Source organism: Nuphar pumila, chromosome 5 (genome assembly GCF_984573655.1).
Source record: "Nuphar pumila chromosome 5, dmNupPumi1.hap1.1, whole genome shotgun sequence".
In the NCBI taxonomy this organism is placed as follows: domain Eukaryota; kingdom Viridiplantae; phylum Streptophyta; class Magnoliopsida; order Nymphaeales; family Nymphaeaceae; genus Nuphar; species Nuphar pumila.
The window spans coordinates 130,685,245-130,757,333 of record NC_143253.1 but is presented as its reverse complement, the minus strand read 5'-3'; the positions used below and the strand labels follow the sequence as shown (position 1 = coordinate 130,757,333).

Here is a 72,089-nt window from a genome sequence, read left to right as displayed (position 1 = left end):
AAGCAGAGATCGAAATCCGATAACATGACATGGCCATCTCCTCGTAGAAGAATATTTTCCGGCTTAAGATCTCGATAAACTATACCTCTTGCATGGAGGTACTCGAATGCAATCAGCAGTTCTGCAGCAAAGAACCTTACATCACAAGGCTCAAAACGGTTGCCCGGCTGCCTCCTAAGGAGGGAATGGAGATCACCACCTGAGCAGTAGTCCATGAGGAAGCAAGTATAGCGACCAAACTCGAATTTGGAGTAGAGGGTGGGGAGGAAAGGGTGATCAAAAGTAGAGAGCAGCTGCGACTCGGTCTCGACATGGGGAACCTTATGCTTGTTGCGGACAGCTAGAGCCTCCCGGTCGATCACCTTGAGAGCATACTCGGTTTGGTCGAACCCCTTCAGGTTGCAGAGGTAGACTTGGCCGACATCGCCGCTGCCGAGCTGGCGGACCAGCCGAAGGTGGCGGATGTCTACGCCTCCGTCTTGGAGGCTGATAGATTGTATAGGGAACCATAGAGGGTCGTTGCACCGGTGGTGTTGCCGGATTCCACCAGCCGAGTGGCGGATTTCGGATATGCTGATGCTACTCCGCGCGCTAGAAATGCCGGTCCGGTCGCTATCAGAGGTGGAAGCACAGCTAGTAAAGCTCAGATCAAGGTCCGAGTCTGGAAGCAGCATATGATCCATCGCTAAGAAGAGATGAAATGGAAAAGGAGAAAGAGTTAGAGAGTGCTGTGCCATTGGCACCTTTTTAAAGGATGGAGAGGAAAAGAAAGAGGGATAGACGGAGGCATGACGGTGTGGGCGTGTATCGGACGGTGGGCCATTGATTACTGGCCAATAGCGAATAAAGAAATTTGATGCTCTCTTGACAAATTGGGCTTACTAAAGCAGTCATTGGTTGTGGCAGAACTGCATATCTGCCATTCATCTCTTTAAGGCGTGTTTGCATCGCGGGACAGAACTGTGTAGAAGTATATAGGGTGCATTTTTTTGGATTTATAACCCCAAGAAACCGCACCCTGGCACCAAGACCTGATCCCGTTGGCTCAGACAGCCATACCCAGCCCAGTCCTGCCTCCCGAAACAGTTAATTTTTTTTTTTAAAAGCCCAGTCCTAGCCCAGCCCTGATTCCATATGAAATAGATTTTTATCCATTTTTTAGCCCAGCCCTGACTGCAGCAAATAGTTTGATTTGTTCATATGAAATAGATTTTTATTAATAATTGTAGCCAATTTTTATTTTATCTCAAAAAAAAAATGGGGGCAGCGCCCCCCGAACCCCCGACTATCACACAATTTTTTTTCTACACCCCTATTTCCCCCCACTCACATGAATCCTAGCTACGCCCCTGGCCATACCTACTGTTGTCCTGCCGACAGCGTAAAAGTCCGAGACTAGGACTCCTGCCCCGGGGCCTATGCTGCGCATTGGCTTATGTAGAAGGCAATAGCCATAGGAATCTAACCTTGACTGCCCTTCTAGCAGCCATGGCCCAACCCCCCTTGGGGCGAATTAGGGTGCATTTGATTACTTCTAATTTCAGATATATGGTGATCTCAAATCCTAGAACACGAGATCTGGGATCTCATATGGAATGATTTCTAATTAGATAGAACTAAACAAAAAAATCTACTTTTTGATGAGTGGTCAATGAGATATGGACTAAATATTTGATTCATGTATCTTTAGCCCAAGTCAGAGGTTTATGAGTTTGGTAATTTACTTTTGAATCTCTATTCAAGGATCGATATATCATGTATGAAAAAAAAACATGAATTTAGGATAGGCAGCCTCATGCCAAGTTCAATGCAAGAATTAGACATCTATGGTATTCAAACAAGCCCTTAGTGATTTTGTTGAGCATGTCTTGAGGGTGCTAAGGAAGGAACCACTGGGACCTATTCCATCTCCAAGATTGATGTAGTTCCATGCTTGTTTCATGTCTGAGGGTGGTTGCATGTTGGTGGTTATGCGGTCATCGATAGCCTCTGCATTGAGTGCTCTATCCTTCATGGTTTACAACATATTCCTTGAAAATAAGAAGGGAGGAAATATGGTCCAAGCCAATGTTGTCAGTATCGGTGGGTGTCCACAGAAAATCAACACGATACTAACCTGAATTGGCATTTTTTAATAAATCTAAAAAATGCTTAAAATTATTTTTTTAATATTATTTTAATAGTTTTAACAAGTGTCACATTCTGATTGACAGGAAATATTTTTTTAATTATGGTTTAGTCGATTCAGAAAGATTCACTTGAGAATCGGCAACGATTAAGGGCCGATAACATTGGTCCAAATACAACAAGACCTGGTGCCATCAAACATAGGTGGTAATTGCATGCAAAACAATAATGAAACATGGAAATTAAACCAACACCACCAACCATGTGTCTCTCACCACTGATAGATGATGGAGTCCAGTACAAAACACACAATTTACAAGCTTGGTCCACTTGAGTCCTATATATGGTGACATACTGCAACCAAAAAGAAGCATTATTAAAAGCCCTAGATTTCAAGTATGGTCACAAACATTGCTCAGACTTTGAAAATATCATGTTTTTATCGTGATATTTTCAACACAAGATATTATGCTCAATAAACATGTTTTTTTTCTTCAAAATATCACCTATTTTGAAACATTTGTGTTTAACTCAATACTAAAGTTAGGGATGGCAGTGGACCTGAGAAAAATAGAAACAGCCCTGCCTCACACCGTTTGGACTGGAGATGGAGGACATGAAACGGGGATGGAGGCGGGGATGAAGGTTAAAATCAAAATCCATGCGGGGATGGACTTACGCTTTCTCCCGTCCCACCTCCGATCGATCTCTGTTAATAAAATAACTAAAATGTCTTTAGGGATGGCAATGGACCGAGAAGAAGGCCCCACCCGCCTCGCTCTGTTTGGATTGGGGATTGAGGTCATGAAACGGGTTTGGAGGCGGGGATAAAGGTTAAAATCAAAACCCGTAGGGGGATGGAGGGCAGAATTTTGATAAGGAGTGGGGGTGGAGACCTTGTCCCCCGCCCCGGTCCACTGCCATCCCTAACTGAAGTAATAAAAACACTTTTTACCAATTATTTACGTTATATTTATATATATTATGGAGATTTTTTCAAGAATAGCTCGTTTTTTAAATCTCTCGAGCTCGTTTCTCATAAATATACTTTTTCCGACAACAAGATTTGTCACTATTAACTTGAAGTGGCTTGATCCTTCAGTTGCACAGTTTGGTAATTCTTTGTGAATACAGTGGCATTTAGGAATATGGGAAGTGTGAAAGGGTGAAGACTGCAGAGCCGCGTTTGCTTTGGAGAGTGTGGGGCGGGAACCGGCAGCTGGCTTCGGCCACCGAGCTCTCCCTGTAAAATTTACTCGATTTTTTTAATTCTTTTTTTAGTTGGAGTCAACTTACATAGTCCCCTGCTTTCTTACACATTCTCCCATGAAAACCTAACAAAATGACCAAAACGCACTTACTCATAGCATTTTATATTTGAAAAAATTATATTTCGAAGTCTTGTTTTTATATGAAATTCGAAAAGGGTCTCAGTCAAATAAAGCAAAAAGCAAAGTAACTAACACACTGAGTTCGGTGGGACAGCTTAAGCAAAAGGAGTTTAGGATAACAAAGATATTCGGTATCTCGGTATACCTAAGAAGAATATTTGGTATCTCGGTATATCCTGTATCCTTGTTATCTCAGTGTATACCGAATTCTCGATACTCTTATATCAACCAAATGCAGCTATTATCAAGGAATCAATATTTTAGAGGAAAACCATGTATTTTTTCTATATATATTCATTGTATTCTCTCTTGTATTCGTTCAATCAATACTTATCGGTATCATCCTTTCAATTCTCTGTTCTTGTTTTTGCTTCATTAAGGTGTTCAAGTTGAAGGACATGAAGAGTTTGATACCGGAGCATGTGTCCCTTACCTTAATGCTGAAGGCAATGAGAGACTATTAGGATTCGGTACCAGAGAGTACTCACAAAGTTTTGAGCTGCGAACACTGAGATGGGGCCATGATCATGGTGGCACCTCTCCGGCTTGTAACGGGATGTCTAAACCAAAGTATAGTGGTTTCTCGCCACTATCAAAAAGAAGAAAAAGAAAAAGAAAAAGAAAGAAAGAATCTTGTAGATTGTTGGCTGTGTATAATAAGATTGCTAAACTGCTCATTCCATAATGAAATAGGCAAAACACTTCAGATTAACTTTAAGTGTCTATTTGACTGTTTCATTGAGACGTTACGTTCTAAAATGTCCTTTGAAAACCATGAGACTTTTTTTTAGAATATTAAGCCAAATGTGGGACTCTAATGAAAATTTCCCTTTATATTCTTTTTCTCCAAAGCCCTTCTTGATAGCTACCCAAGATTCTTTTGGCTGGGTTAGGCCAGCAGTCATCTTTCATATTTGGTAGTTTTAAACAAATCCCCCAGAGACTTTTAATATGGTTAGCTGAATTACATGATTGAGGTTATGTTAGCATAGATTTTGGGGCTCACAAACATGACAAATTGTTACAAAAATAGTGCTAGATTGCTAATTTGAAGTGTATGGCTGCATTGTAGTGTTCAAGAGACTGATATTGCTGAGGTTCTGTTAGCAGAGATTTTGGGGCTCACAAACATGACAAATTGTTTGAAAAATAGTGCTAGATTGCTAATTTGAAGTGTATGGCTGCATTGTAGTGTTCAAGAGACTGATATTGCTATTGCCGGGATGGTTGGTGAAAGGCTTCATGTTCTTTATGCAGCAAATACTTCCATCTACCATCCATCAAAAAAATGGATGGACCTGGTAGTACAGCTTAAAAATGACTAACGGTTGACTGTAGCATAAAAAATGAGCTTAAAATGGTAATATATATATATATATATATATATATATATATATATATATATATATATATAGAGAGAGAGAGAGAGAGAGAGAGTTGGTGGGGAAAATGGTTGGGGAAGGAGCATTGTCTTTCATTCTCAAGGCAATTGACCGACATGGTAATTACTGTGAGGAAACATCTTTCACTACAGTAAAATAAAAAAATTGAATACAACTATCCTAGTTGTATTTAAGAAACAAAGGATACTTTTTGTCATAATATGTTCCTTTTCTATGTTCAGTCTAGGTTGGACTCCAATGAATCAATAATTAACTATAGATTTACATATTATGAATCTCAGTAGCTAAATTTTACAGCTTATCCTGGTCGAAACTTAGCCAACCAAACCTTAGCTGGTCTTCTAAGAATAGAGCATGAAGTTCAAATACCAAGGTGTCATGTAAAAAATTCTCTCATGGCACATGCAATGAAATTTTATGGGGAATCTTTATTCTCCCTACCCTTGACACCAAGTGATGTCATTATTATTTTAACACCATTCAATTTAAGAAAACCCAAAAGTGACTTTTTCATTTTTAAGTCAAATATAACAGAATCTATTGTTGCCAATGTGCAAAATCTTTCTTGTAAATGGAAAATTTAGATCTTATTCAAGTAAGGTTACTCATTATTAGAATTCAGCTTTATCTTCTTTTTTTGGTGGATAGCCCCATGGGATTCGAACCCGAGAATCCTTGGTTATGATAGTGCCACTTAACCATCCAGTTGTCTCGTTCAACCCCGAATTACATCGCTTACTAGATGGATACTCCATGTGAAAATGGTCTGATACAAAGTACCCATCTATAACAGTCACATAATTTGAAAACAAACGAGATAATTAGATGATTAAATCACACTATCAAAACCAAAAGGTCTCAGGTTTGAAACCCACATTATCCACCATCAAACCATTTTGCATGTTTCATTTCATATATTTCATTTTGTAGGTTCTCATCACTCTACATATATTAGTGATGAAAATGAAACATGTTAAATGGGCTTTTGAAGTTTTTCGATACTTTTTGGCAATTCTTACCCAGTAGATGCATTCATCATGTCTGATTTGCAATGATTTAACACCTGGATCATGTGTTTTTTTGATAAAAAAAAATGATATTTGGAGCCTCAAAAAATTATAAAGATTCTAGATGTTGAATTTTTTAAACCTTATAAAAACCTATCTATGCATTGAAATCGAACACCCCAAAAGCTGATCCCTATAAAACATAAATCGCATTTGTTTTTGTCAACTTTAAAAACAAAAGAAAAGGCTAAAAAACTCATTTAAGTTGTTTTATTTGGCATGTTTGCATATATATATATATATATATATATATATATATATATATATATATATATATATATATATATATATATATATATATATATATATATATATATATATATATATATAGATAGATAGATAGATAGAGAGAGAGAGAGAGAGAGAGATCACCAAGAATAAATAAAAGAAAATACATTCTTGCATCAAAATCTTCTAACAAGAACTGGACAATTATGCAGCAAACGGATAGAAAAGATGCTGCATCAAAGAAGAAAAAAATAAGTGGGACAAAAGAAATACAATGCATTTGATCTAATCAATTTTAGATAACGTGTGCTGCAACGATAAAATTATTGCAGTAAGAAGACAGGAAGCCTTCAATTGGTACAGAGCAAGGAGCACAAGCCGACCACCAAACTCAATTTTCTCTTTTCTATTTTGCTTCTGTAAAAACTCATTAAAATAAGAGCAATTATGGTGGTAAAAACACTATGGGGGCCGCAAGAGGGCCTGCCCAAGAGAGAGTGGGCCCACTTGAACGATGCTGTCTGCCACGTGGGCAGCATCTGCCCTTCCATTGTCCCCCCTCTGCAAGATTCCTGTTTAATGAATCAATATGGAAATGTAACTCACACTGAGAATCATGGGCGAAGGTGAATTTTTATTAGGGGGTGTCAACGGGTCGGGTTTGGTTCGTACTTAGGTGAAACCAAACCCAGATCTCATTTGAGATGCTGGTACTGGGTTTAATATAAGGACTATATGAACCAGACCAGATCATACCCTCTAAAATAATATTTTTTATCATTTTACATTGAAAATTTTTGGATCTTAGTAGAAGCTCAGGTTGGGCCAGAGTCTGGTATGAAATTTCACAAACCTGGCTCCATATATTAATCAGACCCTTTTATTCTGACCCAGATTCTAATCGGACCTCATTTTTTATCACCAAATCCTGAACCTATAGGGTTTGATATGGGTCTGGTCCGGGTCAATCTCCACCCATTGACACCCCTAATTTTTATATTCTTGCTCAAGACCATCAAAGACTCTTGACAGATTATTGGTTCATTTTTGGCTTCTAACTTGTTTAATTGAGCATAAGATGCAACCCCACAATTCTAGGCTCCATAACATCCCCCATCTTACCAGAAAAAATGTATCATTAATGAAATTAATGAATGGTCAGCAGTCAGAAACCAAGAGAGCTCACAAGTCGTAGCAAATTGAGAAAAGTACATCTTCACCTGGATATTAGTATGACAATAAGTCCTGAGAGCTACTGGCTCCCATCTGTAAAGTAATGTTCTTTCTTTCCTAAACCCCCCTTCTCTTTTTCGTTAAATCCAAATATATCCCTGATTTTGACAGGTGGCAGTTAACATATTGGAAGCTGGAGAAATGGGTTTCTTTGGGTTTGTATCCCTATAGTGAATTGCATCATCAGAATCATCATTATGTTCATTGATTCTAGTCTTGGAATTATGGGTGCAAATGGATTGGACTTGATTAGACTTTCAATCCAAACCTGACACATTATTCTTAGATATGGATCTTTGAAATAAGATCAATCCCAATAAAAAAAAAAATCATAGTTTAGTTATATCAGATTCAGACTTTCATGATTGGATTTTTTTTTTGGGACAGGATTTCAAAATCATATCAGAACTGTCTGTTAGATCAACATTTGGATCTGATCAAATTTGATCTGTTTGCATTTTTTAATGTGACCTTTTCAAAGGAACAGTATTATCTAGAATTCAGAGCTAGCTAGATTCAACTTTCTTTTTCTAGACAGAGAAAGCTGGGGTTAGTCCGGCCCTTATCAGTTTTGAACTTGCAACATCCCAACACAGGTTGACCTGCACTAACTGCTCCGGCCAGGCAAGCGGAGCCCCGTTGGTAGCTAGATTCAACTCTACTACAGATCCTGATTCAGACTCGGAGTAGCTGTTGTGTTTCCGATTAAGATCTACCATGTTCTATACGTCAATCTCGTGTCTCCATACGTACTAACGTGTCCCGTGTCCTTTTTGGAATTGAGAAGTGAGAAGGTGATGCTGGTGGAGAAGAAAGTATATGGCCAATGGTTTCCTGCAAATTGTGGGATCTACTACGCTATATAAGTTTAATTTGGAATAAAGTATTATTTTAATAGGTGTCACGAATATTTTTGCTAGGTCCACTCTCATGTGCAGTGCACGTCCTTCATATTTCTCGTCATGTGGACACGCTCAATTGCCACGCTAGAGGAAACCAACCTTTTTTGCAACTATATATGATTGCTTATACAAACACATGCATCCATGATTATCACCATATCTCTCTCTCTCTCTCTCTCTCTCTCTCTCTCTCTATCTCTCTCTCTCTCTCTCTCTCTCTCTCTCTCTCTATATATATATATATATATATATATATATATATATATATATATATAAAGAGAGAGCAGTGTATCATCAAACAGTTATTTTGTCCGACACAAGTCGGACACTTTTTGAGCCAACTTAAATTTATTTTGCGTTTAATGATCTTTAGCCAGTCGCTAAAACCCTTTTTAAATTTTTTTTTTTTAACTTGCGACATGCAGCTGCGCATCCGAGCTCATTTGATGATAGAGACATTTGATGATAAGTGTTTTCATATATATATATATATATATATATATATATATATATATATATATATATATATATATATGGAGGGAAAGAGAAAGTGCTAACCACTTTTCTAGCTAACTGCAGTGCTAACCAGTCTTGGGTTTTTTCATGTTTTTCTCAATTCTGGCCATACAGATGTCTTCTACATGCTTGATTTTATAGTAATAGACTCTTGGATCATCCGATTCTGATACACATGTAGGTTTTTATAAGGTTTAAAAAATCGACTAAGATTTTTTAAAATATTCAAAGCTTAAAAATCATGTTTTTCATGAAAAAAGCATGATCCAAGTATCACCGAACACATCTGCATGGTCAGATTTAAGCAATACATAGAAAAAATCCTTCGAAAACCCGTTAACACAGCAGTTATCTAGAAAAGTGGTTAGGACATGATTCTCTCTCTCTCTCTCTCTCTCTCTCTCTCTCTCTATATATATATATATATATATATATATATATATAGAGAGAGAGAGAGAGAGAGAGAGAGAGAGAGAATCATGTCCTAACCACTTACCTAACTAATCAATCTTAATTGGTTGAAAGAGGGTTGTTTTTTTGCAAAATCAGGAGCTACATATATGCCCAATATAGTTTATTTAGTTGGAGAACGTGCGTTAGATTAGAATTTTTTTGTGGACATGGGTTTTCAACAAGATTTAACAATTGGTGTAGCTCATATAGCACCAAAACTTTTTAATTACAAAATCGAAATTTTCATTAAAATAATTCAAACCAAAGCATGTTCTTTATTAATCAAACAATGATGAAAACATCTAGTGCTTCAGATTAAGCAAACAGCAGCTCTGACTTTTTTAATCCGTTAGGCCAACACTTTTTTACTTTTCTCTATAAGAATTTTTAAAACGATTTGAAACCCTTTTTGGCTATATTGGCATCCAGTTATTTGTTCGGATTAGTAGCAGTTAGGTTATTTTAGGAATATAATACATACAAGAGAGAGAGGCTTATGGGGTCCTCCAATTAATTGCAACATAATAATCCACCACTCTTGTAGACCAAGCACATGTGGTCCATAAAATGATGGGGCCTAAACTTTCTCAAAAGGAAAAGAAATAATAGAGGGACTACTAAAATTAAGATTCAACCTTTTTTTATTATTATTCTGAGTGGAAAAAAGAAATGTAAATATTAGGAGACGTTAAACTCCATTTCGGTTGAGGGCCCAATTCCTCAATAATGTTATTCTTTTTCTATTATTTGTCATTATATGTATCACACTATAATATATTGGCAATAGATTCATTAGTTCTAATGTCTTCGATGTTGTTGGCACAACCATAGTTTTCTTTTTTCGTATAACATGGAGAAACCACCGGTATGGTTTGGACGTCCTCTAGTTAAGCAATATGTGAAACGACAAAATTCGTCAAATAATGAATGCATGATTAGAAAGGTTTCGCATTAAAAAAACAGATGAAAAAATCGGCATAAAAAAACAAATTAGGGCCCGTTTGTTTCATGCAATTTTCATGAAAAATGCTGAATTGGCATCCATTTCCTACCTAAACAAACATCAAATCTTCATAATGGGAAAGTGCCAACTTAGCGCATGCGGGCTCCACTTTTTTTTTCCATCACCTACTTTATCACTCCCCAATTTTCATGTGCAAAACCTTCCATACCCTGTGAAAGCATTCTCATGGGAATGCTGAGTTGGTAAGATTTTTTCGGAAATTCATGTCATTTCCTTCTGTGGGAATGAAACAAACGGGTCCTTTGAATAAAAAAACTACAAACAGTATAAAATTAATGAGCTTAAATTGGATTTATTTTTACAAAACAAGGTTGAGAAAACAAGCATATATATAAGTTTCTTTCTAGAAAATCAAGTTATGGTAGAGAAATTATGGGATTCAAGTTCAAGAGTCAATGTTACATAAACCCAATATCGGATAAAATTAGATTGATGACTGAGTTTCTTTTGATAAGTATTTTTTTCTCAATATCAATATTGGTCTTCTAATTAAATTTTCTTCTAAAAAAAGAACTCTTTTGCTGATTTCTTAAAAAAGATCATTTGTTTTAATTTTCAAACATTTTTAAAAAAAGATGTTTTAAATGGAATTTGCTATGGGCACTACCACCACGTCATGCAAGCCTGTGGAGAATGCTCTCTCCACAGTGTGTTCGCTGGGACCCTTTTGATTAAGACCCTTTAAAAATGATAGTTGAAAGTAGGGATGTCTATGGATCGAGTATGACCCGATCCCGATCCATAAGGGAATCCGATTAACTATCCAGGTCTGACCCGTGAGGTCTGAATATTAAAGGGGGTGGGCATGGTTTATGAAATTTTATACCAAACCCGGCTCCAACCCGAGTTCCAATTAAGATCTTGAAAACATTATTTTACCAGGTACGGACCATGTCTGGTTTATGTAATTCTTAATCCAGCTATGATTCTCTATTAAAAAATCGATCAGACCCAAACCTGGATCCGATACATGCATCACTTAATCGGATCAGGGTTTGGACCCACCCATTTTAGTGGGGGTCTGACCCGTTGATACCCCTAGTTGGAAGTGTTTTTTTCTTAATTTGGACATGTAGATGAGTCTATCATAGTTTACTAAGCAGAAAACATGCATTAGATTAGCTATTTTTCATGTTTACATGTATTTCCTAAGACAAAAAATCAACTCATATCACACTAAAATTTGATAGTAAAAAACTTTATAGCTTTTTTTGTTAAATCACAATCAATCTGATTCAAGGCAATGCTTTTTAGTAAATAAGAAATATAGACACATCTACAAGATCCGATCAAGCAGAAACACTTGCAACTTTGATCTTTTCACATTTCCCAAGTCATCCTAAATGAATGCATTTGTGTGTGCGTGTGTGTGTTTAAATCCAAATTTTGGTGGTGTTCTGGGATTGCTTGCTCCCACATACCAAAGATCTGCCCAAGTTATACCCTTGGCAACTTCCATGCAGCAAGCCATCTAAAGGCCTTACAGAAATATGATAAATCATCAAATCAGGGCTGCACAACATGAACCTATGGTGCATCAGGCATTTAGAGTCGGCCATGGTTGTTGGGCATGCCTTTGGGGTGCTCCGGTGACAGAAAGAAAAGACGGATTCCAATCGCATCACAAGCCAACCAGCTACAAAGAAATAGAACCAAATAATCAAACCTTTCTCAGCCAACCAAGCTGCACTTCCTTGTAAGTAGTGGCAAAGAGTAAGCGAACTACCATAGCCTCTTGGCAGGAAGTTAACTGTCTCAATCCTTTTCTAGTCAAGCATACGTCCATGTGCAGATCATTGAGGCATGAAGTTGGAAAAAAACAGTGACGTCATGTATAATATGGTGGGCTAACACGGAGAACACATGTTATGAGGAGGGGTCGGACTAGGGGTGGCAATTTCTGACCCAACCCGCCTCTTAGGCGGGTTCGGGTTGGGATGTCTATGGATCGAGTATGGTTCGGGGTGGCAATCTCTGTATGCTTGTTCGATAATTTTTGGAAAAAGGAATATCTCAAATATTGATTATACACAACCGGACTCAATATCTCATATCTATTATACCCCGATATTAGTGGACTTATGAGTTTGGCGTTGATCCAAAGTATAGACCCCTAGTGAAAATGAGTCGGATCTTATGTATTATAAATAACGACTTGAACTGCTTGTATCCAACCCGTTTTTTATATCCGACTAAAATGGTTCCTCGTAGTATAAAATTAAACCGTCCCAAACTCAAACCAATTATGTACTCGAACCAATTATATTCTTGAACCGACCCAAACTCGGACCCGATTTGTATCGAAACTGACTTGAAGGGGACCTATTGGGTTACATCAACAAACTCAATGCATTTTTAATATGTTTTATCATTGATGTCCTTTTATTTAAACTTGAAATGATTGCTTGTTATTAAAACATTGTTTTTATGATTTTAAGCAAGTTTTTAGCTAAAAAGAGGTTTTCATGACGTCTCCAATGTACGAAACAAACTTGTCCAGCTAAAACTTTTCAATTCTAAAAGGTTAGTATTGAGCTTACGAACCTCAAAAGATGATCACATTTGATATGTGAATCTCTTTTATTAGAATTCAAGTTAGCTATGTTTGCAAATACTTCATGTGAATCTCTTTTTATTGAGATATTGTGACCTTCAAAAGACATACTTATCTATAGCACGAACATCAATAGATTCACTTTGTGCCAAGGATAAAATGTTATTAAAAAGTCGATAATCAAAATATTGAGCATGAAGAGGATTTTGACAAATTGTGAGACATTTATGAAATTGTGTCATTTTACAAGAACGATACATTCATTTTATGCAAAAAAATTAGGTTTCTTGCACAAGGCCTATTGGGGGGAATCCGAATATGAGTAGGGGTGTCAATGGATCGGGTTTACTCAGATCCGACCCAGACCATACCCTATAAGGTCTAGGTATGGTGATAAATAAGAGGACCTGATTAAGACTGAGGTTTGGACCTGAAAGTCCGATTAATACATGAATTTGGGTATAGTTTGTGAAATTTTATACCAGGCCCGAGCTTGACCTGAGTTTTAATTAAGACCCGCAATTATTCAATGTAAAAATGATAAAAAATATTATTTTATCGACTATGGTCGGGGTCTTGTTCATGTAGTTCTAATTATCGGGTTAAAGTATGATTTCTCTTATAGTGGACCCGATTAGACCTGGGTCCAAATCTGATACCATACTTAAAAATCAGGTTCAAGTCTGGTTTCCGAACCAAACCCGACCCATTGACACCCCTAAATATGGAGAGCAGATCCTGTAAAAACGCTGTGCGTTTACCACAAACCCCAACCCACTGTGGGTCCTACTTGTACTGAGCTACAGTACAGAGGGATGGGGATTATGGTTGTAAACGGTGCGGATCCGCTCTCCCAGGGCCGTACCTGTGTTTTATGGGGCCTGAGGCGGAGGGAAAAAATGGGCCCCCTATTAATAGCATGAGTTCTGGGGCAGGGCCGCGAAATTTTTTGAACCCCTATTAAAAATGGGCTCCCTAAAAATAGGCCCCCTAATAATAGTAGGAGTTTGGGGGCAGCGCCTCGAAATTTTTTGAGCCCCCTATTAATAGTAGGAGTTCGAGGGCAGCGCCTCCAATTTTTTTGAGGCCCCTAAAATTTTTTTTGCTGTTTTTGGTCCCCATTAAAAATGGAATCCCTATTAAAAATGGGCCCCTAAATTTTTTTTTGGCCCAGGGGCCCTGAGGCCCAAGTCTCATTGGCCTCTTGACAGGTCCGGCCCAAGTCTCATTGGCCTCTTGACAGGTCGGGTTCGGGTTGGGGGTATGCCAACCCGCCAACCCAGCTGACCCGTTTAATAAACGGGTTAGGCAGGTGGGTCAACCCGACCCGTCAACCTGTCAACCCGACCCGCCAACCTGCCTACCTGCCAATCCGATCCGCCAACCCGACCCGCCAACCTGACCCGTGAACCTGAAAACCCGTTTACCCGACCCAACCCATTTATTAAATGGGTTGGCGGGTCGTGACGGGTTACCCGTTTATTAAACGGGTCGGGTTCGTGTTTGCCACAGCCGACCCATTTAATAAACGGGTCGGGTTCGGGTTGAGGTATGCTGACCCGCCAACCCGATTGCCACCCCTAGGTCGGACGTTAAGAGTTTTGTTTTGACAGTCAAGCTGGGCATGACCCCCATCAGATTCGAACCTAAAGCCCCTTGGTTATGATAGTGCAACCTAACCTAACCATCCAGCTATCTCATTTGACCCCACCAAGCCATGATGCCATCCCGAGGCATCACGGCGAGTTTGAATCCACATGTTTTGCTTACTAGCAGGGAGTCCTCACCCAAGGCACCTATATCAGTAAGGTGACATGGTTGGTGCATGTCCGACAATGTAAGCGCAAGGATGTGCAGCCTCAGCATGGTGGTGCAACAGATAGCCTCTGCCATCACAAGCAGGAATAGTCCATTTCATTAGGGTATCTAGTGCCTTGGTAGTATGCAATGAAGGCCGAGATGTTATGACCCAATTTCGCAAGTGAACCAAGCATGTGCCCACACGACCAACTTAGGATGGCCTACTAGCCATCATTATTCTTGGGCTATGAAAAAAGGGCTCCAACAGAACCATTCTCATGAGGGTTGATACACCATCAATGGATAGGATGGTGTGTTTGTGTTTGCACATTCAGTAGTCAGTTGGAACTAACGATATAAGTGGTTTGTATTCAAGATGGGGCCAATACCAGATCCAACTAATTGAATGTTGGCCAAATGGCTTCCGAATCAGATTCAGATTTGGATGGTCAAAACTCATACTAAGTCCAATTTTTTTTTTTACGTGATTGGATTAGGATATCCATCACATTGGTTGCAAAAAAGCAAAACCATATATACTTCTATTATAATCAGATATGGTGTTGGCTTACCAAGTCCCCAACTAAACGGAGTCAGATTTGTCGGGTATCAGATAAAATTCAATCCGTTGACATCCCTAGCTGGAAGGCATTTGACACAAGCATCAGCTCGGCTTGTGTTTAACTGCTACATTAAGCTCGTTATACATCTGGTGGAACATCCTGCCTTTGAGTATTTTTATACATTACTAATCAGTCAAGCACCAAAAACTGCATCAAAGATAATGTTAAGATGAATGAGGTTCGAGGAACCAGCTCATGCACCACACAAAAATGGAACTGTATCCGTACTTTCTATGCTCACCCCTTTGACTCTAAGCCTGCCTGCACATTCAAAAACCCTAGAGATGTGTAGGGGTGAAATAAAGGATCAATATCAAGTAAATAACTGGACGCACTTAACAACAGTGCAATTCAGCTTTCCTTGCTAAACCACATTTTGTGCTGCAGGTTCTGATTGTGTCTGTCCACTGCTTTGATCCAACTGAGCTTCCTGGACAGATAAACCGGTTCCCACACTCACATCTCCAATCCTGCTGTCAGAGCCACCATTCTCGGCTCCCTCTTGCTTGAGTTACATCTCTTGATCTGCACCTTCTAACTTTATGGACTTGCCATCACTATTTGGGTTTGGAATCATACTAGTGACTGTTTGTTGGATGGGGACTTGACTTTGAATCATGGAACCGAGCAGCTCTGCTGGTGTGCTCAAGATGCCTGGCATCAAAGGAGTGAATGTACCTTGAGAACTCTGCATAGCAACCCGGAGCAACTCCACTAGTTGATTACCTACAATGTTTGGCATCACAGAAGTTTGAATAACTTGACAATTTGTTTCTACTCCTGCAACTGACATACCCAGATTTACATCCTGGACCATTGCCGCATTGGCACCTTTTTGCCCATTTTGAGTAACATCTGCACTTACCCTCCCCTTCGAACGAGCAAACCTCTTCTTAGATTTCTTCTTGAATTTCCCTTTCTTGGATTTGAGAGCCTTAGATGTTTCAGTGAGTGCTTCCCCTTCCTTTGTCTTCCTTTTCCCTGGAACAACAGTGAACACCTGACCGCTAGCTTGGTGGAAATTTGCCCCTGGCCCATCTAGATCAAAAACTGAAGGTTAGAGATAGCAAAGAAAATTAGCAAACAAAAAACAATCACTTACAATTATTTGCTTGAATTGCAAGCAATGCTGTGCGGGCTGCCTTCATTTCTGCCACTTTCTTGGTTCTTGCAGCACCACCAATATATTGGATCCCTCCAATCTCAACAGTACAAGTGAAAGAAGATTGATTTGGGGTACCCTCAATCTTACATATGTAGGATGGAATCGGGTAGCACCTTTTCTGAGCATACTCCTGGAGTAGATTTTTACACAAACCTGTTTCATGCTGTTTATAACAGATATGTTAGAAACAGGAATTACATCTGGAATAAGAAAGAGAACATTTTCAAGAGCTGCCAAAGGCAGCATGCCAGAATAAATCTAGGCTTTTGCAGAACTGCGAGGGAACTCAAAACTTCTTAAAGTATTCATCTGAACAACTTATGGAAAAGGCATCAGAAAAAACCACCATGTACTGCGAATATCATGCCATCTTGAAATAAGCAAACATTAAGCTCAAGATGGTGACATTCAGAAATAAATCAGCAATGCTCTGATGACCACTGAAAGTTCTAGAGAATTGCAAAACAGAAAGATCCAATCCATATGCTGCTTCACCAGAGAGGAAACAAACACCTAGTCAATGCTCTGATAGTCATTTCTCAGTAAGAATGTGCAACTCTCACATATGAAAAGATTTCCTTTCAATGCAAAGAAAAAACCACATAAGAATATTAAAACAAGATTGATACCGAACATGAAACAACTAGCATCTTGAAATGAAAGGGAATGACTAAATGTAACTAGCACAATAGCCCATGGATGCGTGTACCAGCACAATAAGGTGGGGGGGCACCCTATGCTTTTCAAATTTCAACTAAAAAAGTCAAGTCCCATCAAAATGCCTCCTCAACTGCCATGATTTCCATGGTTTTCAGAGTAAGGGGGCATCAGGCCTCCCTACTAGTTTTCCAGAAATTCATCATGCTGCTCATTCAATAAGTTTGTTTTAGCTTGATGCCTCTCCTAGCAATTGTTATATAAAGTAATGCGCTTAGGACAATACACTTTCCCCATCCCTCTTTCAGCTTTTAACATATATGTCAATAGACTCAACACTGTCCTTGACAAGGTGTTAAAATATATATATATATATATATATATAATGACTATATATATATAATTCTGTAGTAATAAGTAATGCCCATCAGGGGCATTTTAGTTTTTTTACTTTTTGTATATAGGTCTGTCCTATAAGGACAGTTTTGTATTTATTTTTATTATTTTTTATTTTTTGTAATTGCCTTGGTTTTGAGGGGTTCTTTTAGTTAGGTTCTTTTTGGACTAGTTATCATAGAGTTGACTAGTCAATAGAGCTGTTGGAACAGTCCAACAGCTATATTTCTATTTGTTGGACTGTTCCAACTTCCAACAACTCTATTGAGACTACCTCTTACGTATAAATAGAGGTAAAAAACCCCATTTATTTCCAATGTTTTTTCTAAGTATTTTACTCAATAAAGATTATATTTTTTATGTTCTTGTGTTATTTTTTACTCTTTGAAGTCTTGTATATGCAGTTTGTGCTTGTGTAGTGCCTTAGTGCTTTTGTAATATTCTTTATTGGACTTGTAATAGTGCTTGGGAACTTTGTATTTCCCTGGACTCGGTTTGGGTCCAGGTTCTGTCCGGGTTGGGAATCCAAGCCATACATCGATCACGAAGCACGAAGCACGAACTCGAACAAAATAAGCACTATTACAAGTCCAACAAAGTTCCCTTGCTAAAAAGGAAAACCCCTTTGGGGTTTCCCCGATTTGCGCCCCTCCCGTGCCTTTAAGAGCCCTCCTTCTTTTTCTTGGAATATGTCTTTTAAGGTTTTCCTTTTTTACTTTTATATGGCTTGGTCCATCACTCTTCTTTTGATACATCCATTATTATTTGTTTGGCCTTATCGAGGTCTGTTGTATGCACTTTTGTGTTGTGAAGCCAGAGTTAGTTGTTGAGGTGAGTTATGTGTGCACCTATATCTTCTTGTCAATATAGATTGCCAATGTTTTAGCCCTGACTGATACTTGATTGACCTCCGGTTCTATGAATGAGTTGTATCACTCAATAGTTTTGTGCACCTCGATGTTGTGAAGACAAAGTTAGTTGTTGAGGTGAGTTATGTGTGTACCTCTATCTTCTTATCAATATAGATTGTCAATATTTTGGCTATAGTTGTTGAGGTGAGTTATGATAGTTAATTGACCTTTGGTTCTATGAGGGAGTTGTATCAATCATTTGTCTTTTTGGCCTTTATTATTTATTGGATACAACTTACTCATAGAACTAGAGGTCAATTAACTATGAGTCAGAGCCAAAACATTGACAATCTATACTAATAGTTAATTGACCTCTGGTTCTATGAGTGAGTTGTATCACTCATTTGTCTTTTTGACCTTTATTATTTATGGATACTCGTATCAATTTTTGTTAGTGATGGCTCTATTGTTATTTGCTTGTGACCATTTTGGTTCTTATCGATTAAATATCATATTGTTGCAAAAGTTATTGCTTTTATTTGGATATTGTTTTTCAAATCTTCTGGTTTTTTGACATCAGTTTGTCTTTATTACAGTATTATTACCTTTCTAGCCTTTTCCACTCTTTTTTCTTATATGAGTAATTTTTTCCTTTGGATAAAAGATTTTGTTTTATCAATGCAGTGAGTTATGTGCACCCATTGAAACTGATGTTGTTTGCAGTTTTACAATCATTTGTAAAGTGAGGGATGTGCACCTCTTGTGGTTGTAGCTAGTTTGTATTGTCAGATAGCTAGTATTGTTGGTGCATAGTCACTGGTATGGTTATTGTTGACATTTGTATTTGATCTTTTGTCCTATGCACCGATACACTTGAATTTTGAGGATTTTGAGTTGGAGGTCAAAGAGGGGGTTGCTTCTAGTGAGTAAATTGGTGATGAGATTTGCAAATATGATTTCTTTTGTTACGTGGGATTTTTAAAAAACTTTCTATAAACTTTCTAATTCTTTCCGCTGCTCATTTTTTCCTTGTATGAAAAATGGTTATTCATTGAAAAAATTTCATGCATTATTATGTGCATTGAATATGCTTTAATTGCATGTTGGATATATATGTTGAGAATATTGAGATTTGTTCCATGTTGGTTGTCTTGCATGTTTCAAACGAATTTAATTAATTTCTCGTTTATTGTGAACTCCTTTGAGTTCTTACATTTGATATACATGTCGTGTTTTGCTTAGTATAATTAATTAGTATCTTATTTGAAATGTTTACCCAAGCCTTTGAGACATTATTGCAAAATTGTTTATATATTACTGATATTTTATGTCTAAATATGTATTTTTCTAAGCATTTTGTTAATGAGAACATTTTATATTTTGTGCTTGTGACTCTTAGTGAGTTGTGTATCTTCATTGTGAAGGTGTTCTTGGTCCATAAGTGACCACTTTGCTTTTCATCTCATTGTAGCCTTTAAAACACTCTCCTGTGTTTCTAATATGTACTTGTTTTTTATTTTTAGTGATCAAAATTCTACTATGATCAGAATTTATGAAAATTCTGCTGTTTTATGGTTATAATTTTTTAAACAAGAAATTCTTAAAAATTGATTTTGAAGTCTATTCCTTGTGTTTTCCTTAATGGCTATTGTACCTTGCCTGAATTGTTACTAATGTTTCTAAAATCTTAAAATTATTTGCTTAAGGTGCATATCTGATTCATTTTTAAAATTGTTTTAAGTTTATAGTATCTTTATGTTTTGTTAAAGAACTTAACCATCACCGCTTCATATATATGAATTAATCAGAGTTATTCTTGTTCAAAAAATAAAATTTTTTTAATCTAAATACATGCATTTTATATTTATTTTTAAAATTGTTGGGTTAAAACATTTTTTGTTTAATAACTATTTGGTAAGAATATCTACCTTTGTGTAGTTGGAACCTTTGTTTTTATTCTCTCTGCAGGTTCTTAAAGATGCTATGGGTTGAAAAAGAAATTATATCTTTGATGCATCATGAAAATGGAGATAGCCAATGCAGGTATTTGGAGAAGATTATCAGTAAAGACTTGGATCCTTCCCTTTGTTTTCTTTTTATATTTCAAACTTTCAGTGTTTACACTATAAGTTTTACAGGTGTTAAAATATGTATATATATTCATAATATAATGAATATATATATATATATATAAATATATATGTTGTAATAAGTAATGCCCATCAAGGCATTTTAGTCTTTTTACTTTTTTATATAGGTATGTCTTATAGAGACAGTTTTGTATTTATTTTTGTCTTTTGTATTTTTTTTTAATTGCCTTAGTTTTGAGAGGTGCTTTTAGTTAAGTTCTTTTTGGACTAGTCAACATAGAGTTGACTATTCAATAGAGCTTTTGGAACAGTCCAATAGCTAGAGTTGTTGGACTGTTCCAAGAGCTCTATTGAGACGACCTCTTATGTATAAATAAGGATAAAAAAAGACCATTTGTTTCCAATGCTTTTCCTAAGTATTCTACTCAATAAAGATTATATTTTTTATGTTGTGTTATTTTTTGAGTCTTTGAAGTCTTGTATATGCACTTTGTGCTTAGTGTAATGCTATGTCACATGGGTGCGGGTGCGGGGATTCGGCACTTCCAAAAAACCCGGGTGCGGGGGTGCGGCAGGGGCAAAAATGTAATAATATATATATATATATATATATAAAGGGGGTTGGGGAATAGGCGGGGTTTTTTTTTCAAATTTTGCAGCTGTCAGCAGCTGTGCTGACAGGTGCTGTCAGCAGCTGTGCTGACTAGCATAAAGTTTTTTTAAAAAAATTTCGAAGCCCATTTGGGCAATTTTTTTTTTTAAAAATGGACATTAATGATCCTGGGTGCGGTCAACGCACCCAGGATCGAGTTGACCGCACCCGGTGCGGCACCCGCACCCGCACCCGCGTCGAGTCGCGTGGACGCGGGTGCGGCACCCTCCTAGCCGAATCCCTGTGACATAGGTGTAATGCCTTGGTGCTTTTGTAATGTGATTTATTGGACTTGTAATAGTGCTTGTGCACCTTGTATTTGTTTTTTCGCATATTTCATTACACAAGGGAGATAATGTGATTGATCGGCAACCTACCAAAGGTTTTGGAGTTCCTCACAAGATCAGCCTATATAATGAAGGGCAAAAAAAATTAAATAAATAAACAAAGCTCTTTCTTCTATAGGTCATGCACAATAATGGCTCCTAACCTTCTACAGCTCTACCGACATGGATGTGTGTTTGGGTACTCCAATTGCATGCTTCTATCACAATGATAGTGCTATTTATGAAGCAACCAGATCACATACGAGCACACTAAACTAATGGGATGAACTATCACTTTATCACAAACCAATTTGTGAATGGATTAGTTGCTTCATCAGATGCCCCCTTGAGCCATATTCCTGGAACTTTTTGAAATGTTTCTATTCTCCTTGCTTCTAATTTATCCTCTAAAGCTCAATCTCAAGGTGTGTTTTTGTTAGAAATCAAGTCCGAAGGATATTTTTGGTATTTCTATGTATCCTAGTTGTAATATGTTTCATACCTAAAGGGTATTCTTGTATTTTTCCATGTAATCTCAACATGATAATATATACAAGAGGGATGTCCCAGTTAGGGACACGCAGGCTGAGAGACGCTGCAGCTTTCACATGGTATCAGAGCAGGTCGAGGCAAACATCAGGTCGTGATTTGTATTCATCTCTTCTCCATTCCCATTTTAATCTGAATCTGGTCACGTTGAACCAGATCTCATCGTTTTCTTATTTCTTTTCTCAAAACCAAATCTGGTCACATCAGACCAGATTCTTCTCTTCTTGCTTGTCTTTATTCCTTGTCCTTGATTTCTCTCATTTATTTCAGTCTTTCTTTTAAATCAAATCGGTTACGTCAGACCAGATCTTGGTTGCTTCAATCTCATTATATCAGATTTGATCACATCAGATCAGATCTTGGCCACTTCTTATTCATTTTAAATTCAATCTCGTTCAATTTTGTTTAATCTCCTTTTGTGTTTCTTAATCCGGAGTTTTATTATACATTGTTTGCTTCAGATCTGACCAGACTCCATCATCCCAATGTGAAAAATCCCTCTTCTTTTTCTTTTAACGTTTTCCTTTAAACCCAACAAAAGATTTTAACCCAACAAGACCTTGTCTCGATTTTGGCCAAGATCGGGTAGTCATCAGACTACACACACCTTTCTGAATCCACAGGTTAAAAAAAAACCGTGTGAACAGTTTCGGATTTTGAGTTTAGTTAACGATCAAATGGTTGTGACTTTTTCTAATTACCTAGATGATCATGGAATTAAACGTGAATTGTCTTGCCCACGAAACTTCTCAGCATAATGGGGTGGCTGAGAGAAAACACCGGCAAATTTCCGAAATAGCACTTACCCTTATGAAGGAATTCAAAATTCAGCTAAGTCTATGGACCGAGGCCTTTTACACAACTACTTTTTTTATTAATTGCATGTCTCTTACTTCCCTTGGAAGGTTTTTCCCTTACTTTATGCTTCAAGGACAGCGACCTGATTACTCCCTTTTACGCACCTTTGGCAATAGATGTTTTGTGCATGTGCACAATTTCTTACGTGACAAGTTTTCACCCAAGGTATGATGATCTGTCACAGGCTGTGCAGTCTTCTTGGGACATCTCGTTTCTTGGTCCAATCGATGACAGAAGACAGTTGCGCGATCTAGTACCGAAGCGGAGTATCGTGCCATGGCAGCCGTAACGACAGAGGTTTTATGAACTAGACATTTGTTAGTCAATTTACATCAAACGCTATCCCAATCATTTCTTTTATGTGATAATAGAAGTGCAGTCGCTATTGCCACCAACCCTGTGCAACATGGAAAAATGAAACATGTGAAGATTGATCAACACTCATCCATGAAAAAGCTGAAAGTAAAGAGATCCATCCTATGTTTCTCTGAGGTGAAGACCAAGTAGCAGATCTTTTCACCAAGCCGCTATCCTCTTTGCGTCATTGATTCCTTAAGAGTAAATTGTCCATGATCATTCAAGACCCATGCCCAATTTGAAGGGGGCTATTAGAAATCACGTCTGAAGGGTATTTTTGGTATTTCTACTTTATGTATTCTTGTTGTAATATGTTTCATACCTAAAGGGTATTCTTGTATTTTCTCCATGTAATCTCAACATGATATATATACAAGAGGGACGTCCCAGATAGGGCACAACCTCTAGTTCATCTCCTATCTTTTTCTTTTTTCTCTCTCTTCTTTGTGTAACAGGACACGCAAGCTGAGGGATGCTGCAGCTTTCACAGTTTTATGGTGTACATTAGCATAAGATATGCACAGTATGTTTAATAGCATTTTATATGAGATATAATATTTTAATGGTTTTTGTGCATTTATGTCATCAGCCAGAATTCACTCTATCGGTTAAAGGGACATAGTATGTCAAGCACACAAAGTGTGTTGTGTTTTATAAAATTATGTCATATTTTGTATCACTTTAATGCTTTTGGCACATTTAGGTCATCAACCACATGCTATAAGGGTTAAAGCAAGATAGCACATCAAGCTGTTCACAAGGGTCAACTTGATCCTCTTGTCCAGAGGTCCTAGAAGAAGTAAACCTGGGAGAACCACTGATTTAAACACTAATCCAGGTATGATCTATTCTAGATCCGAGCAACTGCCCATCCAACTTCCTCTACATTCTTGATAGCCCGTCTTTGTCTCAACCAAGGATGCCAGAGCAGGAAACAATATAAAGCGCAAAAGCGAGAAGCAAAAAGTGAGGTACTTTAAAATTTATAGGAAGTGATAAGCGAGAAATCCTTTTGAAAGCAAAACAGGAATTGAAAATGAAGCGACACGAAAATCGAATGGAAAGCAAAATGGGAATTGAATGAGAAGTGAATAAAAACTAAAATAAAAATTATCGTTTTTAAATTTCATGATTTTTTAGTCTGAAAATTAAAATTTTGTCAAAACTAAAACTGATGATTACCAATTTAGAAGAAAGCACATGGGAAGTGAGTAGGAAGCGTGAGAGGAAGCAAACACAAAATATGAAAAGAAGCACAAAACAAGCATATAGGGAAATAAGGACAAAGTGTGTGGAAAGCATAGAGTGCGGGAGAATCAATATTTCCATCAAGTTTCGGATGAGAGAAGTATCGTGCTTCCAAAATGAGTTTTTGAGAAGTGCGCTTACCCCTGCTATATAAGAAGCTTCGGGTAACTCTGGTCTCAACTGAGGCTTCCAGTGGCATGTTTCGCTTCTCATTCACAATATTGTAACAGGAAAAAAAAAGTTTCAGGTACAAGATACTATGGTCACTACCTAGGCAATTAGACATCCACTTTGTGATTGCAACAACCCAATTGCAGAAGTAGAGCTCTACCAGCCAAGCTATATCCCAACTTTTGTTTTGTTTTGCTTTGTGTATATGTATTGCTCCCACCCTTATTAGTATTAACTAACCTCCTTGGTCCAAGCTTTCACATTATTCTAGTATGTTTGCTTGACATCCAAATTCACCTAGATGGAGGCCTATACATAAGTCCAAAACTCCAAATCAATCATAAAGCAAAATTTCTACAAAAACTAGCTTTATAGACAAATTGGGACCATAGTGACAACTATTGCAAGATTTTCAAAATATCACCAAAATCTCGTGATATTTTACCAGTTATTTTAAACAATAAAAAATATCAACATATTTTTAAAAAATATTATGATATTTTCTTAAAGATCACAATTTTTCCACAATATTTGCATTTTTACCAGTTATATGTTAAATTTTTACCTTTTTAACATTTTTTATATTGTTATATTTTATTCTTTTTACATATTTTCAACTAGATTTTTTATTATTCATTTCAGCCAGCATTTTGCCATAAAAAATCCCAATTTTTCACAAGATCTTGGCTATCATTTATTTGTTTTACTACCTCAAGAAGTTCCATTAGATCTCCATCTGAATTTCATGAATGCAGGCCACGAGGATATTTTTATTTTTATTGCAGGTTTCAACATTGCAGGTAATGATAGGATCATTAACTTGCAATATGAATCCCATTTCTCCATTATTTCACAAAATGATGATTAGGGAATATGAATCCCTTAGTAAATTACATGATTAACTATAAGAAATATCACAAGTGGGCCATCCACAAAAATCATAAATGACAGATTCATCTAACCATGAACTGTTTAATCGCCACGTATAACTTGCTTTGAAAGTCAGCATTGAAGAAGAGTTGGAACCTTTATTATCTCCATCAAAAAGTTAGAGATAGAAGACACACCATGAATATTACAATCTAGGTAATATCTGTACACACATTAGCAGACCTACCCAAAAGAGGCAGCAATCCAAGACATTACAAGAATGTACAGCCTGCAGCTATCAATCTATACTTCACCTAATAAACGTCATGTTAAATTGTGCAGCAATGTATTGTTCATAACTACTACAAGATAAATGACAATTAAAGCAACACAATCTACCCAAACATTGACAACCCTTCACTCTGTTCAGCAACTCAATCAGAATAGTAAGCAAAGAACACTAACAAAGGAGAGTCGGAGACTGCAGAACATTGACTTGGAGGATTCATTCCACTGGTGCAAGGAGAATGCATAAGCAACGGCAGGCTGCATGCAAAGGTATTGAAGTGTCTCACGGATGCTCCTGGTCCTATATTCCTAGTGATGAATGATGTTCTTTAGATAAATAACAGATGCATGACTAAAATCAAGCCCACAATCAGTCACACTCGTGTGCAAATAATCCATATCCTTATGAGTAAAACACTGGAGCATTATCTGTACAATCACTTGTTAGTGTACTGTATCTACATTCTCACTGTGGCGACTCAAATTTTGGATTCATGCATGGCAGGATTGTTCAAGCCAAAGACAGATTTTAAGTTCACGAAAATTCTTTACATGACATGACTGTTAAAATACATGTATTTGCATATATATATATATATGTGTGTGTGTGTGTGTGTGTGTGTGTGTGTGTGTGTGTGTGTGTGAAATACCCGATAGGGGTATTTTTATCATTTTACATAGTTGTTCTAGAAACAACTATTTTTAAAATTAGGATATTTTTTAGTTTTCTTTATTTTTATTTTCTTTTTTAAAACCGCTTTTTTATACCACATTGGGGATCCCACCATGTAGTTGTCGGGGGCTCCCATCGACAACATGTGGGAGCCCCCAATGGCTCCCTTTTTCCATTCCTTTTTGTGTATAAATAGGAGGTACTCCCCTTGTATTCATTAAGCCTTAGAGCTCCTCTCTAATAAACTTCTTATTATGCCTTTTAAAGGCTTGTTGTATTGACTAAGTGGACTTCTCTCTTATCTCTCTCTCTTGTATGTCTATTGTAGGACATTGTGAATGCATTAAGCATTCTTTATATTTCTGCATACTTCATTACAATGACATGGCATTAGCTCTACTTTTCTGCAACCTGCATGTCATGCATGCTGCAAACCCTACCAAATCTGTACACATTATTTGGTGAATTCTACTTCTCTACAACCTGCAAATCACACCATATACTCTACCAAATTCGTACACCAAATTTGATGAATTTGCAGGATCATGATGGAGGAATATGATGCATTATGTGTGCCGGCAAGCCTGTAGGAATTCATGAATGCATGTTTTATTTCTACACTTCTTATCAGTGGCCCATTACCCAAACCACTGATTAGCAAGAAGATCTGCGCCACTACAGCACAACATTAATCACACTTATATTTCTGTATAATCCTACTGTTAGACTATGTCACATGGGTGCGGGTGCAAGAGGGCCAAAATATAAAAAATTATATATATATATATATATAATTTTTAAGTTTTAACAGTTAACAACAATAACACTAATAAAATAAAAAACAATTATCATAATATCATCAAATCAATTCATCACCATGTATGCAATAAATCAAATTATAAAAACTAACACCATAATTAAATCAACCTAAATATATTATAGAAACAATCAAATAAGTAAAGCAGAAAAGAAGTAAATTATACAGTATACTAACAAAAGAAACAAACAATGCATAATTACATACCAAAAGTTTATGCTACACAATGTATATGACGATGAGGTAATGGATCCTAATAATTTGACATTTCATCATCAAATCCATCATAAGAAGGAAGATTGGGCTCAGATAAATCCATGCTTGTAATGTTGAAATCATGTTCTCTCTCTAAGTCACACTCTTCTGTGTTTACATCCCAAAATTTGGATGATCCTTGTCTGCATTACAAACCCAATTTGAAAATGTTAAATACAAGTATATTTAAATGAAAAAACTAAGAAATAGTCAAATAACTAAGAAAACAATTAGTACATGTATTCATCATTGGTTCACGAAAGTAGTCAAATATTAGAATGAACATATACTAAATCCTATGCACGCTTGTCAGTGAGTTTATTTCTTTTCATGTTGTAGATTTGAGATGTTGTGGATTTGAGAATATGTGCTCCAATTTCTTTTACAACAGGGCTGAGATAACAATCTCAATGCAAGACGTTGGAGAAAAGGTGTTTCTGACCACCATGTGATAGGATCTATATTCTCCTCCTCTCTCGCTAGTAATGTTTGTCTATATAATCTCGAAGATGCAAATTTTTCAAACTCTTGTGTGACTTAATTTAGAATATGTGATTCTGAATAAAGTATGGTCATCCACATATTTCTATGCCTTGATAGCTTTGGGTCTAAATTTGGAGGGAAACAACCAAAAACACCATACTGCCACTTTTTTGCATAACATTTTGGAATAAGAGAATGTGTCATGCAATGCAAAGGAGTGTTGCTCTTATCGCATCTTCTAACTAAAATTGAATGAATATAGTTAAAAAATTCGGAATCATCCAATGTAAGATTTTTTTTTCTTCATGCTTGAAAACTATAACTTGTATTTTTTCAATCATATTATCTCACATTTCATAAACTTGTAAAGCATGGGCTCATCATTATCAACTTCTCTCAACATTTTCCAAATAGGTTGCGTAAATTGAATAAAATATACGACTCTGTCTCAAAACTCATCATCAATAATGAATTTCTTAATTTCTTGAGACTTGACAACATCATCAACACGATAGAATGTTCAATTCTCATCAGTCAACATGTTAACCAAAGCATTTTTCACTTCCTTAATCATATTCATCATCACAATGATGGACGCAAAACGTGTTTCAGCGACCTTCAACAATTTCAGGTCAGAATGCCTATTGATTGATAACAAAATTCTTAATGCTTTTGACATTTTTTTCTAATTCCTCAATCTATGAACAAAGAGCATATGCTGGTGAATTTTTTTCTTCTTTTTAGTTGCAGATGCTCTTAAGGGTCAGATTCAAGTTGTGTGCTACACAAGAAGTCCAAAAAATATGAGGATACTCATTCTCCAATCTCAATGCTGCACTTTTACAAACTGAAGTGTTGTCTGTGATGATTTGTACTACTTTCTGATCACCCACTTCTTTTATTACTTCTATAAATAACCCATTCAAATACTCAGCATTTTTATATTCATAAATTGCGTTCAAGCTTACTGAGCTACTAAACGAAGAAGCAATGAAATTAATTAGTAGACGCCTTTGAATATTTGTTCACCCATCAGAAACAAATGAAAAGTTCATTTTGTTCTTATGAATATTTTTAATCTCTAGCAATCTCTCAACAATTGCTCTCTCTTATGCAAGAAATATGATTCGTAGTTTTTCTGAGTTTGGAGATACATAGCCACTCAAATTACAATTTGCCAAAGAAGTAACTAAATCCTTTCAATAAGAATTTATAGCTGCATTAAATAAGAGTGAACTAGAATAAAAATATCTCCCTACTTTTCTATCAATCTCATCTCTTCTATATGTATTGAATGATGCTTGTATCGTTTTTCTTCCTCTACCTCTTACATTCACTTTTTTTTTATTATTATCTTCTTAATGGCTTAACAATGGTACACTAATTGTGAGCCTTAACTTTTGTGTAAGACACAACAAAATCTCTTTCACAGAGCTTGCATTAAAATCTCTTGTTTCCACCACCTCCTCCAGTTTTTGCAAGCTTATCTACGTGTGCCCATAGTGGTCACCCATCATTACATGTTGCAGCTAAAGAACTTGAATCAACACTCCCACTACAACTACCAACAACACTAGCAACAGAACTCACATGTGAGGATGAGGATGATGCAAGTCCTTACCCTTTATCCGTCATTTTTGTCATGAAAACAAAAAAAATGTTATATTAAAATCAATTATGCACACAATCAAGATTGAAAATATTAAGTGCACGGTTAATAACATATACAATTATATACTAGTAGTAGTATCGTACGTATAAATAAATACCGAAAGGTACGAGAAAAATATATAACAATAAAATTAATGCAACTTGATCTATCTAAGTATTTAACTAGTAAGTGTAAAAATCTCTATAAAAAGAGTATTTGTGTTCGAACACAAAGCTAGAAACACGAAGTGTGCACAAAGGCACAAGGAGAACTCTCACAAGTGCATAAAGGCACAAATACACATGCACAAAGGCATAAAAAATATGAACTTCTACATATTAAGTCCCAAATAGGCTTTACAAAAACCTTCAGAAGCTTGAGGGGAATCACCCTTATATATACAATTTGGAGGAGGGGGGGGGGGCTCCAACATATATGTTGACCCCCCCCCCATGTTACAAAAAAGACTAAAAAAAAAAAGAAGAAAAAAAGAAATTACAATCATATTCTCAAATGAGAATATACGTAAAATATGGAAAAAACCTTCAGAAGGTTGAGGGGAATCACCCCTATATATACAATTTGGAGGAGTGGGGGGAGGGGGGGGCTCCAACGTATAGGTTGAGGCCCCCCCATGTTACAAAAAAGACCACAAAAGAAAAAAGAAAAAATAAAAAAGAAAATAAATAAAATAAAAAAGAAATTACAATCATATTCTCAAATGAGAATATGCATAAAATATGGAAAATGACTGAAATACCCTTATCGGGTTATATATATATATATATATATATATATATATATATATATATATATATATGTATATATATAGTATATACATATATATATACATATATATACTATATATATACATATATATATATATATGTATATATATAGTATATATATGTATATATATAGTATATATATATGTATATGTATCTATCTAAGTGTATATATATATATATAAAAATATATATAAAAAGAACATTACATTTTAACACCCCCCATCAAACTTAGGGTGACATAACCGAAAGTTTGCCAAGAAGGAAGTTAATCTTGGAGAGCACAATGCTTTGGTGAAGAAGTCTGTCAGTTGATATTCGGATGTAACATATGAAAGGTCTATGGTTCTTCTTAAGTATTCTTCACGAACATAGTGGCAATCCATCTCAATATGCTTTCATGCGCTCATGAAATGTGTGATTTTTGGCAATGTAAATTGCACTTTTATTATCACAACATAGTTTTGTGGGCCCTTGAACTTGAACATTCATATTTTTCAGCAATCTGCGAATCCAAACAATCTCCATGATAGTAGATGTCATGGCTCTATATTCGGTTTTTGTGGATGAGAGTGAGACCTTCTGTTGTTTCCTGCATCTCCAAGAAATTAAAGATTCATCTAAAAAGATGCAAAAACCAGTGGTGGAGTGACGGTTATTCGGGTCACCTCCCCAATCAGAGTCAGTATAAGCAATTAAATTCAATACAGAAGAAGAAGATAGAAATACCCCCTTGTTTACTATACCCTTTATGTATCTGATGATGCAGAGAATGACGCTCATATGAACTGTAGTAGGTGCATGTTGAAACTGACTAGCAACATGTACTGCATGAGAGATATCAGGCCTAGTAATACTGAGATATGTTAGAGATCCAACCAGTTGCATGTAAGGTGTGGGATCTTTTAAGAGAATCCCATCATCAATCTTCATCTTCGAACCTACTATTTGAGGAGTTTCACAGACCTTGTCATCTGTGATTCCTGATCTGCCAAGAATCTCACAAGCGAGTTTAGTTTGAGACAAAAAATAGCCTCTGTGAGAATAGGCAACCTCAATTCCCAAAAAATATGTCAGAAATCTTAAGTTTGACATTTCAAATTTTGAAGTCAAGATAGATTTGATACTCTTGATTCCCTTGGTATCATCACCCGTTATCAACATATAACAGTAATATAACAATTCTTGCATCAGATTTCTTAACAAACAATGCAGTGTCAGTATAGCATGAAGAGAAGTCATTTTCTATCATTACATTGTTAAACCTATTGTGTCAAGCTTTGGGAGCTTGTTTCAATCCATAAAGAGCTTTACGAAGACGACGAACTTTATTTTTAAGGATTTTCATACCAGGTGGAGCATCCATATAGACTTCTTCATTAAGATCACCATTTAAAATGGCATTTTTGACGTCCATTTGAAAAATATTCTATTTTCTAATTGAAGAAATGGTGATGAGACATCTGACAGTAACCATACGTGCTACTAGAGCAAATGTCTCTTCATAGTCAATCTCATATTCTTGATTATATCCTTTAGCTACTAAGCGAGCTTTATACCTCTCAAGAGATCCATCACTCTTGGTTTTGACTTTGAACACCTATCGGCATCCTATAGTTTTCTTTCCATTTAGAAACATTTGAAATTCCCAAGTGTTAGCTTTACTAAGCGCTTTGAGTTCACTCTCCATAGCTTCTCTCCACTTGACACATCTTTTGGCCTCTTCAAAAAAATTTGGTTCAAAATATGAGTGAATAGCACTTAAACAAGCCCGATATTTAGGAGAGAAAGAATCAAAAGATACGAATCTAGGAGTTTTTCTAGTTCTTTCGGTTCTTCTTGGGTTTGTATCATGTGTGGAGATAGATTCGCTAGGTTCATTGTATTGTTCAATAGCACTTCTGAAGGTACTTCTATCTCTATGAGTATAGGTGATAGGATCTCTAGTTATATTCTCTTCTTGAGAGGTAGGAGGATTAGAATCATTGTTCTCAATCAATCCATTATCACTATCATATGTTAATTCATCATCAATAGAGATATCATCATCTTTAGATAATAAATCAAATAGAAAGGAATATGTGAACACTCCAAATTTTCCAAAAAATCCAAAAAAATCTCCTTTTGCCCCTGACTCACCTCTTCTGAATAATCGGGTCAACTTCTGATAAAAAATCCATTCATTTCTTGGATTCACTGGAATCCAAATTCAATTCTTATTTCTGACCCAATTTCTGATCCAAATCGGATATCCAGATCCAATTCTAATCTCAGATCTCTTATTGTTCAAAAAAAAAAAAAAACAATTCTTTGAATTTTATCGGAGGTTTTATCTAGATCCAAACTCAATGTTTTCTCAAAATATCGGATTCAAACCCATTTTTGAAACCCAGTTGCTGAAATTAAACCAGGTATTTCTCACAAAACATCCTTTTCATAAAAACCTCGAATTTCAAAAATAAATATCCTCTTAAATCACATCTGGATCCTCTCTCTCTTATACTTTTAAGATTTTTCCTTCAAAAGCCTTAAAAGAAAAACTTTCAGAAAAAGGGTTTTGTCCTCGCTTTTTGAAAAACTTTACTTTTAAAACCTTATTTTTGAAAATTCTTGAAAATGGAGGACCCGTGTTGAAATTTTTTCTAACGGCTTGTTGTTATATAAACAGCACAGGGGTCGAGCTCCTCTTCACCCCAGCACCCTTCTTCTTCTCGATCGCTCTCCTTCATCTTTCTTCTTCTTCTTCTGGGCATTACTGAAGGAAGATTGGCCCTGCAGCAAAAGCCTTTTTCATCCCTCTCGCTCTCTGCTATCTCCCTTCCAACCGACCTCCAGAATTCCAACGAAAGCACGCATCATAGAAGATCGCCTTCACCCCCCGCACCCTTCTAATTCTTTACGATCATCCTCTCTTTCCCCATTCTTCCCTTCTAATTTATCCCATTTTTGGCTGAATCGAGAGAGATTTCAGCCCCTGTAACAAATCTGGAGAAAGAGTCCCACAACAGAGCTCCAGCCCTCCCCTTTGTTGCTCAGGATTAACCGAAGGAAAGGGTGTTGAAACGTGAAGACCTCCACGTTCACCTGTGCAGGAAAGAGAAAAACGAGAAGAGGCTGCAAAACACGTCAATAGGTTCCAGCGTGTTTTCATTGTATTAGAGGTTTAATATATAACCAATACACAACCTTTTTTAGGGTACTAAAATACCCTCTAATAATATACACATTTACAACAGGCATTTAACACTTTGGATCTAGATCCAATCCAGTACAGAAAACGGGTCCAGACCTGACTTGGGTTAGGAACCAGAAACGACTTCTTTTCAGCCTCCCTCAAGTTGTGCATGGTCCTGGACCATGAACAACTTGCCTTTTAGAAACCAGAATTTGTCCTTTGTCAGTCCTTTGGTGAATATATCTGCAACTTGCTCTTCAGTTCGCACAAACACAGGTTCAATCTCTTTCTCTTCAACCTTCTTTCTGACGAAATGTTGATCAATCTCAATATGCTTTGCTCGACTATGATAGATGGGGTTAAAGGACATATTGATGGCATTTTGATTATCACACAACAGAAGTGAACGAACAATCGGTTCTCCCATCTCTATTAAGAGATGTCTTATCCACGTAGCCTCAACAGTCGCAGCAGCCATCGATCTGTACTCAGCCTCTGTACTTGACCTAGCGACAGCCTTTTGCTTTCTACTACTCCAAGAGACCATGTTGGATCCAATGAAACTACAATAACCAGATACAGACTGTCGTTCATCTAGGTCACCCGCCCAATCAGCATCAGCATATATAATGATTTCATGGCCACCTTTATTTAATTCACTTTTCCTGTACACCAGCCCATCACCAACTTTACCCTTTAGATAACGAAATATTCGCTTAACTGCCTCCATGTGCGATGTATGAGGTTCATGCATAAACTGAGATACTTGATTCACCGAATAGACTACGTCAGGTCCGGTAAAGGTCAGATATTGTAATATGCCCAGGATGCTACGATATCTAGTGGGATCCACATATAAATCCCCTTCTTTAGAACTCAATTTTTTATGGACGATGCTTGGAGTTGCGAATGGCTTATAATCTTTCATCCCTACTCTACTAAGAATATTCATCGTGTATTTGTGTTGAGTAAGAGTAAGTGTATCACACGTTTTATCAACTTCCACCCCAAGAAAATATCGCAGATCACCGAGATCTTTCATTTTGAATCTCTGATTTAATATATTCTTTACTTCCTCAATATGGCTTTTGTAGTTCCCTGTGATGATAATATCATCGACGTATATTAGCAGAAGAGTGGTTACATCTCGTTCATTGTAGATGAATAATGAGTGATCTAGAAGAGACAGAGAGAAACCGTGCTTCTGTATTTCCAACGAAAAATTCTTGAACCAGGACCGAGAAGCTTGCTTCAATCCATATAAAGCTCTTTTCAACTTGCACATATAATGATTGGCATCTTGTTTTGCATACCCGATGGGTTGTTCCATATAGACTTCCTTTTTTAGGTCCCCATGTAAAAACGCATTTTTAACATCTAACTGGCTCAACGTCCATCCATGTTCAATGGCAAAACCCAACACAATACGAATGGTTTCCATCTTAACAACAGGGCTGAAGGTTTCATCAAAATCATGTCCTTGTTCTTGTGTGAACCCTTTGGCTACAAGTCGAGCTTTATAACTTTCAATGCTCCCATCTGATTTATATTTTATCTTGTATACCCATCTCGACCCAACTACATTCCTATCTAGTGGTCTAGGCACAACTTCTCAAGTACCACATTCATGTAAAGCTTCGATCTCTTCATTCATTGCTTTGATCCATCTTCTAGAGTTTGTAGCTTGATAAAATGTGAGGGGCGCATCCTCTTTATTTATGGATATTAGGAAAAATTGAAAATCCAATGAAAATTTTTATAACTTACCGACCAGTCAAGCGGATGTCGGGCCCGAGTGGATCTTCTGATGTTGTCCAACATATGTGGAGCTGAAGTAGAAGGACCAAAATCATTATCACAAGAAAAAGATTGAGGGCTCTTGCTCTTTTTCTTGTCAGGTGTATACAATACCTTTATACCTTACTGGCTCCAAGTTTTGTGTGGTAACCTCTTCTGTTTGGGATACATTTGATGACTCCTAACATATCTCCTTCTGGTTGTAATATGCAGGACAATCTTCTCTAGCATTGTAGAAGAGTTCTGAATTTAACCATGGATCGTACACCTCAACACTTGGACCTGAACTAGCAATATGAAAACTTGGATCAACAGGTTGATCGTCGAAGTTCATCTCGTCAAAAATGACATTCCTTGATATTTTGGCGCGTTTGCTCAATGGATCATAACACCTATACCCCTTATAGTTTTCAGCATATCCCACGAACCTGCATTTCAATGCTTTGTCCTAAAACTTATTTCTGAATGAGTTGTCAACGTGAACATAGCAAACACATCCAAACACACGTAATTCATGGTAGTCAGGATGTATTCCAAATAAGGAGAAGAAAGGAGACTTATTTTCTAAAATGGTCATGGGCAATCGATTTATCACATGAACTGTGGAGTGGAAAGCTTTTGTCCATAGAGTGATAGGTAAATTAGTCCTATGCATCATGCTCATTGCACTCTCAACAATATGTCGATGCTTTCTCTCTGCAATTTCATTTTGTTGAGGTGTATGTGGGCAAGACACTCTTCTCTTTATCCCATTATGTTGAAGGAAACTAACAAAATCACTGGAAGAGAATTCCCCTCTTCCATCGCATTGGAAATTGAGAATATTGGTAGAGAAATGATTTTTGACAAACGAATGAAAATTTTGAAACAATCCAAAAACTTCTGATTTGTGTTTCATGAAGAATATCCAAGTATAGCGGGAATAATTATCAATGAAAATGAGGTAATATTTGCTACCAGAAACAGAAGCAAATGGGGCAGGGCCCCAGACATCAGAACATATGGTCTCAAAAGGCCTTGAAGCTCTCTTATTAATTAAATTGAAAGACAAAACATGACTCTTACATAAATGACAACTAAGACATTTTATTTCACTGGTTTCTGAACCCAGACTGGACTTAGGAATGAAATTATTCGAGATAAGTTTTTCAATAAAATGATGACCACAATGATCCAAACGACTATGCCAAAGAGTTGGCTTATTACATTCAAAGATGACAAACACATATTTAGAAGGAACAAAAGACGAATATTGAGGCTTCAAGGATGAATCAGCAGAATGAACAGCGAAGGAAGGATCTTCTTGAAGGATGTACATGTTGCCATGTCTTGCCTAGAACAAAATGGGATCTTCTTTACGATCATCCTCTCTTGAAGACATGTCTTGCCTAGAACCACTTTGTGAAACATGAGGTGAAGTGACTTTTTCAATAGGCACATGCTCAATGGCATTTATGTCGAAGTTCGAATTCAACCATGAATCCTCCAACCAATTGGGATCACTAGGCAACACTGGATCTTCCTTCTCCACAATCCACTCATCGTCTGAGTCTATATGATCTAGACATATAGGGTCTTTGGTAGCCCTCCTCTTCATATTTCTCTATCTTAATTTCATATTGTACATTACAAAAACCAATGCATTCATCTTCTCTTGTTCAAGTCTATTCCTTTGTTTTGTATGCACCTATAATTTCAAATCATTGATAATCAAATATAAGATAATTAAACATATAAAAATGTATTTCAAAAATAAAATACAAAGTCACAAACCAATGAGAAAGTACTCCAATTCCTCTCACAGCCCGATGCACTGCATGTCAAACTTAAAATTCGAATTGCAAAATTCATCAACTCAGGATTTTCGTGCCCAAATGAACTCCACCAATCAGTTGCATTCAAATAAAATAATAAAAATGTGATAAAAACATTAAGAATGTCATAATTAACAAAAACATAAAAAAATATTGACAAATAACAACATAATTGCAAACTTACCAGGACTTTTTAATTTTCTTGTTGTAACAGTTGTCTCTCTGCCAAACAAGCTCTTTGCCTTTTTAAATGCATCGATTTGTGTTGTAATTTTCAACCGAATATTTGCATCAAAAACTAATTTTTCAACACAATCATAAAAGTCACTCATAACTTCTCCATCATGGTTGAAGTTGTCAGCATAATGAAAATGTGGATTTAAATAATAGGCAGCTGCATGCAAAGGCTTATGAAGTTGCAAGTCCCATCGTCTATCAATGATATCCCAAATAGATTTATATTTTCTTTCGATATTGTCAAGGTTTGAAGCAATTTCCTCCTTCGCTCTATCCATTGCCTCATACAAAAATCCCATAGCAGGTTCGTCTGCATCAACGAGAGGTAGTGTAGCTTTAATTGCATATGATATGGCAGCCCAAAACTTATGATCATTAAGAACAATATAGGAAATGTTCTTAGCATCAGATTTCTTATAGTAATTAGATGTTCTAAAATTTGAAGATAAGAACATCGACTTTAACTCTTTCTTATAACACCCAATACTATAAAGTGTAAGATATGTTGTGGCAAAACGAGTGACGGCTGGACGCAGAAGTTCTTTCTTCTTTGTGAATTTTCTCATTAAATTTAATACCCATGCATGACTATAAATGTATCTTGTAATTTTTTTTGCCTTTTCCACTGTATCTTTAAAAATTGATATATTTCCAATATCTTTTAACATAAGATCCAAGCAGTGGCTTGCACATGGTGTCCAAAAACATGTTTTTCCTGCTGTTAACATATTTCCAGCTGCGACATAATTTGGTGCATTATCTGTAATGAATTGCACCACATTACTTTCACCAACTTCTTTAACAACTTCTTCAAATAACTTACACAAATTTGCACCAGTTTTTTCCATGTCGCTGATGTCAACGGATTTCAAAAATATTGTCCCAGATGAACTGTTCACAAGAAAATTAATTAAGTTTCTTCCTTTTTCATTTGTCCAACCATCTGCCATAATACTGCAACCAACCTTTGGCCACTCTTTTTTGAACTCTTTCAAAATTTCATGAGTACAATCTACCTCGTCCTTCAAAATCCACGTTCTGATTTCATGATAAGAAGGCGGTTTGAACCCTCGCCCATAATTTGCAATAGCTTCTACCATTGCACCAAAATATGGACCGTTGCAAAGATTAAATGATAAGGCATTTGCATAAAAAAATCTACCAATGGCACGACATATATTTTTTCTTTCATCCCTTTTGAAAGCAGTGTTTATTGTGGTTTGTCGTGCTTCTTTGTTCACAAAAAGGTCCATAGGACCAGCTGTACTTGTTTTTACATCACTACCTGATCCACTAGTTTCTTTATTCACATTTTCGCTGGTTGATGATCCAAAATAAACACTTCTCCCGATATCCAACTTGTTTTGTTCTAACTCTTCTTTCTTTAGCCTCTGATCCTTTAGATGATTCTGAAAAAATCTTTTCACGTCAGGTGGAACCGCTTCGCACATGCTTACACCATGCTTTGTGCCAGCTAAGTGATGTTTTAGCCTATAGATGCCTCATGTACTTTCTTTATGACAGTAATTACAAATTACATGTCCTACGAGTTTGGGATCTTTAGTAGGATTTGGAACTTTAACTCCATGATCCCATCCTACATCTTTTGCCATTGTTCAACTGCAAAAATACATAACACAAAATATATATTAACATCATGCATTCTGCTGACCACATTACATAAAAAAAATGCAAAATAGACAATCTTGGTGTATAAGCTATATAGGAATCCTAGAAAAAAAACATAATTGAGCAATAGGAGCTACGTTGCTCATGTGTGCCAAAGTAATAGAAACAAAACAATGATGGCATACATAACTCTTCTGTAATGTAACAGACTAATATACAACATGCTAACTGAAGGCATAGTAGTCAGGAAGTTGCAAATCTATCAAAATATAATGTGAGTTGAAAGGTTCTTTAAGTAATTTGTCCATCTTAACCAGGTTTGGTCCGTTGCAGGTTTTGTAAACCAAACCCATGATTGTGATCTCTTTAGTTCTTTTAGTTGAAAGAAAGCGAAAAGATGGCTACTTGTGCATGTCCAGAGACTAGAGTATTTCTATATTTGAAGAGGCAAGGAATAACATCCAAAATATTTTGAATCCGTAGTTACTAAACTAATACATAAATACAAACAAGGCTAAAAGGTGACAAGAAAAACACGAGTGACAGCATGCAAAAAAGTCATTAATAAGACAATAGGAACAGAAGCCAACAGTAAAATATTCATATAATGAACCTACTTTTTAATTTAAATTAGGCCGAGTGCGTCTAGTGGTTTAAATAGTTGACATGATAACCTTTCATAGTAGAGAACCAAAGAGATCATGATGGGAAGAGTAAAACAATCTCTCAAGAAAAAAAGAAAAAAGAAAAAAGAAGATGGGAACAGTAAAACAAAGCAAAAAGCTACGCAGATGAAAAATCGACTTAACTTCAAATCCCCTAAGGCCCTAATATTATCTGTCACCTGGAAGTTCAGAGACATCCAATTCATAACAAGAAGTATTGCAGAAGTATATTGCTTGTCATACAATAATCAAATAAACAAACTTCTAAATTTTTAGTTACAAACTGAAAATTCATATCATGAAGAGAGAATTCAGACTTATACTAATTCACAGACAAAAACATACACAGATTTTTTTTTCTTTAACATCCAAAAAGCCGATGGCATCGGCCTGCTCGTGGTTTCATCATTCTGAGGGCCTTCATGGCATCAGCCTGCTCGTGGTCAGGCTATAACAACACACATTCAATCCCTCTTTTCCTCCATTTAGTGAAGCAAGCATAGTGTTGCATGGCACCCATAACCACATTTAGGTTCCAGTCATCCATATCGCCATTCCTGTCATTAGGACCTCACTGATGCAAGTTGTTTTCATCAAATTGGACCCTGTGTATGTGATCTAGATCATCCATTTAGTGAAGATCGGCATTTGAATAGACAGAATCCGACTTATGTGCAAGACTTTTTGCTGATTCAAAAATCAATAACCATTAATGAAAACATGGTTTTTTTGTTAAAGAACACTGTCAAAATAAATTGAAAATCATGTTTTTTTTTGTTAAAGAACACTATCAAAAGCTTGATTTCTATTAAATCAACTGTGATGAACCCATCGATAGGGCCAGATTGATCAAAATAACTTAGTACCAATGAGATCCCATAGGGAGTTATGACCACAGAGGATGATATAGGGATGAGTGGAGCCGGGTTCCCCATAAACGTAGGTTACACGGTTTCACAAAGAACAAATGACAAAAGAAGAAGTTGGGGAAAAACAAGGGTTACCGGAAGCGCCTAGCTAAAAGGGGAAGCGTGCTTCCCCGAAGCGCGCTTCGGAAGCGCAAATGTTGCGCTTCCGAAGTGTGGGGGGAAGCGTCCCCCTTTTTTGGGAAGCGCGCTTCCCTTTAATGGGGGACGCGTTTCCCTTTAATGGGAAGCGCGCTTCCCATCACGCTTCCCCCTCGCTTCCCATGTTTTTTTCAATTTTTTGTATTTTTTATTTTTATTTTTTTCGCTTCCCCCTCGCTTCCGAGACGCTTCCTAGGTCGCTTCCGAGACGCTTCCCGAATCGGTCCTAAGTGGTCCCACGCTTCCCCGCTTCCTAAAATTTTGAAAGTGCCTCGCTTCCCGCTCCCGCTTCCTCAACTGGCAACCATGGGAAAAACACACAGATCTTCATCGACCCATCACGGAGAAGAAGCAAAGAAGTTTACCTGTCACCGGAAAACGCAGAGGTCGCCAGAATGGACGGCGGTGGCGGTGAGTCGCTGGCCGATGGCGAGTGGTGGCCGGCGGCGAGTGGTGGCCGGCGGGTCGCCGATGCCTTCTCAGAAGAGGAAAGAAGAAGTTGGAAGAGGCGAGTGGTGGTCGGCGGCGAGTGGTGGCCGGGGATGAGAGGGGACAGAGTGGAGAGAGAAGGGGCGAGGGCTTTCCCTCGCCCCGAAGCGCCTGTCTTTTTTAAAGACAGGTTCTCGATCTTTCGAGAATATGGGCCCAGATCCGGGTCGAACTCGGGTTCGGGCCATTCGATTTCTTAATGCGCGCCTCACTTTGAGGCGCGCCTCGCCTCAAGGCGTACGCCTCAAGGCGTACGCCTCAAGGCGCATGAGGCGTATGCTTTTGCAATTTTGCGCTTTTTAAGTGCGCCTCAAGGCGAAAAGGCCCTCGCCTCAAGGCGAGGCACGCTTTTTGCGCCTTGAGGCGCATTTTTAACAACACTGGGCCCAGCATTCAACGCTGCTCTGATACCATGTTGAAATGTGAAGACCACCACGTTCACCTGTGCAGGAAAGAGAAAAACGAGAAGAAGAGGCTGCAAAACACATCAATAGGTTCCAGCATGTTTTTCATTGTATTAGAGGTTTAATATATAACCAATATACAACCTTTTTTAGGGCACTAAAATACCCTCTAATAATATACACATTTACAACAGGCATTTAGCACTTTGGATCTGGATCCAATCCAGTACAGAAAATGGGTTCAGACCCGACTTGGGTTAGGAACCAGAAATGACTTCTTTTCAAGGGGATTATCAACCACAGCAGGGCCTCGCACCATTAACCCTCTGCAATCCCATCCGTCTTCAGTCTTCCCCCTTTTCTCCTCTCGATCAGGACAGATTCACGGTAAGGAGTAGCTTTTCTCTCTCTTGGTTTTCTCTCAGTATCGTTTATTCTTCATTGTTTCCCTTCATTTTTTTTTATCCGCTTGTTCGTAGCCCCATTAAAGCACTCATTGTGGTATTGATTTGCTTTTAGCAATATCAATCCACATACGTGCAACATCAAATGGAACCATTGTGTTCCAACATTTTCTTCTGGTCTTGCAATTTGTTTCTTGATTTATATTATTCAGATTTGATGCTCCTTTATATTTCATCTTGATCACGGTCTGTCTTATTTCCTTTTTTGTTTATGTAATTTGCTTCCTGTAATTTCAATTGATATTCACATCAGCAAATATCGATCATTCGAGCACCATCAGATTCATTTACAGCAGCAATATGACATTACGCTTAGATTCAATAGAGCGAGAGCGATCTCCATCCGATCCAGTGTTTGTACATTTGTTCATTATAAATTGATGTACATTTTCTTATTAAAATAGCTATTCGTGTTATCTACTGCATTCTTTCCCATTCACGTTTCTGCTGCTTTTGTATTTCCTAAGCATTAATCATCCTTAGTTCTAGCGATTTTTGCATGTTCTGCGTAAGTTACCCTGTAGTTCTGCCTCTGCACCAATCTGAGGCCCTGCAACAAGATTGAATCTGATTCAGGTTTCCCTCCACCAATATTTTTGGGCAACGTTAAATCCAACAAGGGGATGGCTCTCCAGCTTCTCCAGCTCTTATTGCGAAGCCGATCTTAGATGGTGTGGTGTCCCCTTTTTCACTTTGTAGTAAAACCAACGTTACAGGGTCAGCATCGGGTGTGAAGAGCCAAACTGGAAGAAGGCCCAATCAAAGAACCTCCTGTGTGGATCCGGTCCCCAGAAAACCCTATTGAAGTATAATGTTTGAGATCATCCTCAGTATTAACATTTTTTTTTCTTTTCTTGGAACTGCAGGTTCAGAGCCATCTAGTTTAGTGAAGTATTCTGCATGAGATCCCCTTTTTCTGTATTGCATTCTGCATACCAGGTGTTGAGTTGCGATAATGACTCAAAATCAATAATTCATGGTCAAAGGAAATGAAGAGTTCATATATCAAACAGGTTCCAGCATAATCAAAGGTAGTAAGTCCCACTAGCTACTGTAGCATCTCCACATTTTGCTTCCTTATATATATATATATATATATATATATATATAGAGAGAGAGAGAGAGAGAGATATAGATATATCCTGCCCTTATCATCCTATCCCTCACTCCACAAGCACCTGTATGCACACACACAGTGAACACAATCTTGTCATTACCTACACTTTATTTTTCTTCCCACAATGCATACACAACTTCACACGTCAACACCTTCACACTTGAGCATGCACTACAATGACTCCATTTTACCATCCACCTGCAAGTGACACTATTCATGTTCATCACAACACTTAATATTCCCACATCACTGTATCACCCTATATATATCACTGTAATACATGCTATCATCCCCTCTGCAAATGCTACAGTCCCACCTAAACTTCCATTATGGCCTCCACATCCACGTTACCACAACACTCCCCTGCTATAGTATGCCACTATCATCTGCATTTCCTGTAATTTTTTCCCTTTACAGCTACAACCTACTATTCACCCATACACCATCATGTATCCACAGCCGTAGCTTTATCAGCTGCCTCCTCTTCATATTCTGTTGTTTCCATCTTCACTACTATACATAACCCTTCGTGTGATCCCTCCCAATTACCCCTTTCACCTTTCTTACATTTCTGAACCCTTTTTCATAAAATAATACAGGTTATAGTCTGACCTCTAGGATGAATTTTAGGGTCATAAATAGGTGCTCGACGTGACTCTTTTCCATGTTCAAGGAAACATCCTCATTGTCACTTTCATGATTAAACAGTGTTGATCCTTCAAGCCAATTGATGGGACCAAGTGTGCTTCGGGTGGCTTTGTCTTGCACCTGAGCAATGACTTAAAAGGCAGTTAGTAGTGACTTCAATCACTACTGTTGGCAAGAACTTGAAAAGGAACACATTTTCGAAATTATGAACTTTGTAAAATCCCCTTTTGAAGCCAATGAATAGTGATGCATTATTGGATATTCAGATATACTATCCATAGAAAATTTCATTTCTCTCATTTCTGAAATTAGTCCAGTCAAAATCAGTCTCTGGTTCCTGGCTCGGGTATGAAAGGGATTCAAGGATAAAATGGAGGCTTGGGGAAGATCGGCGAGTCAAGTTGATCCGAGACTGAGTTTACACTCACATCCTGTGTTACACAGCCACCAGCACTCACAACGTTGTACAATGCTACACGCATACTACCACCTACACCATCACCTCACTTCATTTACACAGCAGCATCCATACCCTTCCAGCCTACCTTACACATTCCCCTTACTATCTTCTCCCACTTGAGCACCCTTCACTGTTGCAATTCACCTGCAACAACATTGCATTATTCACTTATCTACACCACTATGCTCCATTACACTACACTTAGGCATCATTTGTAGTTTCCAAAATAGTACATTTCATTGGCACTTATCCAAACGCATTCTTCTCAATATTACAAGTGCATAGGCATTCTCTCATTAACCTAGGTATTACATTTAGGAGCATATACACACACATTTCTTTATTTTAGCCTGAGTATAGCACTTCATACATGTATTCTCCATTAGAGTAGATATAGGCGTGTGCATTTGTCTTTTAACATAATATCTTTCGTTTACCTTTTGCTAACTTAGTTGTTGCAGGAAATCTGTGGAGATACTATTTTACTTCTTAGATTAAAGATTTTAATTTTAAATTTCAATTCAAGGTTGTAATAGCTAGATATTAATGAAAAATTTACATTTCAGTACTAAAATAGAATGTATGAGCATGTAAATATCACAAAAATGCTTGTTTTATATCATTTTTGCCTTTATTTCAAAAATTCACGAATGGCACGTGCACCATTCTAATAAAAGGTAATTAAATCCTAAGCAAATGATTCACATTGATTGCCATAGTCAAAATGTGAACAATGCTTAAGATTTTTATCTTTTATGGAACAACATTGGATCCACACTGGATCTATTTTCAAAAACCATCATATCTTATGATGTTTTCTTCATTTATCAGAGTTTTACTTGAAATTGACTTAAGATATATATCAATGGGCATACTCAGGATATATTGAGAGTTAATTTCATTTAAAACTCTATCAAGGCACTAAAATATATTTTATTCTTTATCTGAATTTAAATACAAATTATTTTATAATACATTTTATGACCATAGTCAGGACTGTATTATATCTTCAATCTTATTTTAATTCTCCTAAAGAATGAAATATGCTTTTCAATATCCAATTCTCAAAATTTTTTCACCCATTCATCATTTAGAATAGAATTGTATCATTATTTTCAAATCATTTCAAATTTTCTTCAAAAACCTAAGTGATTTTGAGATAATTCTTCAAATATCTTCTCATTTTTCAGACCAATCTTCAATTCTTATTTATAAATTCAAATTCATCTTTCTATTCTCAAATTTGTCTTATTTCAAAATTCAAACTTCAATTTTAAAGTCCAATTCGACTTTGAAATTTCGAATTCATTTCTAGATTCAAATTCAACTTCCAATTCAAAACAAATTTCAAAGTTCAATTCAACTTAGAAATTCCAAATTCATTTTAGAAATTCATTTTAGAAATTCAATTTCAAATTCAATTCAATATTCAGATCAAATTTCAAAGTTCAATTCAACTTTGAAATCCCATATTCATCACCTGATTTCAAAAATTCAAGTTTAAAATCAAGTGTATTCTCTATTCTTCACTTCAAATTCCCAAATCCCCAAGTTCTTTTGAAATCTTCTGAGTTTTAATCTTTAAATCACTTTAAAATCAAGGATCAAAGTTCTAAAATTAATCCTAAATTCAAATCCATTTCTAAATTTCATCTGGATTTCTCAAATCCAAATCCATTTTCAAGTTCTATCTGGATCTCTTGAATCCAATTCCATCTTGAATTCTAGATTTCAAAAATCCAATTCCATTTTGCAATTTGATTTCCAATTCCAAACTCAATTCTCTTTTCAAATCTCATCTGGATTTCAAGATTCTCATTTCAGTTCCGATTTCCAAAACCATTTTCAAATCTATTTCTCAAGTCTAAATTCAAATTCAATTCCCGTTTTAGGTTCTAAATTCAAAAATTCCTTTTTCAAAATCGATTCTTGAAAATCGATCCAAATTCAAAGTTCATCTTGACTTTGAAATTTCATTCTTACTTCAAAATTCTAAACTCAAAATCTAATTTTCCTCTTCATCTTCTTCCATTTCGAAAATCCATTTTCCAAACTCTGATTATTCTAAGAATTAGAACTTCAAAATCTCTTCTTCAAGATCCATTTTTAGTTCTAAGTTAGATCCAAAAATCTAACTTTTCAAAACCAATTTCAACCCTTTGAATCATTTTCTTCAAGTATCTTCAAATATATTTCAAAAATCACTTGAAAATCCCAAAAATTTCTGAATTATTCTTCTAAAAAGAGCATACATCTTTGCATTCGCACAAGCATGATTCTTTGTGCATTTTCAGACTTAGAATAAATTCTTAGACAATATTTAGGCAAAGCAAAAGGCATAAATTCGATCCTTGGTTTGATTATCCCTGGTAAAGAGGATAGGAACGGTCGAATCTCGTACCGACGAGCGAATCCCGTCTCTCCACTTTCCCGCAAATTTTCAAAAAGGGAGGCGAGTAATTTTCAAAATCTTTTTTTAAAAACTAAAGTCAAATAAGACCTTTGTAAAAGAGTTCATCTCTCTCCATTCTTTTCTCTTCTCTCTTCTTTTCTATCTTTCATTCCCCTTCAAAAAGGGAATAGAGGCTAGAAAAGCAAAGAGAAGGAAAAAGAGAAAACATAAGAGGAAAACTTTTGCAATGATCACAGAATAGTCGGCATTTTCCGAGTGTGATTCATTCTTTTCAAAACCACTATCATTTTCCAAAAACTATTGAGACTGGTGTATTATCCGGATACGGGTTTGGGACCTAATCCATACTTATACATGTTGTATTTGGGCCTTATTTGTATATGGGTCTGACGTTACATTCCAAAACCGACCCATATTGTATTCTCCATATATATTAATGCTAATAGGGCACGATCGGGTGTGTCAGATACCATCAACGATTGACGCCTCTTTACAAGGATTGTTCTGGATGTTGCCAAGTTTAAAGGGGCTATCTATACACGACGCAATAGGAACCATGATCAGAGACTTGATGTGCTACCCAGGCAGTCTGCAAGAATTCATCATCCTATTGAAAGGTGGGTCAGCTATGATAACTTCTCCACAGAATTGCAATTATTTATTTCTCAAATAGAAAAACAGGATGAACCTATCACCTTTTTACAAGCATCTCAATCAGCCAAATGGGTGGAAGCTATAAATGAGGAGATAGCAGCTTTACATGATTGTGAGACTCGGATGGTTATTCCCAGACCTTTAGACAAGAATGTTGTAGGGTCTAAATGGGTCTATAAGATAAAGTACAAACCTGATGGATAAATCGAACGTCACAAGGCGAGATTAGTAGTCAAGGGCTTTACACAAGAATACGGGCAAGACTACAAAGAAACCTTTAGTCACGTGATCAAAATGGGCACCATTCGATTAATTTTATCTTTGTCCGCCAATTATGGATGGCCCCTCAGTCAACTAGATGTCAAAAATGTCTTTCTTCATGGGAATCTGAAAGAAGGTGTATATGGAGAAGACCCCCCCCCCCCGGCTATGCAGCAAAGAGTCCTAGCACACATGTTTGCAAACTACAAAGATCAATTTATGGGTTAAGGCAGGCCTCCCGCTCATGGTTTGATAGTTTCTTCCTTGAAATTTGAAGGCATGGATTCATTCGATCTCACTTGGACCATTCTCTATTTATCTTCCATAATCCTCAGGTAACCACTTTTCTTCTTATATACGTGGATGACATTATCATTACTGGGAACTCGACTCATCACATAGAAATCACAACAGTTTTTCTGAGACAGAAGTTTAAGATGAAAGATTTGGGCAATTTGCGGTATTTCTTGGGCGTTGAAGTCGATAGGTAAAGTGAACGTCTCTCGTTAACGCAACATAAGTATACTTTGGATTTGTTGAATAAGGTTGGAATGCAAGATTGTAAACCTCTTTCTACTCCCAGTGTGCTTAATCATAAGCTTAGCTCTCAGGATGGAGAAACATATAGAGATCTCACACAATGTCGCAGTCTTGTAGGTATGCTTCAATATCTCACCTTTACCAGGCCAGACATTGTATATGCAGTCAATCAAGTCTCGCAGTTTATTCATGCCCCATGCACAGAGCATATGAATGGAGTCAAGAGGATTCTTCGATACTTGAAAGGAACCCTCGGGGATGGTCTAATTTATCATCAAACTAAAGCTAAAAGTGCACGGCACCGACTAGATGTGTATACAGATGCAGATTGGGTTGGAGACCCACACGACAAGCGCTCATTATCAGGGTATTGCGTTTTTATTTATGGGAATCTAATAGTCTGAAGCAGCAAGAAACAGTGGGCCATTGCATGATCCAACACTGAGGCTGAATATCGGTCCATGGCACCAGCCACTACAGATGCTACGTGGTTAAGGCATCTTCTAACTGAATTAGGCGAGAATGTTTTGCCCACTACTCTCTTTTGCGATTGTTGAGAATAGGTGGTTTAAGTTAAGTCTTTTTATATTAGAAGTTATTTGAATTTTGTTTTCATAATGGGCTTAGATATAATTATTCTTTTTTAGCCTCTCTTTATTTAATATAGAGAGAAGCCCTAACAAAGTAAGTTAACGAGTTTTATTCTGTGCAGTCGTCTCTCTCTCTCTCTCTCTCTCTCTCTCTCTCTCTCTCTCTCTCTCTATATATATATATATATATATATATATAGGGTTCAGCGCTTCTTTCTACATGGTATCAGAGCCATCGATCGTGGGAACGTGATCGATCGTGATCAAACTATCGTGGGAGCGTGAACGAAAAGCTTTTGCTAATAAGGTCAGCTGGTTAGTTTTCTGTGTAAGATCTGATGACAGATCTGGAGATCTGTCATCAGATCTAAGGAAGCAGGATGCGTTCTGCTGGTCTGGTAGCTCCTCAACTTTTTTTTTCGTGATTCCCTGTTGTCGAGTTTTATCTCTGCCCTGATTTCCTGCTGTGATGTCGTGATTCCCTGTGATTCCTTGCCGTGATTCCGTGTCGTGATTCCCTGCCGTGATTCTTGCCGAGTTTTATCTTTGTCGTGATTTCCTGCACTGTTTTGAAGCCCAGTTTTTTTTTTATTGTCGTGATATCCTAATGTTTTGGGCCACTCTCCTTGTCGTGGTTTTTGGTATCTTCTGTTTTCATGACTTCCTGTTATTTGGGAGAAACAGAAATTGCACTGGTTGTGATGTTGCTCGTGATTGAAATATGACTGACTGCTGGTGTTGCATTAGCTGGTTTGCTGGGAGTTAGTGAGAGCACAGGGCAAGCCACTAAGTGACTTTGTGAAGCAAAAGATTGTTGTTGTGGGAGCAGCCTCTGTTATGATTCAGTTTCTGCGTATGCATAGTTATGCTGTTATGATTAAGTTTCTGCGTATGCAGATTTATGTTGGTCGTGATTCCCTGTTGTGCTAAAAAAAATTAATTTTAAAAACTAGTATTCATGTGTGTGGGCTGCTGTCCACTACTGTCGTGGAAACTGCAGGCTTGATTCCCTGCTGTGCTGGAAAAATATTCTTCTTGTGGCCTGTTGTTCCCTACTATAGTGGGTTTTTTTTTGTGAACAGTTGCTGGTTGTCGTATTGGTTGATGTGTGAGTGTAACACACGCTATTTCCTGTGTTGATTGAAGTCTGTCCAGATTTTTATCTTTGCTGAAACAGAAATATATCTTCAGTATGGCTGAAAATTCAAAATGTGATTCCAAATTGGAACATATTGGAGAATATAAAGCATTTGCCAATCCTTTTTCGTACGGCTCTTCTGTAAGGTTGAATGAAACCAACTATGCCAGGTGGTCCAGAACGTTTATGATGTCGGTATCTGGACATCGTCGAAAACATATTTTGTTGGAAGATGAACCCACTGAAAAATTGGAAAAATATGTTACTTGGGATGAAGATAATGACATAGTTATGTCATGGATCATGAATAGTGTCGAACCCCATATTGCAGATAGATTGAGGTTGATTGCCACTATGTAAGAGACATGGTATCAGAGCCATCGATCGTGGGAACGTGATCGATTGTGATCAAACTATCGTGGGAGCGTGAATGAAAAGTTTTTGCTAATAAGGTCAGCTGGTTAGTTTTCTGTGTAAGATCTGATGACAGATCTGGAGATCTGTCATCAGATCTAAGGAAGCAGGATGCGTGCTGCTGGTCTGGTAGCTCCTCAACTTTTTTTTTTCGTGATTCCCTGTTGCCGAGTTTTATCCCTGCCGTGATTTCCTGTTGTGATGTCGTGATTCCTTGTTGTGATTCCTTGTCGTGATTCCCTGTCGAGTTTTATCTTTGTCGTGATGTCGTGATTTCCTACACTGTTTTGTTGCCAAGTTTTTTTTTATTGTCATGAATCTCGTGATATCCTAATGTTTTGGGTCACTCTCCTTGTCGTGGTTTTTGGTATCTTCTGTTTTCGTGACTTCCTGTTATTTGGGAGAAACAGAAATTGCACTGGTTGTGTTGTTGCTCGTGATTGAGATATGATTGACTACTGGTGTTGCATTAGCTGGTTTGCTGGGAGTTGTGAGAGCACAAGGCAAGCCACTAAGTGACTTCGTGAAGCAAAAGATTGTTGTTGTGGGAGCAGCCTTTGTTATGATTCAGTTTCTGCGTATGCATAGTTATGCTGTTATGATTCAGTTTCTGCGTATGCAGATTTATGTTGGTCGTGATTCCCTGTTGTGCTGATAAAAAATAATTTTAAAAACTAGTATTCATGTGTGTGGGCTGCTGTCCACTACTGTTGTGGAAACTGCAGGCTTGATTCCCTGTTGTGCTGGGAAAATATTCTTCTTGTGGCTTGTTGTTCCCTACTGTCGTGGGTTTTTTTTGTGAACAGCTGCGGGTTGTCGTATCGGTTGATGTGTGTATGTAACACACGCTATTTCCTATGTTGATTGAAGTCTGTCCAGATTTTTATCTTTGCTGAAACAGAAATATATCTTCAGTATGGCTGAAAATTCAAAATGTGATTCCAAATTGGAACATATTGGAGAATATAAAGCATTTGCCAATCCTTTTTCGTACGGCTCTTCTGTAAGGTTGAATGAAACCAACTATGTCAGGTGGTCCAGAACGTTTATGATGTCGGTATCTGGACATCGTCGAAAACATATTTTATTGGAAGATGAACCCACTGAAAAATTGGGAAAATATGTTACTTGGGATGAAGATAATGACATAGTTATGTCACAGATCATGAATAGTGTCGAACCCCATATTGTAGATGGATTGATCTACTATAATACAACCAAACCGATGTGGGACAATCTTCGTGATACATACTCACAAGAAACGAATGTGAGTCGTATCCTGCAAGTCGAACAGGAGATATATAATTTGCAGCAGAGAGATCAGACCTTAGCCCAGTACTATGCCTCTGTCAAAGCTGCGTTTGAAAGACTTAATGCTCACAGGCCTCTTTGTTGCTCGAAGCAGAAGGATCATCAAGAACAAACCATGGTTGCTCGCTTTCTTACAAGTCTCTCTTCAGAATTTTCTGTTGCAAAAGTTCAAATGTTGACTGGATCAGATGTTCCTACTCTTGTTGATGCATACAATCGTCTGAGTAGACTTGCGATCTCTCTTCCACAATCTCAGCCTGTGACTCAGTCATCTGCTCTTGTTGTCTCATCTGGTTATGGGCGTGGAAATATTCAGAATATCAGAGGACGAGGTCGTGGACGTGGTATGGGAGGCAGAGAAAAGCTTCAATGTACATTCTGTGGAAAATCTGGACATTTAGAAGATCGTTGTTGGGATAAGCATGGTCGGCCAACCTCTTCTTCATCAAAGTCATATGCTCCTAAAGCAAATGTTACTACTATCGAGGCAACAAGTGTACAGGATAATATCTTTGCAAGTGACAGTAGTATCACCCTCAGTCGTGCTGAATATGATGAGTTGATAGCTCTTCGTCCTTTGAGTTCCACCCCTCCTGTAGCTGGTGTTGCCTATTCAACTGGAAATCATCTTCATCCGACTGACAGTAAGTGGATTATTGACTCTGGTGCATCCAGACATTTGTGTGGAAATTCACTTGTTTTTTTAGATATAAAGGATATTAATGCTCATCTAGGAGTCTCATTAGCCGATGGGAGTTCCTCCCCGGTTGTTGGTCAGGGAAATATTTCTATATCCTCCTCATTACAGTTGCAAAATGTATTCATGCTCCAAACTTTCCTCAAAGTTTACTCTCTGTTAGTTGCCTTATAAGAGAACAAAACTGTAGAGTAATATTTGATCCGATGGGTTGTCATTTTCAGGATTTGCTGACGGGGAAGAAGATTGGTGGAGGCTATGAAGAAAATGGAGTTTACTACCTACATCATCCAATGGGTAATGTTCATGTTGCAGTGGAACACTCTTTCAGTCTTGTTCAGTGGCATCGTCGTCTTGGTCATCCTTCATTGTCAAAGTTTTGTTCGGTCTTTCCTCAAATTCCTTCCACCACATCATTTCAGTGTGAAGCATGTCAGTTGGGAAAGCATCATCGAAGTTCGTTCCCTTCGAGTCAGAGTCAGTCTAGTAATAAAGTCTTTGAACTTCTTCATGCAGATGTATGAGGTCCTAGTAAGATTCCTACTAGGACTCAGTGTCGTTACTATCTTGTTATTGTTGATGATTTCTCTAAGTTGTCATGGGTGTTTTTAATAAAGGAACTATCTGAAGTTCCAAGTATTATCAAATCCTTAATTCTTGAAATAAAAACTCAATTTGAATCTATTGTCAAGATTGTTCGCACTGATAATGCTCTCGAGTTTAAATCAAAAGGTTTGTTACAATTTTACCAAGATAATGGCATCCAACCCCAAACTTCCTGTGCCTATTCATCTCAACAAAATGGGGTGGCTGAGCGAAAACATCGGCACCTGCTTGATGTTGCCAGGACCATTATGATTCAATCCAATGTTCCTGGATTATACTGGGTGATGCGATTACCACGGCTTGCTATCTGATCAACCGCATGCATTCGTCTTCTGTGGGTGATCAAATTCCATTACATATCCTAAAACCTAATGCCCCACTCTTTTCTTTCTCACCAAAAATATTTGGATGTGTTTGTTTTGTACACAAACTTGGCCCTGACCGTGATAAATTAGATGTTCAAGCTATAAAATGCATATTTATAGGTTATCCCAAAAATCAAAAGGGATATCGTTGTTATGATCCTATTTCTCGCCGAGAGTATGTCAGTGCGGATGTATCTTTCTTGGAATCCACTCCATATTACTCCAGTACCGGTTCCCCGCTGCAGATTGATCCAGCTGAGTCTTTTCCATTACCTATACCTCTTTTTCCTTTGAAATTTGTGCCCTCATTACCGAACCAAACTTCATCCTCTTCCAGATTTAACAATCCTCCATTGGTATATGTGCGTAGAGCTCCACCTCCGCAAGAGCCTTCTTCTTCTCCTGAGGTAAGTTCTACTGACAATAGTGATCTTCATGATGATGATAACAGACCTATTGCTCTACGAAAGGGGACACGACAATGTACCTTATATCCCATATCTCATTTTGTCTCCGATGCCAGAATTGGAAATCAGATGAAGTCTTTTATTTCAGCCTTATCTGTTGAAACTATTCCTCTGAACTATCAACAGGCAGAGCTTGATAATCGCTGGAAGCTGGCTATGCAAGAAGAAATGGATGCTTTAGTATCTCAGCATACATGGGATCTAGTTGATTCCCCAGCAGATGCTAACATTGTTGGATGTAAATGGGTATATACAATAAAGTACAAATCTGATGGTTCTATTGAAAGGTACAAGGCCAGATTAGTAGCGAAAGGGTATACTCAGACATATGGTATTGATTTCTTTGAAACTTTTTCTCCTGTTGCACGGATGGGTACCATTCGTCTTGTTCTCTCAGTAGTTGTTCAGCATGGTTGAAGCTTGTGCCAGTTAGATGTGAAAAATGCCTTTCTATATGGGGATCTATCTGAGACCGTTTACATGCACCAACCTCCTGGTTTCGAGGTTGAGGGGGAGTGTCAGAAGGTGTGTAGATTGAGAAAGGCAATTTATGGTTTGAAACAGAGTCCTCGCGCATGGTTTCAAAAGTTGTTTGAAGTGATGTCATGCTTTGGCTTTAATAGGTCAGCAGCAGATCATACACTATTTATAAAGAAAACTAGCTCTGGCATAGTTGTTATGGTGGTATATGTGGATGACATCATTCTTACAGGAGATGATGTGAAAGCTATTGAAGCCACAAAGGCTCATCTTCAAAAACACTTTGTTACAAAAGACCTGGTTTCACTTAGGTATTTTCTGGGTATAAAAGTTGTCAGGAGCCGTGAAGGGATGGTTTTGTCTCAACGAAAGTATGTTTTTGACATATTAAAGGAAACGGGAATGTTGGGAGCTAAACCAGCAAATATTCTCATGGACCATAAAGTTCAGTTGGTTGAAGAAGGGTCAAAACCGGTTGATAGCAAGAGCTATCGCTCCCTAGTAGGGAAGCTACTGTATGTAACTGTGACCAGGCCGGATATTGCTTTAGCAGTAAGCAAAGTTAGCCAGTTTATGTACAAACCAACTGAGGTACACTGGAATGCAGCTATTATGATTCTCAGATATCTAAAATCTTCTCCTAAAAAGGGATTATTGTTCAGGAAAAGTGGAACTCTGGAGATAGTGGCCTATTCTGATGCTGACTATGCAGGATTTGTAGTGGATAGAAAATCTACCACAAGATTCTGTGTGTTTCTGGGAGACAACTTGATTTCTTGGAGAAGTAAGAAACAAAATGTGGTTTCTAGGTCAAGTGCAGAATCAGAATATCGGGCTATGGCCCAAACAGTTGCTGAATTGATGTGGGTTCGTACTGTTCTTAATGATCTTCAGGTGAAGTTTTCCTCTCCCATGACCATGATGTGCGATAACAAAGTGGCAACATATATAGCGAACAATCCTATATTTCATGAGAGAACAAAGCACATTGAGGTTGATTGCCACTATGTAAGAGATATGGTTCAAGCTGGTCATATCACTACAAAATATCTAAAGTCTGAAGACCAAGTTGCAGATATGTTTACAAAACCTCTTGCTAGACCAAATTTCTCAAAATGTTGTGACAAGCTGAACATGATTGATATCTATGCTCCAGCTTGAAGGGGAGTGTTGAGAATAGGTGGTTTTAAGTTAAGTCTTTTTATATTAGAGGCTATTTGAAATTTTGTTTTCATAATGGGCTTAGATGTAATTATTCCTTTTTAGCCTCTCTCTATTTAATATAGAGAGAAGCCCTAACAAAGTAAGTTAACGAGTTTTATTTTGTGCAGCTCTCTCTCTCTCTCTCTCTCTCTCTCTCTCTCTCTCTCTCTCTCTCTCTCTCTCTCTCTCTCTCTCTACCTAGGGTTCGGTGCTTCTTTCTACAGCGACAATCAGAGTGCTATACAAATAGCTTTCAATCCTATCTATCACAGTCGCACGAAGCATATTGAGATCGATTAACACTTCATTCGACAGAAAATCGAAGACAAAGAGGTTGAACCAGCCTATATCCCAACTGCAGATCAAGTTGTTGATTTGCTCACTAAGGGTCTCACAAGTATCAAATTTTGGTTCTTAAAGAACAAGTTGTCCATGGTGCAACACCATGCACAACTTGAGGGAGGGTATTGAGATTGGTGTATTATCCGGATACGGGTCTGGGACCCAATCCATACTTATATATGTTGTATCTGGGTCTTATTTGTATCTGGGTCTGACGTTACATTCCAGACCTGACCCCTATTGTATTCTCCATATATATTAATGCTAATAGGGCACGATCGGGTGTGTCGGATACCATCAACGATTGACGCCTCTTTACAACGTATCATTTTCTTCCTCAGCACACACCAGTGCGATCCCTCACAAAAACGTCACATTCCTTGAGACATATAACTTATCATTCTTAGTATCATAACATCGAAATCCTTTTTGGGTTTCGAAATAATCAAGAAAAGCACAAGGAATGGCTTTTGGTGAGAGTTTATCATTTTTATCCGTAAGAACAAAACACTTACAACCAAAAACTTTCAATTTATTATAATTGAATTCTTTTTCATATAGAGTCTCAAAAGGAGAAATTTTATCTAAATTTTTGGATGGAAGATGATTAATAAGATAAACGGATGCAAAAGTCGCCTCGGCCCAAAAAAAATTGGAATGCTTTAAGATACAAGTAGAGTTCTAGTGGTTTAAATGATATGCCTATGCTTCCTTTCGGCCAACCCATTTTGTTGTGGGGTCTTAGGACACGATCTTTGATGGACAATACCATAGTCTTCAAGATATTTCTTAAATTCATTGGAGAGATATTCACCTTCGGAATCGGTTTTAAATATCTTTAAATTGCTATTAAATTGATTTTTTATTATCATATGATATGATTTAAAACATGAAAAAACTTCATGCTTATGTTTGAGAAAATATATCTAACAATATCGAGAAAAATCATCCACAAAAATCACATAATAGGCAAATCCTACGGGTGTCGGTCCCCAAACATCCGAATGAATAATTTCAAAAGGTTTTGTGGTAAACATAGATCTTTGTTCAAAAGGCATATTTTCCATTTTTCCAAGAATGCAATCATTACAAGAGAAAGTACATTTACAAAGATTTTTAACAAAATGCAAATCGGATGATGACCAAGTCTTTTGTGCCAAACATTTAAGTCTTTATGTTGGGCCACATTACAAAAAAGAGTTTTAAGAATTTGAAGAGAGTCCACATAGTATAAGTCTTCCTTCCTAGAGTCTTATCCAATCAACCTCCCGAACCAGTGATCCTGTATTAAACACTTATTAGATGAGAATTGAATGTCACATCCAAGGTCCGAGAGTTGAGAGACGGAAAGTAAGTTCAAATTTAATTTTGGTATAAATCTAATTTTGGGAATAAAGAAATTTTGGGATTCAAAGTTTTCAATCCCCTTAATTTCAAGAGAAGTGTCATCCGCGATTGAAACAAAAGATGGTGACAAATTTTTAGAATATTCGAAAAGAGAAGAAATGTTTGTAGATATATGAAATGAAGCACCTGAGTCTAAAAGCCAAGAAGTTTTACCTGGAGGGGAAGAAGTAGATACGGCGGCACAGGAAATGGCTCCCTTAAGAAAATATTGAAGAGCTTCTATAATTTGATTTAGAGAGAGAGCTTCATTTGTGGAAGTAGATGCACTTTCTTCTTTTTGAGATTAGAATGTGGTTGCCATGGCCAATAATTTCTTCCATTTGGGACAAACCGGTTTGATGTGTCCCGGTTCCTTGTAAAAGTAACATATAATTTTGTTGTAGTCCTTTCTTCCGCCTTGTCCACCATTGGATCCTTTATTTTGATTTTTAAAATGAGGCGGTTTATATGTCCTCAAGTTGTTTTCGGGCCTAGAAACGGCATTCGCTCCATAACACTCTTCCTGATTTGTAGGCATTGCAAGAACACTTGAATTTTGCTTGCTAATGCCCATACGAGCTTCCTCTCCACTTAATTTTGTAATGACGTCTTCAAGAGAGTAAGAGGTAAAGGAAGATAGAAGAGAAGATCTAATTTGCTCAAACTCGGGCCTTAGCCCTTTCAAAAAATTAAAAAATCGATTTTCTTCTAATTGTTTATGACGAAACTCTATGGCTTCTCCACTCCACTTTGGTTCGAGCATAGCAAACTCATCCCAAATGGAAGAGTTCGGCAAAATACTCTCTTATAGTCATCCCTTGAAGGAGGGTTAACGCTCTCTTTTGGAGGTAATACTTATGGGACAAGTCCCTAGAAGTGTACATCTTTTCAAGGTACTCTCATGCTTGAGATGCCTTTTTGAACTTTATAATATTGGTGTTGATTCTTGTCTCAACAGAGGAGAAGATCCAAAACAAGATCTTGAACTTCTTCGTTTACCACTCCTCATATTTTTTGCTATATTCCTCAAGAGTTTAGTTCTTTTATCTCCCTCAAGAATTTTGATTTTCCCTCTTTCAACCAAAGTGATTTTAAGCTCCAGTTCCAGAATCGAGCCTTTAACGTAACCCCAAAGCCCTTTTCCTTTAATATGGGCTTCCATATTTCCGGCCCACATGATAATTGAAGCTATTAAGCTTAAAGCTAAGAGAGAAATGAGAGTCTTTTTCACCCATTAGAGAGGTAAGATGAGAGAAAAGGATACGTACCATAATAAGATATTAAATCTTACTTGTTGTAGTAATCTTCTAAAATTTTGGATGGAGAGAAGTCTTCACGCCAATCACCAAAAAATTGAAGGCACGCTTTTTGAGGCACTCAATATTGTGAAGAACCGCAAGATTTTCTTTTTTCAAGCAACTTTCTTCTGATACCATGTAAAAATCTTTATAAAAAGGGTATTTGTGTACGAACACAAAGCTAGAATCACGAAGTGTGCACAAAGGCACAAGGAGAACTCTCACAAGTGCACAAAGGCATGGATACGCATACACAAAGGCATAAAAACTATAAACTTCTATATATTAAGTCCCAAATAGGCTTTACAAAAACCTTCAGAAGCTTGAGGGGAATCACCCCTATATATGTAAAGAAAGGGCTTTGAATACATTAGGTTCAATAATGAACCAATACACATGCACATGAAGTGCGGATATACCCACTAAAGGGGAAAACACAAGCACATAATGTGCTAACACATAAACCCACGAAATGGGCAAAAATGCCTATAAGGCATAAGTTGATATTATTTAAGAGAAGAAGGGTGTAACACCCATTACAATGGAGCTAAAGCTCCTTCAAGAGATAGAAAATACAAGGGGAAAAAGCCCCAATTTATAAGCCTTTGAGGAGCCACATAGGGGGCTCCCAAAGGAGTCGTTGGGAGCCCCCAACGGTCACATTTGTGACCGTTGGGGGCTCCCCAACGACTCTTTTGGGGAGCCTCCCTAGGTGGCGCAAACCACAAAAAAGAATAAAAAAATAAAAATAAAAATAAAAAAAATAAAAAGAAATTACAATCATATTCCAAATGGAATATGCATAAAATACATGAAATGACTAAACTACCCCTACGGCTAATAATAGAGAAATATATATATATATATATATATATATATATATATATATATATATATAATTGGGTAGATACATATACATATATACCATATATGTATATGTATCAACCTTTATATACATAATATATATGATTACACTGGTTAAGGAATATATTTTAACACCCCCCTCAAACTTTGCGTGGGGAACGAAAAGATTGAAAAATACAAGAAGAAGAATCTCAAGGCTTCAAGAGTCTTTTGTAAGAATGCCATGAAAATAGCAAATGTCTTCCTCCAAAAGACTTTCTTAGTGAGCACCTTTCATGATCTATCCAAGGTACTCATTTCTATCTCATCTTCAAGATCCTGTGGAACAAACCAAGAAAAGGTTCAAGTAAAAGATATTTTTGCACTTTAATCAAGTGGAATATTCTACACAAGATGAATCAATAAAAAAAAATCATATCATATGATTCATCAAAAGTAATGGTGCAAAAAGATATTCTATGCATACAGGATTTTGATAGAACAAGATAATTTCTTATGTATGCAAAATGATTTTAGAAATCCAATTTCCATAATCATATACCATGTTAAAGAGTGCATAATGCATTCATGAGGTCCAACATTGGACAAACCTAACTCATAATGAGGAATAACAAAAAGGTTCACTAAGGGACACCACAAAAAGCCTATGAAGAGGCATAAGTTGCACATAATGAGCATATATAATATCATGAAATGAATCAACACTTAAAAGAGTTATTAATCAACATGCTCCAATCATACTTTAGTCAAGTAATATTACTTGAGCTTACAAGATAGAAAGGCAAGTGTTATTGATTTTAGCAATTCTTTTGAAAGCGATTTCAAGAAAGAAATGCTCAAGAGCATAAAAGGAGTGTATAAAACACAAGAGTTCAAAAGGTTTTAAGTCCACTTAAGAGGCAAAATAATAAGTGTTATTTGAGTAGATAACCTTAGAACATCTCACTCAAATGATTGCAATTGCAAAAACGCATTTTGCATATCAAATATAAAAGGTGACCAAAAATCAATTTGATTTTAAAATATGCATATTAATGATATGATTCACTTGTATTAAAAAACAAAATATGAATAAAATTTCACAGATTTCAACAATAATTCATTCACCCCAAGCAACTACCTCATTAGTCCTCTAAAACCCATAAATCAAGTGTATAAGCTACTAGATCAAGAATCATAAATATAATGTTATTAAAGGCCAAAGACACACACAAAGGTGTGCAAAAGAACCTCTTGTCTATATGTAATAATACTTGAAATGAGTGCATCAACGACAAGAACAAAAGAATACACGCCAACATAGACCAAAAGCATCTCTTGTCTACATAAAAATACACTCAAGACCAAGTATGTTCAGCTACTAGAACAAGAGTATCAAGCCAACCATGAACAAAAACACAATACATCTCTTGTCTACATAAGATGGCACTTGAAATGAGTGAAAGAAGCCAACCATGGCCATACATTTCAGCGACTAGAACAAGGACACAAATGCCAACATGGACTAAAATCACACACCATGGTGTGAATCAACGTGCCTTGTCTACATATAATAACACTCAAGACAAGTGTGTTCAGCTACTAGACCAAGAGAATAAAGTCAACAAAGGGCTACCAACACACAAATGTGCAATAAAATTCTTGTCTACATATGATGACACTTAGATAAGAGTTATAAAAGGAGAAGACTTTTGAGGCAATAAAACTTGTAATGACAAACATATAAATAAAACCTTGAATCAATAGAACAATATTCTTTAAAAAGAATACCCATAAGAATAACATTTTGGAGAAATGTATATGTGAACATAATACGCACACCAAGAACACTTGAAACACTTGTGCTCAAAGCACAAAAACACGAAATCACAAATGTGCAAGTGCACTCATAAGATTCATAAACAATAAAAGGTTGGGCAATAATCCTGAAAACCTTGATTTTAATATACCTTAAAACATTTAAGGTTTCAAACACCATATATCCATCACATTTTATATATAAATAAAAGCATCCATAAAACCAATGGCCAAAAAAGGAAAAACAAGTGGCACACTCATAATTAGAGATCATATAACAAATCATTTTAGAGTCTCAAGGTGCCCATAACTCACCTCAACAACCATCTTTAATATGGCAAGTGGACAATCTAAAATCTAAAATGACATAACACAAGGTGCCCATAACTCACCTCAAGAACCATCTCTAATATAACAATAAGGCCATACAAAAAAGGATTGATGCATCATATAACTTGTGATGGATAAAAATAAATGTCATAAAAAGGCAATGAACACTTAGGAAAATTATTTTCCAAATATGTGATTTTACAAAGAGGGACGATTCAAAGGTCCAACATAATTAATCACAACAATATGCCTTATAACAATAAGTTTTCATAAACACGAAATTATGTTTAATCATGATTAATTCCTTAAAAAGAAGTCATTATCAAAAGACTTAATAAACACAACATAAAATATTTAAGCAATGTCATGTGTGAGAAAGGATTTGGAATAATCCAAGAAACAAATCAAGCCTTTATAATTTGCAATTATATGCATACCAAGATGTAAAATGGCAATAATCTTAAATGTGCAAATTTAGGACAACATGTACCAAGATATTGCGGAAGCACTTACAATGTTAAAAGAAACAATCTTACAAGTCCACTAAGGGACAAAAACAAACACAAGCCCTAAAGAAGGCAATATAAACAACTCTTATTGAAAAGAGAGAGAGAGCTCTCAAGCATTCATAAAGAGGGATATTTAAAAAGTCTCATAAAAACCAATATTGTTATTTTAAGAAGAAGCTTATAACAATCATGAAATTTTCTCAAAGAACATATACTCATAAGAAGATTCACAAGGATAAAAAGGCCTCTCAAAGAGAGATCCAACAAAAACAAATCCCCAAAAGAGGGTACATATGAAAGGAAGAGGGAAAACTTCATTAAAGTGGAGAGAATTCCAATAAAAAAGGAATAATAGGATTGTGTTATGGTATAAATCTATAAACACAAATTCATAATATTATTAAAAACATATGACTTAATAGATTATAACTAACTTCTAATGTAATAAGTATGCAACAACATTGATGAAGACCGTAAATTTTATAATAAAACACATTCTTGAAATTGATTTGAAGACTGTAAAGTAAATAACCATATTTCATGAGATCATTTTAAAACTTAATATAAAATGCCTTCTTAATCAAATATTGCTAATATGAAAAGAACCCATTAGGTAAGAAAATAAAACATTAATAAGGAATTTTTCATAGTTAATATATGTCAATCACACGATATTATGAAAAGCCTCATATAGGACATTTTTAGAGGATAAACACATACCTTTAATAAGAACCCACAATTATGATGAGAGTATGTGAGCAAAGCTACATATCTCACAAATATTTTCCTTTTAACATAATTTTCTTAAAAGACTTATTTTTCATATAAATGGTATTCTTACCTCCAAAATTAAAAATTCCAATGGTCATATCCAAAAAATTCAAAAATTATCGACCCATTAGACCATGTTTTGAGCAATCACATATTTAATTATTCGAAAAACAAGTTCACCAGTTTTAGAATTTATCAATAAAAGACTTTCAAGAAAAGACATACGAAAAAGAATAATATATGAAAAAAGGTTCAATGAAATGTTAAGAACCCAAAATCATAATGACAAAGAGAACACATATGCAAAACATATCTTTAAGAAAGTTCAATGAAATGTTAAGAACCCAAAAACATAATGCACAATACTTAAATAAATACAATGCATACCGAATAATTTTAAGAAACAAAAAAGCAAGATGAGGACTTCACCATTTTTCTTTAAACTTTCTTGAATAGCACGCTTCTCAATGTAACAAAGAGCAACTCGATCACAACCTTGCTCTGATACCATGTAAAGAAACGGCTTTGAATACATTAGGTTCAATAATGAACCAATACACATGCACATGAAGTGCGGATATACCCACTAAAAGGGAAAACACAAGCACATAATGTGCTAACACATAAACCCACGAAATGGGCAAAAATGCCTATAAGGCATAAGTTGATATTATTTAAGAGAAGAAGGGTGTAACACCCATTACAATGGAGCAAAAGCTCCTTCAAGAGATAGAAAATACAAGGGGGAAAAGCCCCAATTTATAAGCCTTTGAGGAGCCACATAGGGGGCTCCCAAAGGAGTCGTTGGGAGCCCCCAACGGTCACATTTGTGACCGTTGGGGGCTCCCCAAGGACTCTTTTGGGGAGCCTCCCTAGGTGGCGCAAACCACAAAAAAGAATAAAAAAATAAAAAGAAAAAGAAATTACAATCATATTCCAAATGGAATATGCGTAAAATACATGAAATGACTAAACTACCCCTACGGCTAATAATAGAGAAATATATATTATATATATAATTGGGTAGATAGATACATATACATATATACCATATATGTATATGTATCAACCTTTATATATATATATATATATATATAATATATATGATTACACTAGTTAAGGAATATATTTTAACATATATATACATGTTGGATGAGTGTGTGTGTGTGTGTGTGTGTGTGGGGGGGGGGGGGGGGGGGCTCCAACATATACATTGGAGCCCCTCCAACGGTTACAAATATAACCGTGGGAGGGGGCTCCAACGTATATGTTGAGCCTCCCCCCCCCCACCATGTTACAAAAAAAGACAAAAAATTTAAAAAGAAATAAAATAAAATAAAAATTACAATCATATTCTCAAATGAGAATATGTGTAAAATGTGGGAAATGACCGAAAATACCTTTATCGGGTTATGAATATATATATATATATATATATATATATATATATATATATATATATATATATAAAGAACATTACATTTTAACAGTAAGTTAGCAACAAAATTTTAACAAATTTTAGGCAGTACACTAATATGTGACTAAAATTTTAACCAGTAACAATAACAAATGTTAAAAATATCTAAGTATTTAACAATAACAATAGAATAGTAGACTAGTAGTAAGTTAGCAATAAAAATATGAGCATTCAACCAAATTGTAAGTAACAAAATCAGTAATAACAATCAAATTACCCAACATCAAGTCATCAACAAATAATAAACATTATAAGCAACCATATGTCACAGGAAAAACTCGGTTCGGCTTGGCTGGGCTTGTGACAACTCAGTTCGGGCTTGACTGGGCTTGTGAAAACTCAGTTCGGCCAGCATGTTTTGCAAAATGGCTGATTAAAGCAGCAAAAAAAATTGGCAGACCCCCATACGGGCCATATGATTAGGATTCGAACTTGCAACGTATGTATAATATATCTATACATATTATGTATAATGTCTATATTACATAGTTTTTACATGTAAAAACTCTTAAAAGATAGATTTTTAAGAAAACGAACCAGCTAAACTGAGTTTTCCCTAAAATGGGTAAATTTTTTTTTCAAAAATGGGCTTGTTTAGCCAAAATTGAGAGAGAGAGAGAGAGGTACACAGTAAGGGGGAAAGAGATTGAGTTGAGAGAGAGAGGCACGCAGAGAATAATATTGCATTGGGGTTTCATCACTATTATAAAGGCAAAACAGGCCCGTCCTTACTCGTCAAGAGCGGAGCGAGAGGAACTGCAGAATTGGTCTTTTTTCAGCAAATGACATGTCAGAGTTGGATGTGGAGGGAACCAAATAAGAAGGGTTAATGATGATGATAGCTCCAACAATGAGCGAGACAACCAACCCAATGGTTCGTCCATAAGATCAAAGTAACAATGGACATACGCTCAAAAAACCATCAAGCTATTGCGTTCCTTGGCAAACAAATAGGTAGAACAACATGCTCGTCGATAATAGTAGGGGGCTCGAAGTGAAATGAGTGAGTTGGGGTAGATATGGGGGGGGGGGGGGGGGGGGGGGGGGGGGGGGGCTCCAACATATACATTGGAGCCCCTCCAACGGTTACAAATATAACCGTGGGAGGGGGCTCCAACGTATATGTTGAGCCTCCCCCCCCCCACCATGTTACAAAAAAAGACAAAAAATTTAAAAAGAAATAAAATAAAATAAAAATTACAATCATATTCTCAAATGAGAATATGTGTAAAATGTGGGAAATGACCGAAAATACCTTTATCGGGTTATGAATATATATATATATATATATATATATATATATATATATATATATATATATATATATATATATATATATATATATATATATATAAAGAACATTACATTTTAACAGTAAGTTAGCAACAAAATTTTAACAAATTTTAGGCAGTACACTAATATGTGACTAAAATTTTAACCAGTAACAATAACAAATGTTAAAAATATCTAAGTATTTAACAATAACAATAGAATAGTAGACTAGTAGTAAGTTAGCAATAAAAATATGAGCATTCAACCAAATTGTAAGTAACAAAATCAGTAATAACAATCAAATTACCCAACATCAAGTCATCAACAAATAATAAACATTATAAGCAACCATATGTCACAGGAAAAACTCGGTTCGGCTTGGCTGGGCTTGTGACAACTCAGTTCGGGCTTGACTGGGCTTGTGAAAACTCAGTTCGGCCAGCATGTTTTGCAAAATGGCTGATTAAAGCAGCAAAAAAAATTGGCAGACCCCCATACGGGCCATATGATTAGGATTCGAACTTGCAACGTATGTATAATATATCTATACATATTATGTATAATGTCTATATTACATAGTTTTTACATGTAAAAACTCTTAAAAGATAGATTTTTAAGAAAACGAACCAGCTAAACTGAGTTTTCCCTAAAATGGGTAAATTTTTTTTTCAAAAATGGGCTTGTTTAGCCAAAATTGAGAGAGAGAGAGAGAGGTACACAGTAAGGGGGAAAGAGATTGAGTTGAGAGAGAGAGGCACGCAGAGAATAATATTGCATTGGGGTTTCATCACTATTATAAAGGCAAAACAGGCCCGTCCTTACTCGTCAAGAGCGGAGCGAGAGGAACTGCAGAATTGGTCTTTTTTCAGCAAATGACATGTCAGAGTTGGATGTGGAGGGAACCAAATAAGAAGGGTTAATGATGATGATAGCTCCAACAATGAGCGAGACAACCAACCCAATGGTTCGTCCATAAGATCAAAGTAACAATGGACATACGCTCAAAAAACCATCAAGCTATTGCGTTCCTTGGCAAACAAATAGGTAGAACAACATGCTCGTCGATAATAGTAGGGGGCTCGAAGTGAAATGAGTGAGTTGGGGTAGATATGGAGTTTCCTAACCATTAGCCCTTTGTCTCTCCCCGCCCACCCAACTAGGAACGGGAGATCATCAAGGCATGAAGGACAGAACAATTGGGACTTTGATTTGCTCCTTGAGAACAACTTAAGAATTTCTAGCTTAATCTAAACTATAGAGAGCCGCATATGCCAGGCTTTTTATAGGAATAAGACAAACCTCTACCATATCTTACTCAGGTCAAAGTTGTTAGTGATTCTATGAGTTCTGAAGCCGAACCAATTGTGGAGCAGTTGTAGATATGTTCCTCTTCGGGGCCTCGGCAACCTCGAGAAGTCTAATCCTTCCATCCCTACCCTAAAGGTCTAGTAGGTTCCCATGAGATAAGGCCGATCAATCAGATCTTACAACTAGTTGCCCTTGTCTAGTAAGGGCCCTTTCTCTTTAAGCGGGATTCCCTTTGGGGCAACATCTGAGTTCCGTTAGAGTTTATGGATGTAAACGAGCCAGATTCAGTTTGGATGTTAATTATACCAAATCCAATTAATCAGATTTTCTTTATTTGGATTAGAAGTCGGAAGTGAAATTACCCCAACCAGAGTTCAGCTCTTAGAATCAAATACGACTCACATCAGAATCTAACTAAGAATCCTTTATAAGCTGTGGGAATACAATACCTAAAACTGAAATTATTGCAATGGACACATAGCCAAATCAGGTATCTTAGCAGCATTTATTGAAGCTTACAACCCTTTCACTCATGGCCACCACTTACCTTTGTCAGGATGTTGTTGATGTCACTGTTTTTCAAAAATATTTACACATTTGCCAAGCTGTATTGTGCATATTCTCAAGACACCGCATTGTCTTCCAAGAGACGTTGCCATTTTTGTCTTTGTGGGAGATGTCGCTCTTTTAATCAGATGAAAACTAGAAGTTAACAAACAAGAAAGATACAAAAACTAAATATGAATATAAAGTAGACGAGCAATACCAGTTTTCTCACTCCCTTTTATGAAAATTCATACTATTCTAGTAATAGATTCTGCTAAATGTAAATATAAAATAGCAGAAGGAATGCATACCACAGGATTAGGAATGCACTCTGACACACTGCCAGATTTCATTAACTCCAGAAGAGCAACTTCTGCTGCTGACTGCTCTGCTGCTTTACGATTAAAAAAACCAGGAAGAGAATCATATCTCACACCATTCACTATAACAGTTGACCTAAACACTGGCTCATGGGAGGCGCCCTCCTTCACTGTTTCATAAACAGGAGTTGAGATGCCGGCTTTTTGTGCATATTCCTGCAATCTGCTTTTGAATACATAGCAATTTGATACACCTGAAATTTCAGCAATGAGTATTTAGTTTAAACGTAAACTACATTCTCAATTCAAGTTGGCATCTCACAAACAACACGTGAAATGTAAAGATTCCTGAATAAATCAAATAACAAATTTTATGTCACAATAAGCCTACATAAAAGAAGAAAAGATAATGTTTGAGGCATATATAAGTATGTAAGAGCAGGTTCCCACATTGAAATGGGTCAATTAAACGACTTACAGATCTAAAAAAAATAGCAAGACAGCCAAAACCCAAAACTAAAACTAGAGAACATGATGATGTGCATGAAATTACAATAACTTTTGAAGCGCAAACACGAGGGCATCACCTCTTAAGCAAGCAAGAACAAAAGATGAGGTGTGCAAAGTCCATAAATAATTTTATTCCAATTATCTGTAATTTATTATAGAATACCAGCTACTCTTGCAATACATGAAATCAGAAAGGAAAATATCATGATGTTGTGAAGAAATTTTTGACCACTCTTCTATCTGCAACACCACAGTATACCAGAACTACACTTTTACTGAAGCAAAAGCAAACAGTACTCAAAGGTGTGGGATTCAACAAACTGGAAAGATCAAAGCAGTGGTGACGGAAAACACTTTTCCGACAAGAATCACAATCAATTTCATGCCAATTTCCCCTACAGAACCATCTCATCCTCTGAGAGATCATCTGCTAAAAACGTCTTAAAAACATAATACTTAAGCATAATATTCTCCTAAACTTCCTCTTCTTCCTAATCTTTCAATTACCCAACACCAAACTGCCCCTTTTAATCATTTTTTGGAACTTCTTCTACATATTTTGATTTTTCTTCTATTCAATATGTTGCAGTTTTTCTCAGGTTCAGTAAAATTTTGCTCAGTCTTCCAATTTCTGATATGTTGCAATCCTGTTTTCCCCAGTCTGTTTCTTCCCCTTTCAAATTCACATTTTGCACCATACCCATTGATAAGAAATGCCTTGCATAACTTTGTTCTGGCCAATGCCATCCAAAACCCTTAGAGCTCATTTGGATGCACCCACATATCCAGAAAAAGTGAGATGTCTGTGCTCCACGATACAATATCCCGAGATATCCCATTTATCCGGATAAGTAGGTTCATCCACGCATCTCCTAACCATAAAGCCACACCACGACTCCCATCTGAAAAATAACACAAAAAGAAGGAAAACACCACGAAAATTTTCAACCGAATAATCGGTTTCCTACTCCTAACGTTTCTGAAACGAATCCCATGAGCTCAAGAGAGAGAGAGAGAGAGAAGAAGAAGAAGAAGAAGAACGCAAACCATTACCGAAATCCCACAAAAAAACAGCAAAGAAAGACCTCAACGACAAAATTTCCCTCCTCTTCCCCAAATATTTCTACCACAACTCCTATTAGCTCCCAGGGAAAAAAGAGAAGTCCTACCAAACACAAATACCAAAAAGATGCTGGCAAAAACACCACACTAAATCAAACGAAAATCATTTTTCCTCTTCCAAACAATTCAAGCACAATTCCACCAAAAAAGAAAAAGAAACCAACGAAAAAAAAACTCAAACAGAACCATTTACCCTCCCCAAACACGATCGCTACCTCTTCGTAAAACCACTAGAAAAGCACAATCCCTTCTCCGACCAAGACTCGAAACAAGAATTCCTCCGTGAAAACGAAAGATTTCGCACAGAACGACAAAAAATCCACAAAGAAAGAAACGTGTCCACCAGTACAAATAGAAGAAAGCAAAGAAAACGAAACCCTAGGACCGATCAGATGAGAAGAAATCAGAGAACTGGAGGAAGACTCAGACCTGAGAAACCGCTCCCGTTCAACATCTCCGCTCTCTCTCCGTCGCTCACTGCCTGCACTGCTCTCTCTCTCTCTCTCTCTCTCAGCAGAGAGGGAATGGGTCGAGGGAAAACCGGGGCGGGGGATTTAGATGAATCCGATCGCTAGCGTTTGTGAGAAAATGAAAAATGATTCCACCGGCTTTTGAAAATTTTCCAGGGGGAAGATTGGGAAAGTGGTTAGTTTTCGTGTGAAAATGAATAAGTTCTCAACGGAAAGACCAAGTTCAAACAAAGATAGGATTTTTTTTGTGCATCAAGTAAATGGAAAAAATAGGGGTGTAACCCGATCGGGTTCGGGTCGGATCCTATCAGACCCAATGTTTAATCGGGTATAAAAGTAAAACCCAAACTCAACCCATTCTAGTTCGGGCCCAAGTTCGGTACAGTTAAAAACGATGGACCCATATGAGTAAATGGGTTCGGGTATACATCTGGTTGGGTCTTTGGTATACCCCTTTTTATTTGATTCTGGGTATGGCCGAAAAAAAGTAGACCCATCTAGGTTAACAGGGTGTTAATGTGTTCGGGTTTCAGCTCGGGTCTTGATACAATCAGTGTTCTAGACCTAATTATCTGTCAATAAAAAATATGTAAATTAATAAAATTAATTGTTTACTAAGAAAATTATATGTTAACAAAAATTGTATCAAATTGAAACAAAAAAACAATATATCCACTCTGACCAAACATTTCAAGTTGAAACAAAAAAAAAACAATGATACATCATATTCAAAATGTATCAAATTCAATAAGTTATCATATATTATTATAAGATTCACTTCAATCAGATAATTTTCACGACAAAAGGGCGATAGGAAGTATAGCTAAAAATGAATTAAAGTCTAGCTTACTAAAATGCAATGCATATTAATTATAAGTTTATCAATATCTTTAAATGTTTGTTTTAATATATAATATTTACAAACCTGGTAGATAATTGGGTTGAGTCCGTTCGAGTTTGGGTCTTCATACAATACCAAATATCCGACCTATTTTTACTATGAGCCTATATTTTGGATCCAACCCAAACTCGGGGGAGTCCATTAATATCGGTTCAAGTCTGATATAATTGGTTCAGGACATTGGGACCCAACCTAGTTAGACTCTTGGGAAAAGTAGGTCATCGGTCATTGATTTTCAAGTGATTTTGAGGTGACCCCATCCTTTGTGAGACTTTGGGTGCATTTGGACATAATGGGAAGAATTCTCAGGTTTTAGATTTCTCACTTTAGGACCACGTTTCTTTTGTTGGGTTTTGTTCCATGGGCATTAGAATCTTGTGGTTTCCTCTTAAAAAGGACGAAAATTACCTCCAACATATTGGCTTGGCTCGACACAGATTCGTTCAAGTCGGCTGGATGAGACGAGCCACAAGCAGCATAACCAAGCCAAGTGCGAAATATATGCCTTCTTTTTTTTTTAAAGGCAAGCTGGGGTTAGGCAGACCCCACCGATTATTATTCTTGGGTTTTGAAAATGCAACGTCCCACGACAGGACGACGTGCATTGACAGTTCCTACCAACCATGCGAAGCCCCGAGGTTGGATGGGATGCAATATGATTGCACAAAAATTTGTGCATTAAGTACTCTATCACCCTCCATAAGATCTTGGATCCCACACCTGACAGGCCCTGTCTTCAAGATGGAGGGTGGTCAGGTGCTTAATGTACAAATATTTGCGCAATCATGTTGCACATGATCTTTTCACTAAAGCACCCCGTTGGTAAGAAAAAAAAAAAAGTATTCTGCTTGGCCTGGTCTACTTGTTTATACGAGTTTATATAAGATTTGTGTATGACCCACATATATATTTTTAAAATGTATGTATAATACATGTAATAACACATAGTAGTTTAGCCCTAAGGGTATGTTTGATGGTGCATAGCGTAGGATGCTGGTGCCATCAAACATTGGAGGTGGCAGACGTGAGGAACATGGCGGACATGAGGAACGCAGCCGTCGCATCCTATTTTGAGCTTGATTTTCGTTTCACCACTTGTTACGGTAAGAATGGGACATGGGGGGCGGTGTTGAAAAAAAAACACGAGAGACGAGGTGTACCCCCGACCTGCTCTCTCACTTTCTTTCTCACCCCTGTGGAGGCCGTGTGTGGCCACCAGTAGTCGGTGAGGCCACAGGCGACCTTCTTCATTTTTTTTTTTAGTTCTTCTTCATTTTTCTTTTTTTTTCTTCTTTGTT

General features: G+C 36.9%; 2 protein-coding genes across 3 annotated transcripts in view; both read right to left on the bottom strand.

Moving 5' to 3' along the window:
• The window catches only part of LOC149838736 (serine/threonine-protein kinase WAG1-like), a 1,317-nt gene extending 634 nt beyond the window's left edge, over positions 1-683 (bottom strand). The window contains exon 1 of the mRNA XM_090008306.1: positions 1-683. This exon is cut by the window's left edge and continues 634 nt beyond it. Within this exon, the coding sequence (XP_089864432.1) occupies positions 1-683 (683 nt within the window).
• A 14,529-nt stretch (positions 684-15,212) lies between these two features.
• On the bottom strand, positions 15,213-69,973 carry LOC149838735 (double-stranded RNA-binding protein 8-like). Of its 2 annotated transcripts, XM_090006776.1 has the most exons (5): positions 69,850-69,973; positions 67,780-68,042; positions 16,424-16,649; positions 16,117-16,359; positions 15,213-16,047 (listed from the first exon to the last, which is right to left on the bottom strand). In XM_090006776.1, the coding sequence occupies exons 1-5, from the start codon at positions 69,872-69,874 to the stop codon at positions 15,833-15,835; spliced, it is 972 nt and encodes a 323-aa protein (XP_089862902.1). In that variant the 5' UTR covers positions 69,875-69,973; the 3' UTR covers positions 15,213-15,832. The 2 variants fall into 2 exon arrangements, with proteins under 2 accessions (XP_089862902.1, XP_089862901.1); XM_090006775.1 differs by having other exon boundaries at positions 15,213-16,359.
• Positions 69,974-72,089: the final 2,116 nt, after the last annotated feature.

What these genes read in the sequence shown, in the direction of transcription:
- LOC149838735 (XM_090006775.1), bottom strand. Translation starts at nt 69,874, where the DNA reads ATGTTGAACGGGAGCGGTTTCTCAG. An exon ending in AGTGCATTCCTAATCCTGTG is followed by an intron (nt 16,650 to 67,779) that starts GTATGCATTCCT and finishes TGTTATAAACAG; the next exon opens with CATGAAACAGGTTTGTGTAA. An exon ending in TGCAATTCAAGCAAATAATT is followed by an intron (nt 16,360 to 16,423) that starts GTAAGTGATTGT and finishes TTTTTGATCTAG; the next exon opens with ATGGGCCAGGGGCAAATTTC.